Source organism: Spea bombifrons, chromosome 3 (genome assembly GCF_027358695.1).
Source record: "Spea bombifrons isolate aSpeBom1 chromosome 3, aSpeBom1.2.pri, whole genome shotgun sequence".
NCBI classification, from domain to species: domain Eukaryota; kingdom Metazoa; phylum Chordata; class Amphibia; order Anura; family Pelobatidae; genus Spea; species Spea bombifrons.
In genome coordinates this window covers 11,159,441-11,231,529 of record NC_071089.1, presented here as the reverse complement: position 1 = coordinate 11,231,529, position 72,089 = coordinate 11,159,441, and the positions used below count along the sequence as shown (strand labels likewise).

Below are 72,089 nucleotides of genomic sequence, written 5' to 3'. Positions count from 1 at the left end.
TTTGCTCAGTAACTCCGTGCTTGATTTTGGTTCAATCCATTTGTAAAGCAAATTGCAATTGCGCAAATATTTTTAATTAAGATGTTGGGTAAATCCTAAATCACATGAATTTATTGAGTAAAGAAAACATAAAGACAAGGTAAATGTAATAGTGACAGTTTCCAAATTATAAAAGTGTGGGGATTCAGAGGAACCAAGAACACCTAGAACTATAATTACTGGTATACACTTCGTGAATCTCTACTGATATCCCTCCTATACAAGAAACAATTCAAAATGATTTTATGAATTTAATTTTTAGTAATAATATCAGGATAGTTTCAAAAAATGTTGCTCTTTTTTTAAGATTTCTATTTATTTCCACGTGCCATGTTTTCTGTGAGCTGTATAATAGCCATCGTATGTGTTCTAACTCTGTAATCTCAGCCCAGTCTACTAGACAAACACACTGACTCCTTTAAGTCTATGGAGGAATGGACTTCAATAGCATTGCAATAAGGAATCAGCTCCGTGTTGTATTTGAGCAGGCAAAGCAACCCAAAACAATGGCAGCCTCCAAGTCTGTATATGAAGGTAGTATTGGAATAGAATGGCATAAAACCAGGTTTTGTCAATGCCGACCGACATTACTGCATGCAGCAGTTGACTTTACGTTCAAGAAGAAATATGTTTTTTTCCCATGAGACTTGCCTTAAGTTATCAGGAACTATATGGCCTGCGAACAACTCAGACACCATGCTTCATAAAAATTATTCTCCCTAGCTATGCACTGAACGTAGTAAAACATGGACCAATATAACATCTTTACAGGATCCATGACTGTTAGTTTAACAGTTTATTAAATATAACCACTTTGACATGTTTGAAGACATAAACAATCTCCCAGCACAACCACAATGTCTAATTATGTAGTTACTTTCATTGCACTAGCGAGACTGGAAATGCTTCAAGACAACTGCTACTTAATTGGGAAATTAGTAAGAAGATGAAGTGTTGAAGCATTGCCTGTCTTGTTTCTATCAAATAAACCTACAGTGCTATCATACCTGGTGGAAAGAAGGACTCCAAGAAATCTCTCAAGAAAAGTGTGTCTCTTGACATAATTACTTAGACAAATAGCATGACGAACACATAGTAGAGAGGAACAAGGCAGACCACACCAGACTAGGTTGAAAACATGGGATTAATTATACTCAATAGAATCAATATATGTATCAAAAGGGCACACAAACTGACATACACTATTGAAGCCAAGGTGTAAAAACCTAATACCTCTCTCCCCAACCAGCTACAAATATATCAAAATAAAAAGATCTGCACTTCTATACCATGCAATAATCAAGACAGATCTTAATGTATCAAGTTATAGTATACATGAATGTACATCCAACATACCCACCAAAGAACCATATGAATGGAGAGATTCAAGGGCTGTCAAAGACAACGGTGATAAATGGCCTGGTAGGCAATCTGTGTGGCCTGCTAAGAGTGGTCAGGAGCAAGGAGGAACAATTTTGTATCTTGAACCCCAGTGAAGATTCGGGAATCATCTGACCTTATTGTAATGATTTGAATTCTTGCAATGCCCAATTAAGTTTGGGCCTTATTTGGTTTTCAGTGGGACACACGGGAAGAGCGGAAGAGGACATTTTTTCTATGGAGAAATATCTGCCTAGTGTCCACTGCCTAGTTGGGTGCAAACAAGGAGAAATGCTGCATGACAAAAGCTCATAAATAGCCCTCAGTATCAAAAAGCTCTGCTTTCAGCATGCAGGATCTAGTGGGTGATTCATTGGAAATTTCTAAAAAACATCTGTTCCTACACCAATTTTTTGAGAGCCCCCAGAGGATTCCATGAGGGTGAATGTGTTTTTTTTTTCTCCAAGAAGAAAATTTTACTTTTCAATCAGCCCTAATCACTATTTATCTTACATGGTTGGGTCTCCAGTGTCTTTTTTGAAGCATAAAGTCTGTTAAGTGTGAAACGTGAAGATGGCAATAATTAAAGGTTATGTGAAATGATAATGGCAAATATTTATTCCGTAGAGGGATTCACTTATTTTGGGGGTTTTTTGTCATTGAACTTACTGATATGGGACCAGAAGCTGTTGAGGTGATAATTACATGTGAATGTCTTAACAGGGAAGTCATTATTAGATAACAGCAACCATCTAGTAAGTCTCCTGATGGACATAGGGGGGAAACCAGTTATGAAGTTTGTTTTTTTACATTGTTGAGACATTTGCTGTGCATCTGAATATGGAATTCTGAGTTGACGTAACATATATTCTCTATACATTTTCTCTAAACAAGACAATTGTTATAGACAATAGTTAATAAGGAAACTTACTAATGTTGGAGCGCATAGCTCTAGTCCTCAAGGGCCGCAAATAGGCCAGACATTCTGTGTATCCCTTCTGAAAACGAGTAGTTAATTCTTTTTTGGTGCTCAAGCCAGGATACCAAAGAATTCTGAACTGTTTATGGGCCTCAAGGACTGGAGTTGTACCGTGTAGTACAGTACACTGTAGTAGAGGACTGCATTGGGAGGCTGGTCCCACGGGACCCGCCAAAAAACTTGCGGGCGCGGGCGGTCTTGCTGGGGCTGCGGGCGGGAGCGGGCAGTCAGGCACTGTACCTGCGGGTCTCGGTAATCCCGCGCAGTCCCGCAAGGATGCCTTCTCGCTGCTCCATTACAGTGTATCATATCTTGCTCCGCCCATGAACAAGGCGGAGCCACGTGATGTGACATCACTTCCTGTGACTCCGCCTTGTTCCTGGGCGGAGCAAGAGAAGAAACGCTGTGAGGGAACAACTCGAGGGCAACCTTGAAAACATTCACCAGAAAGCCACCACTATTGAAATCCAGACTGATACACAAAAGGACTGACATTGGACATGTGACGTAGAATTCTTGATCTCTCTTTTTAAATTTGGGATAGCCATATGCCTTTCCCATGCATTTAAATACTTTTATTGTGCTAGTGTACTATTATACCACTTTTTTCCGGTGTAGGCAAAACGTTTTTCTCCAGCTCTACTCATGATAAACAGGAAGAAATAGTCTTCCCTCAATCAAAGCTGAATGACAGATGGGTAGAGCTCATTTTCATATTAGGTTTATTCAATTTTAATTCATACTTTTTTTGTACATAGAAGAAAATATTCTTGCTCAAATATTATCAATAAAGTTTCTTGACGAGTTGATAATTTCCGTCTAAAATACGGTAAATGTGGACTTGTGATTTAATTGTGTTTTTTAAATAATGTTAGCCAACTTAAAAACTTAACAGCAGTTCCAAATATGAAAACACATTTCCTGCACGTTGAATATACAGCGTTAATGAAAATAAAGACTTCGCCGCTACCGTAAATGTTAATTATCATGAAGTTTTAGACTTGCACGTAATCAGCACTGCTCTGCTTTGTAGAGTAAATGTTAATGTAAAAATGCCTCAAAATGAGCTGAATGGCTCCTATCTACTGGTTAATTAATAGGAAAGGCTAGTTGTTTAGATGACATAGGTATAGCAAGGGTGATTAAAATTACTAGGCCATAAATTTGCAATCAGAAAACTTTATTTAATTTTTTTTCTTTCACACATATGCATACATTTGTGTTTTCTACATGTTTGTTTTTTTTTGTTTAACTCATTCTACAGAATTTTTTTTTATTTTTATTCGTAATTGATTTTGAGCCATTCACAAAATTTTAATAGCAAATATCCATCCCAATATTAAGAATTTGATTCATGTACAGTTAATATTATGGGACAGTCGTTTGGTTTAAACAGCATCTGAGGCACGGAAAAGGTTATATAAATACCCAGGAACATTCTGTGCAAACACGTTCCGGTCTTTTTAATATGCTTTTAATATGATAAATGTAATGTATAACCTATATAACGTATGGTAAGTCATAAGGAATGATGAATATACTGGTATTTTAAAGCAAAACATTTGACTTAGGAATGAAAATATTATAGAAAATTCACTTTTTCCATAATGTGTGATATAATTTATAACAAGTCCTGAATACCTCTGTCCATATTAGTAAATTACCCATTTTTATATTAACCGTTACTATCCATTTCCTTATTGTACCCATTTACCATATAAATACTGCACAGACAATCTAATTCTTTTTTTAGTTATAGAAAATGAATTAACCCATGAAACAGGACAAGTCAAACCAAGCATGGCTTTTTGTATAGACAATATGGCGTTGCGCTAAGCTATGGTTTAAGAGATGAGCAATGGATCGATATACAGTATCTCACAAAAGTGAGTACACCCCTCACATTTGTGTAAATATTTTATTATATCTTTTCATGTGACAGCACTGAAGAAATGACTCTCTGCTCCAATGTAAAGTAATGAGTGTACAGCCGGTATAACAGTGTCAATTTACTGTCCCCTCAAATATAACTCAACACACAGCCATTAATGTCTAAACCTTGGCAACAAAAGTCAGTACACCCCTAAGTGGAAATGTCCAAATTGGTACCAATTAGCCATTTCCCCTCCCCGGTGTCATGTGACTCGTTAGTGTTACAAGGTCTCGGGTGTGAATGGGAAGCAGGTGTGTTAAATTTGGTGTTATCGCTCACGCACTCTCTCAAACTGGTCACTGGAAGTTCAACATGGCACCTCATGGCAAAGAACTCTCTGAGGATCTGAAAAAAAGAATTGTTGCTCTACATAAAGATGGCCGAGGCTATAAGAACCCAAGACCCTGAAACTGAGCTGCAGCACGGTGGGCAAGACCGTACAATGTAAGATACTGTACATGAAGGAGCTTTTGAGAATTAAAATGACTTCACTCTATGTAAGATTTTTTATTTTATGGGCAGTATAGGAATTTGCCCCTTGTCCATGTCCAAGTGCACCCTCCTTTATCAAGGGAGGACTTACAGCATTTAGCCCAAAAGGACAAGCCTAGCCAAGTATACCAGTAATAATGAAAATACGAAAAATTTTCCCCACTGTGCAGTCCTGTGCTGAACACATTCTCAAAAAAGCGACTGTGTACCAATTCCAGTTTGTAAATTATCCAGTTAGTGGGTGAATGCTTCCTAAAGTCTGTGTTTCTCTAGATACTCTGTGTTTCTCTAGATAGTCTGGCAGACATATTTAGAATTGCAAAGCAGTCCAAGGGACATTTGTCATCTGCTCTCCATTCCGCTCATCCCCATCCCATTATCAAGCCTATTTCTATGGAAGATGTAAGTGGTGTCATCCAGGTACCACAGCATAGTTTGTTTGGGTGTTTATTTTTTTTTTTTTTTATAGTATTCTAAACTATTCCAGGCTCTTCAGTCTTATATATGGGTGCTACTGTTCATCTCTGCATATACAGAATCTGTCAAAACTTTTCTCGGATGCTACTCCAATGTTCTACTCAAGATGGCCACCTTGAGTATTCAGCTAGATTTTACGAACTCTATTAAGTAGATGTTGCAACTAGCTGGCAGCGGTAGAATTAGCAAGCATGTGACTCTCTTGGGAATTTTGTGTTTGACTGCGCCAGGCAACATTAGTTCTTAAAATAACTATCTTTTGTGATAACGGAGATTAGCGAGGCTGTTCTATTTTTTTAAACAACTACTGAGAAGTATGAAGAATTTGGATAACTTTCCTACTTATCTTTTGCTTCAGTCTTTCCTACTTCCTTACTTATATTTTACCCCTAGCCTCTTACCTTGAATATTGTCATAAAGGGTTAAATGTGACAATTAGAAGCACGTATAAATGATTATTAATTTAGTTACCATGACCTTTTTTCAATATGGAAGTGTAATTATCTGTTAATAGATTGAAGGAAATAGATGTACATTTTTATTGACAGTTATGTCATATTACACTATCATATACATACAGTGCTGTGACCTTCATCAGGTTTCTTTTGTTAAAAAATAAAATAAAAGGTAATAAAGGTTGCCAATTCCAGTCATTTTGAAAAGAACTGTAGTGTAACATTCGTCATACGTTATTAACACTGGATGTCAATAGGCAACAATCAGTCAGCATGACCTTAGGCCCCTACAGTAGGCCGTGGCAGCTGCCACTGCTAACCTGCATTGAAGATGGCCTGGTAGTTCTTAAATAGTTTCTACATTAGTTACATGTCAGATTACAATAAGAACCATTCTTCTTACGCATTTTCATTAATGCAGAATCAGCAGAATACCATGAACTGTCGTGATTAACTCAGTTATTTTGTACGGAGGAATCTCTTTTAAATGTAAAATTGTGTGGAATTATAGCTGTATTACATGTCCAAGCCTCATCATATTGACATTGTGTCGTGATTATAAATGCATGCACGTTTGCAGCCATCCAAACATGCTTAAGAGGTTTTCCATCAACAATTTTCCATTCTTACACTGCCACTGACATTGGAAAGACTGATCAGTCTAAAACTCTAATGCTTACTGGAGATCCTGGAGACGTTCCATCTCAATTAGCCCAATATATAGTCCAATTCTGGCAAGCTTAAGAAATAGAAACATTCAAATATGTTGGTTCTCAAGTATATGACTGATTGTTACGTGAACAATGTTTATGAAAACCACTCACTAAGTCAAAATAACACCCATTATAAACCAAGTAATGTCTCTCTCCATCACCAATAAACATGTCCAAAATATCATGGCAAGAGGAAGAACATTTTGCCAAATTAAGGTCTACAGGTACATTCTCTTCAAGCCCAAACAATATTGTGTTATAAGGTGTGTCAAGTCTTAATTGTGGCTTGATGAAATGACACGTTTGTTGTGAATGTATTGTTGTAATAAGCCTCAATAAAAAATAAACTGTTCTGTTTTCAGAAGATTTAGAATCAATAGAAGACATAATTTGATTTGCGTGTTTCTTAGGGGAGATTACGGATGATTTTGTGAGACAGAGTTGTTATTACATATATTTCAGTTGGGCTTTATTGTAACCATTATTCTGTAGCATTATTTAGTAACATTATTCTGTATCAATCTCAGAGTAGTGTCCATGCACATAGCAGTAACATTTTAGCGATGGGTTCTCGTTGTTCCATGAAACATTAATGCATTAGGAATTGTACCATAGACGTTGGGAAAGATGCCATATCAATGTCATTCTGGATTACAAAGCCATGAAATAAACTCAAATGTGGCATAGCTTTGTCCTGAGATAACATTTTTCTGATAATCAGAAAGGCGTGGGTACAGCTGTTAACCTTGAGGAGACAATATACTTTCCCGGCAGTGGGAAGACAACCTGCTGCTATTAACCGAGTAGAAAGAATTAACATAGCAGGGGGCGGCTGAACCATTTTTTGTTTCTTGTGTGTCCTCAGGCAGCTTCATTGCGATTGTGACCAGTACCAGTAAAAAACAAAAGGCTTTTGTGCATTTAAATTTTGATAGGAATAAATCACTAATCTTTTATTTGTTTAAAAAATGTGAGAAATACAGGTTATACATTACAATCACTACAATCTGAACAATAGAATACTAGGAGTCAGAATGCTAGCTTTGCCCTGGACCTTTTGGGCTTGGCACCTGACTACCTGGCAACTGGAGAAGTCTTCAAGTGCCACCTTCTTCTCTACCTTTTCTCTCTCATCTTCTGCTAGTGCATCTATGTGACTACAGATCCAAAACCTAACCAGGGGGCTTCATCCTGAGGTTTTTCCTATAATGTCAATCAAGTACATGTAGTAGGGGGGACCTGACATTTGCCCCTGCCCCATTGTTCTCATAGGTAGATTGGGCAACCATTCTGGAAGTCTGCACTCAAAAAGATGGTGTAGCTTGTCATAAAAAATAAGTATTATATCAGAATGTATTTACTATAACAAATTACATAGCTACACCCTCCATGGATAATTAATACTATACCAGTTTATATTATTTTCAAAATGTTTTCCATAGAGGTATGTGTATCTGCAGTGGAATTTAGATTTTGAAATGTTTACATAGAGTATGAGTCAAGCTGTTGTTTGTAGACATGAGAGAAGATTTAAATAGGTTTTATTAGGGTACTAAAAGAGACAAAGTGCAATGCATAATTAATGAAGAACAGCCCAAGAAAATATAATTATAGCCAAACTGACTTTGAGAGTGGACTGCAATGAAATGAGTTTAGCAACAAAAGCATATATCCCCTGGGCTTGATTCAATGACTAGTCTAAATGTTAATTGGTGCTAATGGTGGTTAAAAATGCATGGTTGTGATTTAAAGTCTTGAAACAAAATAGGCAAAAAAACCTAAGTCGGTAGAAAACATATTCTATTAAGAGATTCAATGTGGTGCACATAGTATCAGAGCAACTTATAATGATACATTTTCTAGTGCATATTCCAGACCAAAGTTTGTCTAGGATCCGCAAAACACATTTAAAGAAATGTAACGTACCAAATAAATCAGAAATAAACATCTTGCACATGTGTAGAAAGGCAAAAAACAGAACACAATGGACAAGTTAACCTTTTGAATGCATTCCAGTTTATGGACTCTTCCATTAATGGGAACCACATTACTATGCTAACTATGGTAAATATATGACATGAAATTGGAGTTACATAAATGTATTAATACATCACAGTCACTACCATAGTAATGTCTTCTTACCCAATCACATATTTTTCTTATTTATTTAATATTTCATTAGTTTTCCAAAATATATGTAAATACACATATACTCCAGTACATGCAAATACACAGCAATGGTATGGCATATTATTATACAAATACATATATATATATATATATATATATATATATATATATATATATATATAGCAACTCATAAGGGACAAGGACAGAGCCTGTGAAAGAAGATAAAATGAATTAATCCAAGTTTCGATTCGAGTTATGATCAAATTCTAGTCAAGTCTAGTACTAGTCAAGTTTTACTCCTACTGTACATCAATAGTCCTAATGCTTTTCACTGGAAGTCTAAAGGGTTAACTATCCTGTCTTAGGCTCCTAAAATCCACTCAACATTAGGGTAATGTGTAAATACTAAGAAGGGGCCTCAAAATCGCATTCTAAAAGAGCTACAGTGGTGAAGGACTAACAGGATGAGCTAGGAGCTACTAACTTCCCATATTTTCAGTTCTATCCCAATATTTACTGCATAATTATAGTGTTATTTTTTTCTACAATTGCACTGTAAAGGTTGATAAATATTATCAGCTCCAAAAGTAAAACAAATATATTCATTTAACACAGGGTTAAACAGAAATCAAAACAAACTTCAGCAAACGTGAAGCCATTCAACTGGCTGTACCACATTGGATGTAATGAGCTTCTGCCATGGCAACAACCTGTGATAATTATCAATTATAAGCTTCTCTCAGAAGCATAGTGTTTTAAACATGGAATCAGCGCAATCTGCTCTTAGGGGGTAGGCTTGCTAAATTACTGTTTGCTCTTTTTATTTGTGCCCAGAAATCTGGATTTTAGATGGGTCATTGAATAAAGCCGTCCGCTTCACCAATTTCAAACCAGGAGGACCAGCCCAGGTTCCCATTCTATTCTCGAGAGATATGCTAGGCAGTCTAGGGGCAGTGGATCATAGAAAATGTATAGACCCCCACTGGTTAGATTAACTACTGCTGCTTTATTGTGAAGTAAAAAATTATTTCTCCAACAAAGAAGGTTTGGAGTATTTTTCTTTTCTTGTGATTTCCTGGAATTGCAAAATAAAGTAATATCAGCAAAAACATAACTTTTAGGCTTGGACAAAAAGAAAGATATCTGCAAATAAATGGAAAAGCAGTGTGGAGGAGTACCAGAGAAACTTTTGCAATTAGATTAGGTGTAGAGATTTTATGGAGAGAAATATTTCACTCCCAAGAGCAGTGCTTTTGAAGAAGAGCATGAAGAACAAGAGGTTCAACTATTAAATAATACTGACATTTTTTTCCAAGTGTTCCCTGGCTTTTAAAGAGGAAACAAGTACATTTGTATGTACTTTTTAAAAAGAAGAACATGCCATTAACCTGATATATCCCTTTTCATATTTCTGGGCCAGGTATAGTCTGCCCTGCAAATTTGTGTCAAAAATATCTCAATGTTACAGCTTAGATAGTTGAGGTCATCTCTGAATGATGACTATTTGGAAAGCATTCAAGATGGTTACTATTATATTATATAGACACCAGACAGAGTTATCATATATACTTATAAAAAGATATGTAAAAACTGTATTTAACAGATTCTAGCTGGCGAAAATAAATTATTATTTATAGTATTTAGCCATTAACTTAAAGGATATTGAGGTAAACTAGGCTAAAACCTAGAAGCCTTGTCAGCAACCATGGAAAGACCCTTCTATCTACGACCCCTAGGTAGACTAGGCTAATCCCCCCCGTCGCTAAAAAAAAAAATGTTTGTTCTTGCTTAGGCAAGATTTCTCATTACGTTCACAAAAAAAGGAAATATTGTCTTTGCATATACTTGCACCCTCATGTCAGGCAGCTTCTATCACATGTGGTAAATTAGACATTATAAATTCATAAAAGCAGTTCTCAGCAATGTTAACCCCTTTTATTCCTTGATGGACCCTCCTGAAAGTCAGATAAATTGTTGGCTTGTGCTGCTGCTGTGATGACAGTGTGAAAAATTCAGCTGGATCTATTTTCATTCAGCCCTAAGGCATTCCGTGAGGAAGTACTCTGACATTTCAATGTTTGGTAAATCCCTTATATCCCTTGTAAGGACTGCCGTGTTATAGAATGCATCATGACTAGAGTCTGCAATGTCGAACACGGTGGATACCTGGCTCCTAAGAACATTATAATATATTATTATAAGCGGAGCATTCATGCTGGATTAAAGGCAAGGAGTTAGCCCCTAGCCAGACTGCCATTTTGAAGACATATTTAATATGATGCAACAGTTCCTTTAAAGTGGATTTCACATGTTTTTGCTACAGAAACATTTTATTCCAGATCTACAAGACATACATATATATATATATATATATATATATATACACCATATTTGCTCGATTAGAAGACGACCCTGATTATAAGATGACCCCCAATATCTAAATATTAATTTAGGAAAAAAACAAAAAGCCTGAATATAAGACTACCCTAAAGGAAAAAATAAGTTTTAGTAGTAAATATTAATTCACGTAAACAATTTTTTCATATTTAATAAAAGCTATGATTGAGAAATTTGCCAACCTGCCCCCCCCCAGTTATGCACATCTGCCCCCAGGGTTGCCACTCTGCCCCCAGAAATGCCTTATACCCCCCAGAGTGGCATATAGGGGGTTAAAAGGCATTTCTGGAGGTATATATATATATATATAACTGCTAACAGCAATCACACTCCTATCAAGCCAAGGCAGCCAGTACATGCTGGAACCTGGGGATGATAGGTGTGAGTACAGCCTTCCTATGCCATGCTACCACCACCACCACCACCACCCTTACACATCCATGCTATCACACACACACTCATTCACAAACATTTAAATACTCATTCATTCCATTAATCACACATACTTGCTCAAAAACCCTCCCCCACCCCCTTACCTGAACTGCAGATCTCTCACTCGAAGACTTCTGCAGGGGCCTGGCTGTGCGAGCAACTTCTCTGGCCCCGCCCCCAGAGGAAGGAGGGTCGAGGTAGAGTTATGTGACGCTCTGCTAGCTTCTTGTTCTCCTGCTTCTAGTAGAAGAGACGCTGCTTGCGACCAAAGCACCGGTAAGCAGCCTGGCCCCAGCAGACATTTTTTGAGGTCTGATTATAAGACGACCTCGATTATAAGACGAGGGGTATTTTTCAGAGCGTTTGCTCTGAAAAAAACCTCGTCTTATAATCGAGCAAATACGGTATATATATATAGGTTCTTTAGAAAAAGTGGACAAATTGGTATCCAGGGTATATTCCCAATTGCAGTGCGACAACACAGTAGCAGCAGAATCACCAGCAGCAGAAACTGAGCGGTATTGCAAGGATATATGGGAGAAAGAAAAAAACACATAATTCCAATGCAAAGTAGCTGCAGGACCTGAGAGCAGACATCCAACAGCAAGTCAAAAACATGAAGAGTTGGACAGCACCTGGCCCAGACATGGTTCACACCAACTGGCTAAGGAAACTGACAGGGGTACATCAACGCCTAGCAGCGCAAATGACCACCTGCTAACAACATGCTCCCACCCACACTGGCTAACACAAGGAACAACAGTGCTGATCATGAAAGACCATGGTAAGGGTACAACACCCTCCAACTACTGGCCAATAACCTGACCCCCTATGAAAAGTCCTATCAGGCATCATAGCCACCAAGCTACAGGACTACATGGGCCAATACATGAGCACAACTCAGAAGGCTGTTGGAAACAATACCAGAGGCTCCAAGCACCAGTTGCTCATAGACAGAGCAGACGACCCAAGACTCAAATTCTAGACAGACCAACCTGAGCACAGCCTGGATTGACTACAGGAAAGCCTACAATTCAATGCCACACACATGGATCTGCCTGGAGTAATACAGCGTCAAGAGCTCAATGAGAGTCTGGAAGACAACACTGGAAGCCAACTCAAAACAGCTAGCATTTAATATGGCATATACTAAGGTGATGTTAGTATTACTGTTCTGCATAGGCTTGAACCCTCTCAGTCAGCTAATTACAAGGACTCGATACGGCTACAAGTTCAAGAGTGGAACTACTATCAACCACCTCCTCTACATGGATGACATCAAGCTCTATGCCAACTCTGATTGACAGTAAAGACATTGGGATGTCATTTGGACAGGAGAAGTGCAGCCGGATTGTAGTAAAGAGAGGGAAGGTACTTATGACGATTGGGTAGAACAACCAGCAGGCCACATAGTAGACATACAGACCAGCTACAAGTACCTTGGTATCCAACAGTCACATGGGAACCAGGATGAGAAGACAAGAAAGGCGGCCTAGGCTTAAGGCAGCGCCGAATATATATACATCACTGGATGTATATTGTTTGATATTTTGTACACTTTAGACTGGCTAAATAATTCATACTTCTGGGACAGTTCTTGAATTTGCTTTTAAGAAATTATTGAGTGTTTAAAATAGAGCTTTAACTACAGCCATTTCTACCTTCTTCAGAGCCTATAATAATAAAGTAAATTTTCCTTGGCCCAAATACCCAGTTGTCTTGACCAGACATCTTTTAAATTAATGTTGCAAATATATATTAGAACTTTCACGGTTCAGAGATTTTTTCATTTAGTATCTCTTTAAGACGGTGTCCACAATAATAATCCTTTCAAACAGTCACTTAACTTTGGCATATGAATTTGCATGATGGTCTTCACCTAAAATCAGATTACAGAGACATCCAATTAAAAGTAACATTTTTGAAGGAAAAGCTAATTTAGCGTTACAATACAGTATGCTAATCCAGTGCAGCACATACCGATAATTTTGGTCAGTCGGAAGTGGAAAGGCCTGTGGAGGTTTTGGCAAAATAGAATGGATTACACATTCTCTGGAGTGATTAATATGCTAAAACCAATAAAAAAGAAAAAAATGTCTATTAAGCAGCAATAGTGCAGGAGTCAAAGTAAGGGTATTACCAAAAAATATCAATATTTGAATGGTATATTACATAAATTAAATGTCTGGATGGTTCAGGTATGATGTGAAATCAGGACATTTGACTCTTTAGGAGAGATTGATATCTTTTATTAGAGCAACATACAAACAGATGGTGATGAGGCTAACCTGGCACTTTAAGACCAAGTTTTAATTCTCATGTAGCGTGTGGCTCGGCACATGAAGCCACATTTGCTCAGCGTGCTAGATGGTCACTTTGTGCCTGGCATCACATAAGCGTTTGAGACCTCAGATTCCATCGAAAGATGAGACCTCAGCGTTCTCAAAAGCTTATGTGACATCTTTTTTTATGTTTGCTCATTAAACGAAATTGAACTAAAAACTCCTTAATAATGCCTAGGATGTCAACACTTAATGCTGAATGTAACACTTTAAAGGCAGCTTTAAAAAGAAAAACCCTAGTACTGCTAAATAACCAACAAATTTAGCGTTGTAAAATGTTGCCTCCTTCATATAATGTAATTGTCATGTAGTTGTGTGTGTTATTTATGAAATATATTTTGAATGCACTACATTATTCGGTGATTTATTAGGGTTCCCACCCATGGCTAAAAGTTGCCCTTTGTGATGAGCCGTCCGTAATGAAAATATTTATTTGCTTGTAGCAACTGGAGAAGCTGATGCAAGAATGTAATTTTTTCATCTAATGTTTTATGGAATTTTTATTGCTATGTAAAATAAAAAACTTAAAAAAATAATATATATATATATATATATATATATATATATAATGCTATTTAAGAATTCTGTTGGGATAAGTTGATCAAAAGTAATTTTGGCGTTGTTTTAATCAACACATAGTGTCTGTCCAACAGCTCAAAACGGAATATTATATTGTGAAACAGGAAGCAATTAGCACGCTATCACCTTGCAAAGCTTACTGCCTGGATATCTTCATTAGCAGATTCTGCACGCATCTAACACCTCCAGAGCAAAGGGGACATTTGTTAGATAAGAAAATTACTGGCATTGTTGGAACAGGGCATATTGCTTATCAATTAATAGAGAAGGCTAAAGTGAATTAACGGTAGCGATATCTTCTTTTCTTTAAGAAACTAATATTGTAAAACAAAATAGTCTTATATATATATATATATATATATATATTATATACAGTATATTCACTAATTGGTATTCAAAAACAGTTGCATAGGGCATTTGAAAAAGTTACATTTATGGAACATACTCAAAATGTAAAAAAAAATAGAACAGTTTCACTTTAGTACCTGGTTCCTTGTTTGATTTGGTGGGGTTGGTATTTGAATGACCTAACACTAACACTTGAATGCTAACACTTCTTATATCTTACAAGACAACTGTTGAACAAAGAGCAAGAATCATATAACATATGTCTATCTATCTATCTATCTATCTATCTATCTATCTATCTATCTGTCTATCTGTCTATCTATCTATCAGGAAAGGTAACAAAGAGTGAATAACGGCTTTAATGAAAGCAATTATTCCACTTGAGTTGATTTTGTTATTAGGTTATTCAAGAAATTAACTAACAACTTGAAGAGTCGTTTCTGGGCATCATTAAGCCCAAGCGGAATTCTTATGAGGGTCCTTGGATTGTTGTTTGTATCTAGGGACTTTTGGTAGTGAAGTCAATGAGCTAAAACTGCAATTCTCCTACAAACCCATCTTGCTCCAGTGAATAAACCCCAAAATCTTAAATTATGAATGGGAGGAATTGCCTTTTGTTCTCCTTAACAGACCTTTAAGTGGTTGCAGTCTTAACTGATTCTAGCCAGTAATTTCTGTCGGCTGCTTGAGGTAAAAGTAGCATATAAAAATGCCAAAAGCCTGGTTTCATCTCATAAATGTCCATCGTATGAGGACCTGGAGGCCACCAAATGCCGTGATCCATGTGACATTTCCCATGCTCAGTCACCACACAGATTCTTTATGGCAATAAAGTCAGTTTCTCCATTGACTTTTACTAGTCAGAGTGTCGGACTGGGTGATTAAGACCAAGTCATTCTATTGTTTACCACAGGCAGTATGAAAAGCCATACAAATGGCTAATATGTAGCTGCCTGAAAAAATTATGCAAAAACTACAATCGTTTAAAAAAATACACCAAGATGATACAGAGAGTAGGTGCATTCAGCATATTTAAAAGAAACGTATTATTACTTATATTCTTGCTTTCTCTGCTTTGCTGTATAAACCCTGGAGAGCTGAAGAAAATACCAAGGAGTCTGATACCTGACCAGACGCTACGTGAGCATAAAAGTGCCAGGGCTACCCCATCATTACAGGCTCAGCAGGTTACCATGAGATTTATTTAAATACGGGTTTACAGGAGATTTATGGTTTCAGCTCCTACACTTTACCATTGATTATGAAGGGTCAACACTGGTAGGTTTCTCCAGCACAGGCTTACCCTGTATAATGCACAATACAATGTGTAAAGAGACTGATGAAATCATGCTGATTTAACATACATTATACAGAACCTCCTAACTCTTAATGCACCAGAAGCTCTCTGGGGTTGGACCTGTTAATGTATAGTGACGCAAAGAGGCGAAACTCAACCTTCCCTCAAACTGTCAACTTTTGCTTTAGAGAATAAATCCCATGAATTTCCCAACCCCCTGAGATGCATTCGCTCCTTATGAGAATGATTTATATGTGCAGTCTTTTTTTTGTTCTTATTTCTATTTTAAGACACAGATAGAGTGTAGACGACTAGTGTACACATGTACAAAATAACATGACCTATACTAAAATGATATTATTTTGTGTAGTTCTGTATAATAAAAAAATATTGAAGTTTTGGAAACTGAAAACCTCCTATGAAGGCCATGCAAATCCTGTATTAAAGAATAAAAACCTAATTTGTACTTCTACCACCTAATTTCTTAATAACTTGTGGGTATTTGTACATCATTTCAAGTCACTTTACATTATATATCAATCTGATCTGCTCTGGAAATCATGACTTTTGGAAACTTAACCCATTGAGTTCTCAATTTTTGCAATAATGAATGCTGACAAACATATATCTAAATCTTTATACATACTGCCAATGGAAGAAGTAGACACTTCCCGAGCATAGGTTGCCTTAAATAACCTAATTTAACTTTGTATTAAAAAATATTTAAAAAGGACATATTTTTGAAATAAATATTCCCTTTTCATGCCCTAGTTTATAAAGCAGATCTAATCCTCTCAATTTAGAGAGAATATTGTTGAATACGCCACGCTTCTTTTGCAAACCCTTTCACTAAAATTAATAATGGCACTAATGTATTTGGCTTAACGATTATTTGCAGAATACAAAATTATGTTTGTGTTTCTTTCACCAGAAACGCAGCTGGGCTCTTCAATTCCAGAACCATGCTTTTCCTGTCTCTTCAGGGCCAACTTGGCACAGATGATATTTTTTGAGCAAACACATCAATCTCTGAATAGTTCACCGGCAAATCGTGAGTAGTCTCTTTTCACAAAGTCTGCAAAATAGCCCATACTATAATTGTATTTGTGCCAAAGAAAGAGTTTTAGTAAAATTAATCACTTTACTTCACATTTGTTGTTTTACGTGGAAAAGAGAAAGATGTTTCAGAGAATATATGTAATTGTACATGTAATTCAGCTCAGCAACAGATGAACCGTAATATCTAAATAAAATGTATTTTTATTCTTGTTGATTGTCACATACACAGTGGGTTGGTTGCAAGACTGATCTTTGATCTACGTAACCGGCCTATGTCCGCTATGGAAGCAGTGCTGGCTGAGCAGAACCTCGATAGACTGCATTTAAGTCATGGCGCACTATAATATGATATGACAAAATACACACACAACATCTCCCTGGGCTGTACAGTGTCACATTGTATAATGATACGAGTCATGCTGTACAACCATCTGTGTCTGGCTTGCTATATAATGATAGGAGCTATGCTGTACCACAGTCTGTGTCTAGCTCACTATATTTTGATAGTCTATGTTATATATTTTCTCTCAATTAAAAATGAGTGTGACCCATGCACACATACATTTCTGATGAAATGGCCAACTGCACAAAAAACTTGCTTAGAAGGTGGCCTCATGTTAAATTGCTTAATTGACCACTGGTAATGAGAATCAATCCCTTTATATGCAGTATATTGATAATGTACATATATTAAGCTATATTGAGGATTAATGATCCCAGGAACTTTAGAGTTTACTTGGCCATCTCTGCAGTTTCAAAGTATCCAGATATACTAGACGCAGGCAATCAGATAAGCCAGATTTATTATTATTATTATTATTATTATTATTATTAAAAGCTTCCGTTAATTTAGTCTATGATTGCACAAAATCCTGGAGCTTCCATACGAGCTGTTTCAACCTTAGATACAAAACCCTATTTTGTATCTAAAAGGCTTGGTGTTGTTTTACTATAGAGCCTTTTAGATGCAAAATAGTGTAGACTAGTATGTATGTATTAATAACTCTGTATCGGTGCACATTAGAATATACCGAGGGCAACCTTTTGTGCAGCAGAGGGGCTGCCACCCGCGAGACCTGGCATTATACACCGCCAGTTAAATTAAGAAGCAAATGTAAGCTGCCAGTTTTGCACAAAACTAACTGCAGAAAATAACAAACCCCCTCTGCATGTCTGGGAATAAAATTATTTTAGTCTTTAGCAGGAGATGTGATTAATGCCAATTTCAAAGGGCCCATTTGTATTAAGAAACTTTTGGGACCCCTAAGACCGTAGGGGTTGTAGAGGGCTACGCTGCATCCCTGATTCTACTCATTATTTTTTTTGTCCTTTTTCATTCATTGATCTGTATTTGTTTCAAGTTCCCGGACTTGTTCCTGTCCAATACAACCTTTACCCTTATGTACAATTCTTTTTTTTATTAATGTGTATGTGCCCTTATTGTACGTTTTACAAGAAACTTTATTAAACGCAGCTTTGTACTTCTACGAAATAGGAAACAAACAATCAGTTACATAGAACAAACAATATCTAATGATCTGGAATGATCATTTAAATTCATTAATTATTTTTGACAGTTTACAGGTCACTACTCACTACACCTCTTCTCTCCATCACTACAACCACTAATAACTTTGCAGGTCACGACTTTACTTTACTTTTACTCAAAGATATTTTGGCAACACTTATTAAAAGTAGATACTTTGTTGATTGCAAACTGTGGGAAACATTGCCCTCCCAACCCTGTATGTGAATCTGTCGCTATTAGTAAAGATTGTTTAAGAAAACATTACATTTATTGTTCTTAGTGACATGCAGCACCATATTCTGACCAAGGCAGGCTAGTCCTAGACCCAGGGCCGTAGGTCACGCTAAGGGGCAGCAGCCCCTGTGCCACAGATCTGGGGACAGATCACCCATTTAGGCGATTGGGCTCCCTGGTGCACATCTGTCCAATAGGCCAATTGGAGAGATCGGAGATCTCTCCTGTAACATTTAACGGTATGGAGATCTGTGTGGCACTAGCAAGTGGAGGCTTCAGGCAGCTCGTGGGCACATGCCCAATGAGCCGCTATCCGAGAGAGCACACTGCAGCATGGCCTATGCAGCCAACAGCCACACTTATGTCATCAGGTGGCCGCTGGCCTTAAAGTGCCGGAGCTGCCCCGTCATCATCAGTCTGGCCCTGGCCTAGGACATCAACCCACATAAACACACCACTAGTAACGGTTCGTAAATAGTTGTTGTAAAAATGTATCATAGAACTGGTGAAACTGTTCATTTGCTTTTTTCCCACATAGAAAAAATAGGTTACATAAGCTTGTGGGACCTCAGAAGTCTCTTCTGCAGACTAAATTGTTTTACATGAACATATAAATTCTTATGCAGGCACATTACCCAGACGTTACCATTCACTGAACCTAAATACAGTCTGTATGAATTAATTTGGATGGAACTCAGGGGAGCTTTTAAAGGGCGAAATTATAACAAGCAAAAAAAAAAAAAGGCTTTTTTTATAGAATATAACTTAAATTGACATTAACGATATCCCATGATAGGATCTTACCATTCTCAATTGTATTTTATTAAATACCACCTGAATTATGTAATAAACCAAAAATACCTCAATTTAATTGGCTAAGAGCTACTTTATCCGTTCCTTTTTGTACAATTAGCTGTGACTGTGCCGACAGTATTTTATTGAAAGATTTTCATTTGACCAAATCTGACGGACACTTCCATATGGGATTTATGCAGCTCATTTCACATTACTTAATACTAAAATTGTTCCAGCTGTTTAAATTCCATTATTTAGCTTCAAAGTTTGGTAAGTAAAAAAAATAAATAAATAAAGTCCATAAAGTTGGAATTTTCCCAATTTCCTGTATGGTGTTCCAATTAAACAGAGCTAATTTTCTGAAACAAAGTGTAGCAGGCCACCCGCTTTTTTTGCAAATCGTGCCAGGTTGTCTCTAGGAGGAATCAGGTTGTAAATCTGGAATAACACTGCTGCAAATTTAACGCTACAAATGAAAGCATCCAAAAACTATAACAAAGCCAAAGCCAGTTTTCTTTCCCATGAGGGAAATATTTTAAAAATAAATTTAGCTCACGTCTATTAAAAAAAAACATTTTCGCTAAAATAGCTGTAGACCAGGCAGAAAAAGGCTATACAATGTTTACTTGATCTTTGTCTTACATCAATGACAACCCTTATGTTTGTACCATGGATGTTTAAATCCCCACACCGCATTAACTCCTACCAAGGAAATAAGGAAGCTGTTAGGGATATTAATGAGACAAAATAGGCAAAAACCAATATTTTATCACACACGCAAAATAACGACGCTACCAAATATTGTAGTACCACATCCACAATATGAATTTAAGGAGATACCCTATATTTTATCTCCGATCCTAAATCCTTTCAGATCGCCGAAAATTATAATTCAAATCAGATATATATCACAATAATAATCAATCAAAAATATTTATTTATTATGAATACAATTTATCAAATCTATATATGGGTCACACAGTGCATAATATAAAACACAAAGTTCTTAAAACATGTCAAAATGAATCAATTCAAATACAGTATATTATCGATAGTTATCAATATGAATTGGTACTTTATGAGTCTAACACACAATTAATTTCCAGTCCACTCAGCAACCAAAAATTGATAATAATCAGAGCAGTAATAAAGATATCACTATCTCTCTTATGTTAGTTCCACTAATATAACAAATTAAAAATAATTTAATTGTGTCTAAGAGTATTAGTGAGATTCCTAATAGATGCAAATAATGTCAAACTTCATCTATAGGTAAAAATACCTTTTCATTATTGTTATTATCACAGGTTATAAGCTGCAGTCTCACAAGCCGCCATATACAATAATGCAATATAGTACTTCCCAGAAACAGGGAATTCTATACGAAGAAGACAAAATTCATCTCTATTCAGAATAATACAACAATTATAATTACCACCACTTGTTGCTGTTGTCCCACCGGTTCTTGTAGAAATTAATCCAGGTTCATTGGCAAGAAATTAAGTGGAAAAGAATATAACTTTCTACCAGTTATATAGGTTAGAACTCAAAGTAATTCCAAGAGTGAAATATGGTGCCAGAATCTTACGATTCCAATTCTCTGGGGTAAATTTGGTGAATCAGTCCGTCAGGGTCTGTCCATTTCAGGGTCAGTTTTTAAGGTCCGTTTTTAAGGTCGGTCTTTTTTTCTTTTATTAAAGACATAAGCTTTTAAAGACAGAGCTTATTATCATAGCCTCCACCTCTTGATTGGAATTCTCCAATCATAACGTTGGTTTTACCCATTAAAATTAGGATATTTACACCGTTGTAATTTCTTACTTTACCTGTGAGAGACGCTCTGGTCTAAGAATTAACGTAAAACCATTACATATGTGTTTGGAATTTATCCTTGGTCACCCTTATCGCCAGGTGTTACCTCCTAGATAGTAACTCAGGACTTGGTAGTCTTACCATGTATCCCCCATACGAATTTACGTTCCCAAGGATATGCAGCGTCTACTCCTTAACTTTCTCATGGAAGATAACATTAATTGTATCATACTTACTGAAACATCATTATACATGAATACTCCTTTGTTCTCAATTATAGAGGGAACAAGGACAAAAAGAAATAATCACTACATGATTAAGTAAAATAAAATGGCTCTGACTCCATTTTGTGTTCATGTAAAATACAGAATATATGGAATACATGTTTTCTATCATAAAATATCTGACAAAGCTGTTCCCCTTAGGCTAGGTTTCCACTTTTTGCTAAAAACGCCCATAAAAACGCCAATTCAGCCACACGGCGTTTTTTTTGTGAAAAAACGCTGCAGCCAGATGTTAGCCGTTCTTAAATAGGAAATCGCACAATGCCATATCCACTTGGCGTTTTTCTGTTTGGCGTTTTTTCAGTCCTCTTTGGCGTTTTTTTGCTTTTTTGGGCTCTGTGGCAGTTTTTCAAAATCGCAGCATGTTGACACTGGCGTTTTTTGCAAGGAAATCTTGGCGTTTTTCTCCAATAGAAGTCTATGGGAGAGAAAAAACGCCATGAAAAAGCCTTGTGGGTTTTTTGCCTTGGCGTTTTTTATGGCATTTTTTTCCACAGTTACAATGCAGAGGATGGACCCAGTATCTGTGTGTCCTACGAGAAATAGGCTGGAAACAAACAGTTTCACACAAAACAAAGTTCATATTGAATTTTACACCATTTGGAACAAACATGCCATTACAAACAAACATACCCGACACATTAACTGGATCCTATGTGCCAAAAGCAACAGCAAACAATTTGCACCATCATTTGGGGCCAATCTTCCCAGAGGAGCAGACATTCGGAATAAAGCATGCCTTACAAACCACAGAAAAGAGACAAAAGGGTCCGCCGGGGCGTGTTTAAGTAGAACTCTACCAAGGAAATGACATCAGGAGGGGGCAGATACTTGCCATTTATCCTAATCCCTTTTAGCTGGGTGAAAAACTGCCTAAGGTCAAAAAAGCACAGAAAGGCTAAAACGCTAGAAAAAACTCCAGAAAAAAATGGCGGTTTACATCAAGAAAATAACGCAGGACAAAAAGTGGAAACCTAGCCTTATCCTGTAATATTTTCTCAGATTAGGCTTTATTTAAAAAAAATCGGGTCAAATCGACACACAAACTAACACCCAAGCTATATAAGGGCTCCACCTACCAATCATGTCCTCGAATGTCTTATATTTTTATTATTACTTCTATTATTTTATTTATATAGCGCTACAAATGTGCACATCACTTCTTACAGTACAGTGGATATAAGAAGTCTACACCCCCCTGTTAAAATGCCAGGTTCTTGTGATGTTAAAGAATGAGACAAAGATAAATCATGTCAGAACTTTTTCCACCTTTGATGTTCAGAATTAACCAATCACATTCAAACTCATGTTAAATAGAAGTCATTACATACCCGCCATTTAAAGTGACCGATTAATCACAAATAAAGTTCAGCTGTTCTAGTAGGATTTACCTGACATTTGCTTAGTTGCATCTTAAAGCAAAAGCCATGGTCCGCAGAGAGCTTCCAAAGCATCAGAGGGATCTCATTGTTGAAAGATATCAGTCAGGAGAAGGGTACAAAAGCATTTCCAAAGCATTTGATATACCATGGAACACAGTGAAGACAGTCATCATCAAGTGGAGATAATATGGCACAAGAGAGACATTACCAAGAACTGGACGTCCCTCCTAAATTGATGAAAAGACGAGAAGAAAACTGGTCAGTGAGGCTTACAAGAGGCCTACTGCAACATTAAAGGAACTGCAGGAATATTCCACTGTATATATGTTAAATAGTATGACAAAACTAGAAATGACAGACTTACAAGCTTACAATCTAGAGGAACAAGGCAAAGTTCTTCCAGATGTGCCAAAGGCAATAAATTGCTTTTTTAGAATTTTCATTGTGGTTTATTATTGATTATTCGTTGCTTAGTGGGAATCCAGCATGCCAGTATCAGCTGGCATTCACACTGATGTGGACAAATGTGTGTAGGGGATAGTTGTGGTTTCCAAATCCATATTTTATTGGGCCAGCTATGCCTTTCCTGCAGCAGAAGTGTATTGAGTATTTGCCTTCATAATGTATAGTGAAGTCAAGGAGTTGAAAACCCAGCTGTCCTGCAAATGTTCTTACCTAGTAAATAAACCCCATAGTTGGTCAGGCATGACGTGAGTTAGACAGCTAGAACAGTTTCATGCAAGCTTATCATCAAATATATTTTTACTTAAATGTTTGATACTTTATGTAAGGTCTCTTGGGTATGGTGCTTTAGGTGTTAGATCCTAGAAATTAACAAATTATGAAATTGTATTTATTATTATTATTATTTATTGTTTTATATAGCGCATCAAATTCTGTAGCGCTGTACAATGGGTAGACAGGACATAACAAGTAGTTTGTAACATAACAAATTGACTTACAGAGACAAAAGGTGAGGAGGGCCCGGCTCAAACGAGTTTACAATCTAGAGAGATTTAGGGTGTATTATACAATAGGTATTTTTAAAGTGTTAAAGTAGTGTATATTTAAAAGAGTTAAAGTAGTGTAGTGTATACTTGAGAAAGAATCACTTTACATGCTGTTCTCTGTAGCTGCCCCTCTTTGCATAAGTGCTTAATGTAATGGCCATATGTCAACATGAATGGGTTATGTTGTAGGGTGGTGATTTAAAATGGCAGGTGCACTTTTGGTTAAAATAAGTCTTTATGGATATGATGCATTTTCATATGGGTGAGCAGTTTGGGTCCAGGTAATGTGTATGATGAGATAGGGTGATGTGTGTGGAGGTGTTTAGAGAACAAGTCATTTGTGTAGTTTATGTTAATGTAGGCATTTGTGGTTTGTATAGTTAAAAAAATTTTTTTTGGCCCAGCAGTTATAAGGTTAAAATATCCATTTTATTTATGTGGGGTAGTGTCTGTACGGCTGTAATGTTCACTTTAAACTTAGTTGATGATGCTCTGTCAAGTCCAGTCAATTTTGTATCATCTGAGGATCGCTAAAAACGCAATGCACGCAGTCTCTCTTTTACTCAATTTCCCATGTGTTTCTATGTTCTATGCACAATTCTTTCTGTCAAGGTCTGAATTGTACAGCCACTAAATGCCTTTCACACTAGTCCTTGATTAGCAAGCAGTTTTCAGACTCTCGATGCTTTTTCAAGCCTATTAAATCTGGCCAGTCATATTTTCCCATCTGAAATATGCATCCCTCTGACACTTTGCTGAATGCTTTAATGGAACCGAATGTTACCTCCTGGATAAGATCCCTTACTGTCTTCATACTTTTCATTGCTAATAGATTTACTTGTAGTCAGTGGTGTATTTACTGTAGGTGCTGCACTAGGCCCAACACCAAAGGTGACATGGTGTGCTGTGATATGACTTTATAATCTGGAACACAGTGTCCTAAAGGTGTATAATGCCTAGTGTAAGTAGGCAGGTTGAGCAGATCTAAGATCTCCCTGTAACCAGTTCATTGTGTAGCGGGACATTGGGGGTGGGGGGGGCTTCTATCATTAAATAGTGATCCAGACACAGACCGTGGTACAGTATGACTCATATCATTATATACCAAGCCAGGCACGGGCGGTGGTAGAGCTTAACTCCTATCATTATATACTAAACCAGATATTGATGGTTGTACAGCATAACTCCCATCTCCCATCATCATCATTTTAGTTTCCATTTTGTTGCTTTTAAACTCTCACTCTCTCACACCCTCATTTACTCATTCTCTCTCACGCGCTCTCACTCTCTCTCAATGTCGCTCTACCTTCTCCGCCAACTGCTTCTGCATCCTTATCTCCTTTCCTGCAGCTCCACTCTTGCCTCTTCTGGTTCTTCTCTCTTTATTTTTTGTCCTCTTCTCTCCGTGTCTTCTTCCTTCATCAGCTTCTCGATGATATATGGATTGCTTGCAAAGCAAAGGTATGACAATCTTAAATCAACAGCAAAGTTAAAACACAAGATAAAAAAGGCCCTGCTCTCAAGCTTACAGCCTATGAAGTTGATGAAAATCTACACATGAGATGTTTTTTAGAATCAGGTCAAGTATAGTAGTGTATACTGGGTTAGGTTTACTCAGCTTTTTTTACTTTCTTCCATATTTTTTTTTTACTAGATGCTATTTAAAATAAAATGAAATAATTCCCATCCTGACAGGGTGTTGTATGCAGGCCTAGAGTGGCCATCTGGCATATCAGGAAAATGCCTGTTTGGCCACTGGCCAACAGCACACCATACTCACCTGGACTGCTACTCATGTGGCAGATCACGTGCTGCAGTGTGCGGTCGCCGCCTAGATACGTCTGGCTGCACGATACATGGGCATAAAAACATTACATGCCATCGTGTCATCGCCAGTCTGGCCCTGGTTACATGCCTTTGACTGCAGAAACTCACGGTGGTTGCCCCTTCATAATGCAAAGTTAATCTGATGGGTTCAAATGTTTCAAATCAATGCACCAATTAACAAGGAATCTTATGACAAGTTTACTTTAGTTTCATTATTGCATAATGATATTATTTAAATATTTATCTTTGTGTACCCAATTGCTCTTTTTATTCCGAAATAGAAATTTTCGCAAAAAGGTTTCTAAGGACTCATGATGCGTTTTACTCTGAAATAAGCATTCAAGTGGTTTTACATGAAAAATACTTCTACATTTCAGAATTTGTAAGATCCGATTATTGAAGTACATATGACTAGGATAAGACCACTATTCACTCCTCTTTGCTCCCAAGCCCCCTTTTGTGAGCACTAGAATATCAACTTATAATATCCATACCCAAAAAATGAATTAAACATAAAATTCCTTAAGCATAGCTGTAATATTTACAATTTAAAGGTTCCATTTCTCTGCAATTGCAGGTGAGGGAGGATTGGTTTGGTGTTAGAGAACAGAACACTGAATAGGTTTTTTCAAATGAAAAGGCTGTTGTGCAATATTAAAAGCAATTTCTTATGAAGAGTTCTAGGTTATCCATTCATATAATGTAGCACTTCTTTTTCTAGCAATTCGGGTTTCCATAGCAATTTTAAATATTCAGCAATGAATGTTTTCAGTGTGGATAAGGGGAAAAAAAACAATGCAAAAAATACTGCATTAGGCTGTGAAGGAACAAGATATCACGCTTTGACCATTCCCAGCAGTTAATAATCGTAGACTCTATTTGATGTCAAAGTTTCACAAATACAGGGCCTGCTAAGTGGGCACAAAATTGTCATTCCTCTGAAAACTATCCAGGTTTCACCCACCTTCCATAAAAAACATGAGAGGGAGACGTCTGGGGAGCAGGGCCGGCCCAAGGCAAAATGCCGCCTGGGGCGAATTTTAAAATGCCGCCCCCCCTTATCTACCCTTCCTCCCCCCCCTGTCGCCACCCCCCCCTTCCCCCTTGTACTTACCTTTCAGCAGTCCTGCGGCGAGTCTCCCTGTTCGGTCTCGGTGCCGGCTTGTAATGCTGAGCACCGGAAATCTTCCGGCACTCAGCATTACAAGCCGGCACCGAGACCGAACAGGGAGACTCGCCACAGAGGAGAGAGAGAGGGGCGCCGAGCGGGTACTGACAGCTTGGTAAGCGAAAACCACTCGACGCCCCTTTCTCTCTCTTTCGCTTAAAAAAAATAATAATAATAAAAAAATAAATAAATTTAAAAAAAGGGGGGCTTGGGGCGGCGAAGTGCCGCCCCTTCAAAAGTGCCGCCTGGAGCGGTTGCCCCACTCGGCTCCATTGTCGGGCCGGCCCTGCTGGGGAGCCTCACCAAGTTTGTAGGAAAATTAGTCACTGGCTATGTTACAAGTTGGCAAACCACAATGTGTGTCGCAAAGGAATACCTCTCTTAAGAAAGGACAGTGTTTCTCTCCTTTGTTGATGTCCCTCCTTTCCAGGAACACAGAACATTTTATGGGTATGAATGTATCTCAGTGTTTGACAGCCCTATAAGTCACAATAATGTGTTTATATACTGAATTATACTACAAAGTACATTATGCTCCTAAATGATTAGAGAAATAGGTCACAAAGTCACTTACAAAAGCCCCATCCCTAGCAATGCTTCTTTTGAAATGTTGGTATGTATGGAGTGTTCTATATCTCTATAATGTAACTATTTTGTTAAAAACCATCATCTGCACTTTAATGTCAGCCCCAGTCAGCCGGGACCTGATCAGCCTCTTAAGATATCAATCAGTTACAGGAATACTCCCACTGATTTCAGTGGAAGTACTTTACTGCCATTGATTTACAGCTTAAGTAGGACAATCCAGTGGTATGAAATTTCTTGATAATGGAGAAAGAAGGTTTTGTCAAGTAAGTGTTTTATGTATTTTTATCATTTTGGAAGAATGCATAGCAGAGGTTTCAGGTTACTTGCAAAGTACTTTAATAGTACTATAATATTCATTCCTCTATAGTAGAGGTGTCAGGGACATCAGACTGTCAATGTAGTTCCCAAATCAAAGTGATGCCAATTGTATTAAATAAAAACAAGTATTTCCCATGCAACAACATAAAGCTTAAACCAAATATATAGCTACTTTGGCATAGTCTTATCTAACACACAAACTCCAGTTTAGGCTCGTAACGAAGGTAGCATCCATGTCTAAAGTACACCGAGCTCCTCAGTACGATCCATGTTTGTCTATGGAGATGATTTTATACACGTGTTATGGGTGTGGGTGAAACACCTAAACTCCATAATTAGGAGGACGTCCACTTACTTTATAGTACATTATACTTTATGCTAAAATGGTCTTTCTGTTTCGTGATTTTTTAATAAATGTGCTAAATGACAGTTGACTAACAACCTGCAACTGAGCAATGTTTCTTTTATACATTGTTTTAATTATCTTATTTTAAGGCCTACAATATTTTATGGAATATAAAAACTGCTGAATAAAAAAAGAGCACTACAGGGCACTGCTGTAATATGAGTATTAATATATTTTGGTAATAAATATTTCTACATGCAAACCTTCTGAAACGCCTTAGAATTGATATGATAATACAGCATTTGAAAAGTCATTTCATTTTTGAATTTTAGCCATAGTTCTCCTTAAATTGTTGTGTTCATTTTCAGAAAATGGAAAGAAAATGAGAAAACAGCAGCAAAGTCTCCAATTTTAGGTAGCAAGAGATATTCCATACCGGTTGATTGCTTTACCCTTTGCTGTGACCTGGCCTTTCCTTTTTTTTTTTTAAACGACATGTACTTCCAAAACTCTAAAGGCGACATTTTATCTTTAGGGGGAACTTTTGAACATTTTTTCAGATTTGTGTTGACAGTCAGTGGGTCATAATAGTAAAACAGAACACGAACATAGTGAAATTATTTCTTTTCAGCCAAGCAATTAAATACAATATGCTGGAAGTTCTACTTTTTAATACTATGGGGATTCCCTTTCATAATACCTCTTGCAAGAGATGCACAGCCTTTGCATGGCAATAATACACAGAGCATAGAGATTTCTAAATCTGTAATTATTTTGTACAATCCCCAAAGCATTTGGTGGCCGTTATCTGAGAAGCAGCTGTTAAGCTCAGATTAATTTGGTGATTTTCATGGTTCATGGAACTACAGGACCATTGTAATACGATTTAATTAGTGTAGGTTAAAAAGTAACAAATATATTGAAAAATGAAATTTTGACTTAAAGTTGCCAGTTGAATTAAATTAAAATATTGAAACATACAGAATGCTATATTACTAAATTCATTGTTCTAAAGGGTAAGTGTTCTCCAGACAGAGAAGGAGATCAATCTCAATATATTCTTCTTGGTAAAATATTTCTAAGTAAATAAAAATATTTTAGACATCTCAGCTATTACTTGAATAATAGGTTCTGTAGAAGACATTATTGTTTTAAGTGTTCATCTTCAATGATGATTCCTCATTATCACAATGTCAATATTAATTATATTTCTTTGACTTTAATTAGGTGACAAATATAAGCATAATTTGAACCCTTAAAAACGTCATAATTTAAATAAATGTTAAATCTCTACTATACAACTGTGTATTCTTGCCTTGGGCAACTAGGCCTAGGGTAGTGGCAGATCTCGAGTGCACAGCAGCCCTTTGGCTGCTCTGCCCAGGAACGATCCTTTTATTGGGGCGACTGGTCTCCCTAGTAAGACATAGCTCTTAACGGGGACGTTGAGGAGATCAGTGTTCTGTCTTGAAAGCAGCCAATTTATACCATGTGCAGCATATTATCTTTACAGCATGCCCTAAGGTGATATGCTGGGTGTTGACATCATAGCCTAGAAGAGGGGGAAGAACGGTAATATTGAGGGCCCTTTCCTATGCCAATACTAGTCCAGCAGCCCCTACTACTTTATGTCCAGTTCCTTTATTTTTCTGTAGATAAAAAGAGAAAATCTGCACTTCATTTTTAGATCTTAATTTGGCCATATATTGTGTGCCGGAGGCAGTGGCAACGGGAGGAGGGGTATGTCGGCAGGAGGGACGGCACTTCTACAAGTTGTTCCAGTGCCGCCTTCCCCTGTAGACTATGTGTGCGGGGGGGGGAAGGGGGCGACAGATTAGTAAGGAGGAGATGATAGGCGGATCTTCAGATGTGACGTCATACGTCACGTCCCAGATCCCTATAAAACCTCTGAGCACGCTTATGGCAGTGCTCAGATATTCTGAAACGCTCTGTCTGCTGCAGCGCGTCCCTAGTTCTGCGCTCCTATCCCTTCTATGACCCTTTTGCTGATTTATTGCTACTTGAACTTGACCACGGATTGTTCTCTGACCCTGCCTATTGATTGCTGCCTGAACCTGACCACGGAGTGTTCCCTGACCTTGCTTTGGTACCTGACAATATGCCACCCTGCCTCCCTGATATTAATTTGAACCCCCTATATGCCACTCTGCCTCCCTGATATTCCTTTTAACCCCCTATATGCCACTCTGCCTCCCTGATATTCCTTTTAACCCCCTATATGCCACTCTGTCTCCAGAAAGCCCTTATACAGCCATATGCCACTCTTACCCTCCCCTGACTTACCAGTGCATTCCTAGACTTCTCCCAATGCTTCAGATTCCTTGGTGTGTAGTGGTGGCAGCCGTTGAACAACCTCCGCTGCTGCTGGCACTTCCGCCAGGGCTTCTATGAATGAGCACCGGAAGGTCATGTGATGCCGGCGCTCCATCATAGAAGCCCCAGCAGAAGTGCCGGCAGCAGCTGGGGTTATTTCGCAAAGACCTCTACCGGCTGCCAGAGAGGAGGATTCGGGTCCCCTGCAGCGCTGCGGGGGATCTGGGTCTTAGTGAGGGGTTACAACAGTAAATGAGAGAAGAAAATTACAGCTAAACACAAGCACCACAAAAATGTTAAAATGTGCTAATGTTAAGCAATTGTCACGAAGGGTACAAAAAATAAAATCAGCCCATGTCACAAAGAGGTTAATACACTTCTGAACTATTTTTCTAGTAGTGAGTAGACTTTTTTTTATAGTAAATACAAATATTGCAAGTCAGTAATAATGTTGTTAAGTTAAACGTCAATAAAAAAAATCATAATGTTTCAATGTAACATTCAAATAGCATGTTCACCAATAAAAAAACCTCAGTAAAATGAATTAAAAGCACTTATATATATTTTTTATTATTATTATTATTATTTATTTTTTTGTGTGTGTTTAGCAGCTATAAAGGAAATGTTGGTAAACTATAATACATTTTTTGGTATCAACATACATAGCTTCAAGGATTAAGCAAGGTCTAGAAGTGTGTGATACCTTCTACATATATCCCAACATTCAAGATTGTTTGAGTTAGATGCTCAGAGACATGTTATCTGGCTTTTCATGTGCAGATTAGATGGCATCCAACATGTGGCCAGTGGCTCACAATCTACTTAAACACTCTTTACTGTTAGTGCAACTGAGGGGCAACCGAGGACAGCTGACACAGGTCTAAAGATAATCCCAATGTTTGTTGGTTTTATTATTCATCAAAGCAGATCCAACCCTAGAGTTTATTCATTTTCATCCGTTTACATCTCTAAAACCTTCAATCTTGAATATATAATGTTTGTGCTTACCTTTTCCATGAATCCATAATCCATATTTGCTGATCTGGTGTGAAGAATGGAAACTGACTACTGTAATATTTATGATATTTCTAATGCATTGTTTTGGTACATCTAATACGTACATCTATCCATCATGTTCTGTTCCAAAAGTAATTACAAGCGAACTCAGCATTCTAAAGCCTATGTTCTTTTTTTCAGTGAACAAGGAGTCTGCTGTAAAGAAACAGCTGTGAGCTACACTGAAAGGGATTACATTTTACAATATAATAAAATAATTTCAGAACTTTTATGGGAAAAAAAACAGCTTAACACATTGCGAAGAGACAGCAAGAGTATATCACTAAGATAAAAAGTAATTATCTAAAACATATATAAATAGCTAATATATAGCTTCCTGAGAACATAATAAGCAAAACCAAAACTGCACAATATTTTGAAAACATATTTTTAATATGATAGCTACTAGTAATAAAAAAAAATCCCGTAACTAAATATGTCCGGCATAATCACACAGGATCTAAATCGTTTAAATAAATAATAAGTACATTAATTAACCTGTTACAACAGCAGGGATTAAAAAAAAAATCAGATGATTATAACTCCATCTTTATTGTTCTTAATGGAAAAGGTTATTTATTTTGACATGCAAATATTTTCACTTTAGTTGGTTGTCACAGTTACTTTGCAATTTAACTTCTTAAAACTGACGGTATGTATTGGGTTAACTGATGTACCTGAATGTATGAGAAATTCATCAGTATATTCTAGTATAATATCAGTTTTGGGACTGACCTTATCAATACTAACCTGATGATGGATAAACTGTCCTGAAGCATTGTAGATGACTCTGTAAATGGGGGTGAAGGATATGTACCGGTATTCACTAAATGCACTGCATCATGCTATCATTTAGATCAGTTAGGATATTTAATCCGCGTAGTTTTTCACACTGCATGAAAGTGATTATATATTTCACATGCAGTAAGGGTTACGCATTTTTGCTGATCATGTTACTATGATATCACACTTATAAGGTGACTTCACATACAGTATATGTTTCTTTTTCTTAGATGAATATCTGTTTTGTTGCACACTTGCTCTGTATCCAATGATGGTTACTAATACTATACATATTAGACTTGTGCAAATGGTCCAACAACGATTCAGACAAATTTTTCTTTCAGTTTTTGGTCCATTCATTTTCGGACAACATTTATTGTCCGGTTTGGACAAACTCAGAGGGTTCATCGTTACCCTCATTCACTCTCGCAATCTCTTTCACACACTCTCAATGTACCTTCTCTGCAAAATTTATCTCTGTCCCTCTCTCTTTTTCCACAGCTTCACTTTTTCTCTTGCCTCTTATTGTTCTTCACTTCTACTGCATTCTTCCTTCTTTCTTGGTCTACTTTTCCTAGCTATCCGCGGTGTTATCCAGGCCTCCCGGAACACTTCCACCAAAGGGTGAAGGCTCTGTGCATACCCTCTCCCCCGATTGGAGGAATAGTTGAGAGGCTATCCTCCTAGGGCACACCATGATTTAGCCCTTTGGTACTCCAAGAGGCCAATCTTAGTCTTAGTCTGTCGGTTCTAGTATTGTCAGACCCTTTGAATGTGTGTTTTGTAATAAGCACTGGCGGGGCTACATAAATAAAAGATAATACTAATTATTTGTATTTATCTTGTTGGTCTCGTGCCATACCGGAAGACATAGGCTGTAGTGTTGAGTAACAGATGTGACTCATTGAAATATGTTTCCTAAGGGCAGAAACAGCTTTCACCAGATCAAATTAAGCACCACCCAAAGGCTTTTTACATTTCTTTACAATTTAGTCATTTACTAATTAAACTTGTGTTAATACATTCTCTGTATCCTGTTACCTCCCTGAATACAATTTCCGATTTGGTTAATTCACCAGATTTCCCAGCTAGCCGTAAATGAATACTGTTTTTACCCATGAAAAAGCCAATTCCCATAGTCTTGAAAAGCTAATGATTTTGTTTAAAGAAATGTCAATAAATTCAATTTCAAACTACTGAAATCTGCTCATTAGTATGACTCAGATTTGTTTACAAAAGTTCTGCAATTTACTAAGCCATTTATTTGGGATAAAACGAATAACAATGCTTAATGGAACCTGGCAGCTAATGCATAGTAATGAGTGTTTCCAAAATATAACCAATAAGTTTAGTTTTTCAAAAACACTGTTAACCCTACAGTGTTTTATTCATCTACCATTGGTAAACACAAGGAACCAAAGGAACCAATCAGAAGCAGAAAGCAGGAGGAGATGAGACATTTTTGTAGGCTTTTTAGTATGTTAAGACATGTATAATTAAAATGAGAGTGGGGCATACCACCCATCACATCAACCCGTGGCATTTGGCAAAAAACAGAAGAAGACATGGGCAGAGACAGAGGTAGAGACAAGCAGAAATTACTGCAGCAAGAAAGGAGAGGTCCACCATTAGGGTACCCACTTAGTTCTCCATAGCCACCAACAAAGTGGCTATGAATGGATATTATTGTGTGTTGCTAGAGGGGTGGTTAGAGACAGTTTTTTCTAAGCGCACTTTAGTGTACTATTTGTGCAATTCAATGCAGAATTAAATAGAATAATAATACGTTTCCTACCTGTTTTAATTTATTAATGCATTCTGTCCATTCTAAACACGTCATTGTAAATTTTTGAGATGTAATACACTCATACCCAGCAAACACTCTGAGTTACAAGAAGAGAAGGACATCAGATGAGAAACGAGAGACAGAGGTGTTTGGGTCCCAAAGAGGGACTTTCCTTTCTAAAGAGCGCCATGTGCAGGGCCAGATTAACGATGGAGCACATAGAACAATTACTCTACAGCCCCAGCATTCTAAGGGCTCTGCATCAATTGTTCCAGGGCCCCAGCGTTCTGACTGGTCCATACCACTCACCTGTCCCAAGAAGCAGCGAATCGATCGGGTCTCTTGACGTGTGGCAATGATCCCCCTCATTGACACTGCACACCTGGAAATTACATCACATCCCGGCACACTGTGAACGCAAATGAAGATGACTGACACACATAGCTTGACCCATTTGGGTGGCTGCTCAATGAGGGAGCGGCAGACCACAAAGAACATACAGGAAGGAAGTGGTAGGATGCAGTAAGTAGTTTGCGTATGTGTGTATTCGGTATGTGTATGTGTGTCTTTGTATATACAAAAAGCAAGCTCCATAAAGACTTGGTTGTATGTGGTTAGTGTGAAGGAATTGCCCTGACTTCAACCCCATCGAACACCTTTGGGATGAACTGGATGGAGATTGCAAACCAGGCTTTCTCATCCAACATCAGTGCCGGACCTCACAAATGCTTTACCCGATGAATAGGTAACAATTCCCACAGAAACACTCCAAAATCTTGTGGAAAGCCTTCCCAGAAGAGTGAAAGCTGTTATAGCCAGTGGCGTCGCTACAGGGGGGCAAGGGGGGGGCAATTGCTCCCCCTAGGTTATTCCTTGCCCCCCCTGTTGCCCCCCCGCCGAATTTATAACCACCCAGGACAGTCCTTGACTGCTAACGACGGCATGGTGCCATCGCTAGCAGTCCCAGTCAGGTGCTAACGACGGCACCATGCCGTCACTAGCACTATCTTACCTTGATGGAGGTCTGTGGACCTCCATCACCACCTACCCCGGTGATCTGCCCCTCACACTGAAGGGCATCACCGGGGCCACCCGATCTGCCCGGTGACGTCTCGCGCAATGACGCGATGACGTCACCGCGCAACTTTATTAACAACTGACAATTGTCAGTTAAAGAGGTATGGGGGCATGCTGCTTAGATGCCTGTATCTGTATCCCCCAACATATACCATTGGAAAGGTAATCGCCTCACCTTTCCAACGGTATATAGATTGTAAAAAAAGAATAAAAAATATTAAGTTAAAAAAAATAAAAATGTAAAAAAAATGATTTGGGGTCTCTAAAGGCAGATAAAAAAAGATCAAAATTGCCTAGAGACCCTCAAATTAAATTATTTAAACATAAAGTAGTTTAACTTTAAAAAAAAAAAAGTTTAAGTATTCTAGCTAAATGATCACTGTGGTAGCCAATGTTACCACAGCGATTATATAGCTATAAAAAGTCACATTCCCTTTTTAAAAATGGCCGATACTAATTTTTAATCCTATGATCCCTTTGATCATGGGGTTAAATTTAGCCAACGGTAGAGGGAGGCAATTTTTGAAATCCTGATGAACTGCAAATATTATTATAATCAGCCATTTAGCCTGTGCGGTACGTGAGTAACCATATCATCCCTGGAGCGCCTTGCATTTTTACTGCGAAACTTATTTTTGCTGTAAAAGTGATTTATTTTTTTCTCCCTTTACCATCATTTCTTTGGGATTGTAAGGGGAAAGAATGGTGTGTGCTACTGTGAGTAAATGTATGGAAAGAATGGCGTGTGCTTCTGTGAGTGAATGGAGATATGAAAGGCGTGTGAATGATCAGTAATTAGGGTTGAAGCCTTGACGTGGCATTACTGCTCACGTAGGAAGTTAAATTATGGCACAAAAAGTACACATTTGCAAAAACTACACCCCTTGGCGCATCAAATGAGGGGCTGCATGTGTTTCTAGTACAAACCTGGAGTGCGCAAGACACAAATGAACATGTCGTTATGGTTAGAAAAAACATATTTTCAAGCCAAAGCGACATATTCCATCATTATTTGTGCCACCAACTTTTGTCCTAGAAATACATGTAGCCCCTCATTTGAAGCTCCAAGGGGTGTAGTTTCTTAAAATGGATGAATTGTCTGAATGAGGGAGAGCATGAGTTAATGTGATTGTGTGTATCATATATGTATAATTGTGGAAGGGCAAAGATGGCACTAGCAGGATGTTTGAGCCTTGGGGAACAAGATGGCACAGGCAGGGTGTATATGGGACAAAGATGGCAAATCTTATGTGTGTTATCTGGGTGCTGGCCAGGTTCTATGTGTGCAGTGTGGACGCCAGGGCTGACTTTGGGGTGTGCAACCTGTGATCTATGCCTGTAATTTAGGGGGTTTTAAATATACCTTTAATGCCGTGTTTTTATGTGAATTCCAATTGATCTGTACCTGCAAAGCTTGGTTTGTGTGTTCTTCTGTAGATCCATATCTGCTATGCTATGTTTCCATACATTATTTATGTATACCTGCAAATACAGGGTTTGTATGTCTTGTTCAGTTGATTAATACCTGCAATGCTGTTTCCATGTATTGATTTGATCTATACCTGCAAAGCTACATTTCATATATTATTATTGTATACCTGCAAATACAGGATTTGTATGTCTGATTCTGTTTATTTGATATATACCTTCAGTGCTGAGATCACAAGTGAATTTCAATTGATCTATACATGCAAAGCTGGGTTTGTGTGTTAATGTGTTGATCTATACCTGCTATCGGCAGCAGGGTCTAATATTTATATATATATTTATATATATATCGGCAGCAGGGACTAATATTAGGCCCTGAAATCATTTAGTGGAAAAGTTAAGGTATTGTGTTGTTTAAAGGATTTCAAGGATTAGTCGTACTAAATTGTGGCTTCAGGCTTCCCATGTTGAATGATCAAGTATTGTATTGTCCAATAACAAAAGTATCATTCCATAGCACATTACTTTTGGCAATATATATATATATATATGTGTGTGTTTTTTCAGTGGTATGATTTAATGGTGGAAATTATTAAAGCCCCCCCAGTTTGACTGTGGCATCTTGTGTGCCCCCCCTATATATTGTTTCTAGAGTCGCCACTGGTTATAGCTGCAAGGGGGGGACCAACTACATATTAATGTTTATGTATTTAGAATGTGATGTCATTAAAGTCCCTGTTGGTGTAATGGTTAGGTGTCCCAATACTTTTGTCCCTATAGTGTTTATGTGCGCATGAATGTTTAGGGGTGCAGAATAGAATTATATATTATGGCTGAAGAGGAGACATAGATAGTCTCAAAAGCTTGCAACCCTTTATAAGTCAGTTAGCCAATAAAGGTATCATCTTTACCAGATTTGCTTTCTCTCTTTCTGTGGGTAACACGGTACAACTCTATACCTCTCCTGTATATGTGGACATTTGTTTGAAGTATGGATATATATTCTTGAGACTGTGTGCATGGTTACTTTTACTGGTTTTATATATATATATATATATATATATATATATATATATATATATATATATATATATATATTAACATAGTAACATAGTTCATAAGGTTGAAAAAAGACCAAAGTCCATCAAGTTCAACCTATATACATATTGTGTCCCTACTGTGTTGATCCAGAGGAAGGCAAAAAACCTTTATGAAGCAGATGCCAATTGCCCCATACCAGGGGGAAAATTCCTTCCCGACTCCAAATATGGCAATCAGAATAAATCCCTGGATCAACGTTCTGTCCCTATTAATATAATATCCATAACTTGTAATATTATTGCTTTCAAGAAACACGTCCAGGCTCCTTTTAAACTCTTTTATTGAGTTTACCATTACCACTTCCTCTGGCAGAGAGTTCCATAGTCTCACCGCTCTTACTGTAAAGAACCCCCGTCTGTGCTGGTGTAGAAACCTTCTTTCCTCCAGCCGTAGAGGATGTCCCCTTGTTATAGATACAGTCCTGGGTATAAATAGGTCCTGGGAGTGATCTCTGTACTGCCCCCTTATATATTTATACATAGTTATTAAGTCCCCCCTAAGCCGTCTTTTTTCCATAATAACCCTAATTCTGATAGTCTTTCTGGGTACTGCAGTCCTTCCATTCCCTTTATTACTCTGGTTGCCCGTCTTTGAACCCTCTCCAGCTCCACTATATCTTTCTTGTACACTGGTGCCCAGTACTGTACACAGTATATATATATATATATATATGTATATATATACATATATACATATACATATACATATAGATATATATATGTATATACACTATATATTCAAATAAAGACTGCTCAACTGTACTGATTTCAATAGACAGGGATTTTTAAATAAACATTTCCATAAAATGAGTCACTTTTGGCAGGTATAATTTTAATAAAAACAGAATTGCCTGAATTGCTCAACACTGTGAAGCGATTCATTCTGTACTGTATAGAGAGGTGGGTAATGAAATGCTTTATAGTGTTTTAAACTGGGTCACACACAAAATTTTAGAGGTTGCAATCCAGTTTAAGATAATGCCATCTTCAACTGATTCATTCCGTTTTTGAAATGTAATCTACTTCAAATGATGTATGAGTTTCTGAAATGAAGCTGAATAAACAATAATGAATTCTAAACGAATGAACCTTTGAAGAAGGCACTTGCAATGCAATGTACAGAACTGACGGCGCGATGTGGCAAATATCACATCTTTATAGCCAAAGGACTTCAATATGCAACAGCAAAACAAAAGATCTATTTACTGCCGAGTGTGCCGGAACACAACAAAGCACAATCGACTGCATTTTATGTAAACCTCAAAGGGATTATGCTAATTAGCCTTACGCCATATCTCAGGAATGGCTTGTTTTCCTTTGGGGGTACAAAAGGCTTACAGACAACAACCTATTTATATTGGAAATCCCCACCATTAAAATAAGTTAAGATTTTTTTACTTCTATGGGAAATCCCAGAATTCAAAGTTACACCTACAAAGCCGAGCACCATATGGAATATTTTGGATTCTACCATTGAGAAGAGAGTAAACGGTCGCCTTCAGATGTACAATCCCAAATTGCCCAAAATAGTCATGGAATCTTGAGATTTGTTTTGTTTCTTGTGAGCTTCTTGATGGCCGAGGCCAGCCCCTATCAGCTTTTCATATAATGTATACTGTGTGTTTCTTACAATGGTATGTGTATACCTGGGGACTCCTATCCTGGGAGGGGCTGGCACCTTCTTACCTGAGCGGTAGGTAAATCCTACACAAAGCTGCAGGAGAGAGCTCCAGAGAGCCTGCTCTGGGAAGTATGAGTATGCGTGAGCGTATATATATATATACACATGTGTTTGCATGAGCGAGTGAGAGTGCGCTTCCACAGTATATGTGAATAGGACTGTATGTACACATGTACACATGTACTCTATAACCACACATACATATATATACATAACACGCAACTTCCCTGGCTTGGCTAGCTGAAGTCTTTCCTCCTCTGGGAAGGGGAATAACCACATGCGAGGGATAGGCCCAGTGAGATTTTAATGCCATTGCCCTGCCTGAACCTTTAAAATACTAACCCAGAGACTCTTTGTGAACCTCGACAAGTTCCCCGGGTACACGCGCACCTATTTATTAGTGACAGGGTGGATTCAAAAAGAATCTGAATAGAATGTAAGGGTTTTGGGTGGCGAGTTCAAACTGTAACAAGTGAAGTGTTATTTATAGGGTTTTTACACGTTTATATTGTCTATTTAATAGGAATAAAGTAAAAAAAAATAAAGGGGAAATGCGGGAAAAAAACCCATATTTTGCATAGTTTTACCTATTAGAAAATGTACACAGTGGGTACAAATTACACATTAAAAAGTTAAATACCCATACAGAAACCAATGTTTTCACCTTTATAATGTAAGGTCTTAATCATGATATACTGAAAAACAATCGCACCAAAGGATACGATTCAAAAATGTGCTCAATGTATAGCCATGTATTGATGTTTTCCTTTTTTCTTTGTTGTTTTTTTTCTTTGTAGCTTAAATTATCTTTTTCCCCTTAATGTTATATATAGAATGTTGCTTGTTTTATTTATAGCTGGATGTGTTTATTTCCCTATACTCCCTGAAGGCTAACTTTGTGACCAAATTACCTTGATCTGAGATAGGTACAAAAAAATAAATATGAAAAATATGATGATTTAGCATTTCAATGTAAAATAAAAACACAGAGAGGGTACATTTTATAAATACAGTTCGGTAATTATATATCCGCGTCTCACCGACCATCTTGGTTCCATTTATCATCTAACCTAATTATAAACAGCAATAACGTCCTCTGTGCTTTATTTTTCCTCTTCGGGGAAAAGGTTTCCAAGCTAAAAGTAAAAAATCATGTTCATATGCTCCATAAAAGACACGAAGACATAGCAATTGCTTTTGAAAAATTCTCATCAGAAAAAGGAATAAAGCCACAGCAGGTAGAATCACTGAAATTCGGTTCAACAGCTCAGAGTATTAATTTATAGAGTTCACGGATATTCGCTACATGCCCGACGTGTCATGTTGTTGTTTATAGTGTAACAGGATATGATCCTAAATAAATCAATTTTGGAATCACCATGTAGCTTGTAGATAAAGTAAATGAAACAGACATATTTTTGGGTTGTGATTTTTTTATGATTTTGTATGTGAAATATTTTATTTCTGATAATTTTTACATTTTATTCCAGGTTTATATGTAATAATAATTTAACAAACTCCAGATGTTCTAAACTGCTCGAAGTTCGAGACAATACAGGTACATCTACCCTTACCTCTTTGATAGGGTTTGAAAAATGTATACGCAGTGTCTGTTTCACATTAGAAATGCATAAAATACATTTATATTTATAAATATATAAACTCTTTTTTTTTATAGAATCACATAAATAACTCAACTGCCATGTTATGAACTATGATAATTATATAATTAATATTATTATTATTACTACTACTGTTCTTGTTCATAGGAATTGTAAATCTAACAAACTAAAATCTGTTCGAATCTCGGAAAAAGTAGAGGTAAGACCCCCATGAAACAAAACAAAGCAAACAGCTTAGAAGTGGCATATCTGGGGGGTAGAGTGGCATACAGGGGGGGTATAAGGCATATCTGGGGGCAGAGTGGCATATAAGGGGGTATAAGGCATATCGGGAGCTGAGTGGCAAGCATGGGGGCAGATGTCCATAACTTGGGGGCAGGTTGACAAACAAAAGGACATAAAAACAAAGTGCACTTTTCTCAATCATAGTTTTTATTCAATATGAAAAAATAGTTTACATGTGAATTCATATTTACTAATAACTTTTTTCTTATAGGGCAGTCTTATATTCAGGCTTTTTTGTTTATTTCTAAATTAATATTCACATTTTGGGGGGGGGGTCGTCTTCTAATCAGGGGCATCTTATAATCGAGCAAATACAGTATTAACTTTTAAATAAATTAAATAAGTTTAAATAAATAACATAGTGCCGGAAGTGCTGGGCAGCAGCGGAAGTTGCCTAGACATGTCTTGCCGAAGTCTACTGGGGGGGCAGTTGCCCCTGCTTAGGGGTCTTGTTTTGTGTCTAAGCACAGCACTGGTAAAACATTTTATATTTGTTATTATTTACTGTTTTGTTTTTGTCATTTAGTTTTTTACAAAGAAGACATCCACATTAATAAATAAGCAGATCTCTAAATTCTCAAAAATAAATGTCCTATAATACCCACCACAAATGGGTCGTATTAAATTTACAGCAGCAGGCTGCGGCTTTTTATAGATGACATTGCCTCTGGGTGTTTCATGATAGCTGTCGTTCTGTGCCTTGACTTTAGTGCCAGGTACATAGAAACTTTACCAAGTGTTACAAAACCGTACCATCGCCATAGAAAAGTAAATGTTTTTTTTTTATTGAAACTTAAATAATTGTATTAAAAAAAATGATGCCAATTCAATCAGAGAAACCGCCATTTGTAAAAATACAGGATATACAGGATTTAGAATCCAGGTTATAACGCATACCGCGAATGGAATGCGTTGGACTTTTTTAAAACAATGGGCTAAGGAAAGAAAAATGGCTTTTTTTACCCCACTCGAAGCAATTTCTCTGTTGACTATATTGCACTATATCGTACATGCACAGGGTTTCCATTAAGGCTTATTTGCTCTATAATATATTTCAGATTTCAATGATGACTTAACTTATATTATTTGTCAATTAAGAAGTGTGTACTGCTGCATTCATCTCCGATATTTGTGTTTGAAATAATGAAATTAAGCAACTCTTATCTGTGCTTTATTTGTGTTTACAGTCGTTGACCAATTAGAGTGCTTTTTTAGGCACCTACGTATATAATGCCCCTATGGATCATGTAGAATTTTTGGCTTGAGGCAACAATTATACACAATGGCGTAGGAGTGTCAAAGAAATGTTATAATCACTTTTAGTTTTGTACGTTTCAGTTTAAAGTCCCCAAGAAACACACATTAAATATGGTTTTTAATGTCTTTGAGGTTTGACGTTCCCCAGAGCTTAAAAAGATATTATGTATGCCGTTTTAAAGGACAAACTGTTCTACTTCTGTAAATAAAATAAGTATAGTTTTGCATATAATATGTTTTAAGGCAACCGTGGTATTAAAGGATTTCCTGATACAAAAAGAAACATATTTGTCATGTTTAAAATTAATGGAGAGCGCTTTACAGCCTGTCACTTGGAGGTGAGTCAACACTTTGGAGAATAAGCAGTAAGATTTATGACGTTTTCACATGTACATTGCAAAGCATTATTAAAAAAATATAACTTTTTAACTTTTTTCACCTCTCATTAAAAAGACATGTGTGTGTCTTGACAAAACAAACTGCCAAGCCGTGTAATGTATGTATGTATGTATGTGTGTATGTATGTGAATAGGTATGTATGTATGTGTGTGTATGTGTTAGGGTATGTATGTGTATTTGAATGCATGCGTGTGTATGCATGTAAGTGAGTGTGAGTATATGCTTGTGTGTGTTATGTTTTATTTCTAGAAGGTGAAAATAACACTGTACTGCAACAGGGGTAGACACCAACATGCAATGTTGGCACTTGTTTGCAACTTGGGTTCATGCAGAAAATTGGGCACTCAGGCCCAAACACATTCACCATCACTGCCTCAGATGATGCTAGAATTATGACAGCGTTCCTAGAGTTTGAGTGATAAAGAGAGCAAATCAAAGACGTTTGTGTCTCTGAACAGAAATTATCTTCCTGCAGGAGTGTTCGCAAATATCCCATGGGTTTCATACTTTTAACAAAACCCTCAACCCCTTTACATGTATAAGTGATGTTCAAAATCCAAATGTCGACCTGTCTTCACAATGTCTTAAATGCTTAGCTGTGATGTAAATGTCATATACCATAAACATCATGACACATTAGAAATAATTAGCCATGGAGGCTCTTGGTGGAAACAAGCGTTTTCACCAGTAATATTTCTATTGGACAGGGAGTGACATTTCCCATTTTCTGCACAAAAATACAGAAAGGTAAGCACAGTCTAAAAAATTCAGAGTAACCAATATGTATATATGAGAAAGCAAGAAATGGGCACACACTCAGTATTCAATATTGGGGATTCGGTCACTATATGATCATTTATTGCTTAGCCCACCACTTTGTCAAAGTATCAAATTTTTTCCTTCTGGACACCATTAATGGGGCATCTGGTAGGTGACCCTAAGGTCTGGTCAGTATCTACAAATACACACAAAAAAAGCACACGTTTGTTCAGATAAATTTAAAATAAAAATTAAACTTAAGCACGCTTTGACTGCCTCTACTCATGATCTTACATGCGACTATCTATGTGTCCCTTTGTTCTTTCGTTGCTACATTCATCTAACGTGTGGCTACCCGGTACTATCTTTCCTGACTTCATTTTATGTGCATTATTCTTTTTGATGTCAAGCATGCATAGGATTACATTTGAAAAAGGAACCCCATTGTATATTTTCTCGTTTCAACATCTCAAAGGTCCTTTCTTCAGAGGTAAAGCGAGTACCTCCAAGGTCTTAAAAGCTTATGGGACTCTACGTCTTACTGTTTGAACATCAGTCATTATAAAGCATCACAACCTTGTGAGTAATATCTATTTTTGGTTTTGGTATGCCATTCTCTTTGTAACCTCTACAAAATATTCAGAATCAATAAACTCTTCTCATAATACAGATGCAACATATGTTGTGTGATTGTTTAGAGGGAACAAAAAGAAGATTGTGTGATAAATGGAACAAGCGACATATAATTCTCCCCTTCCACTGCATGTGAGGTGAAGGTCAGATGGCCATTGTTTGCTGCTCAAGGCTTAAATACATACAAATACATATCTCACACTGTACAGATTCCAAATAAAATACATATATATTCTTTTTTTTCTACTTGTTTCTTATTAAAATGATAAATATGTTTTTATAATTCAAAAAATTTTAATTACGTATAAAAGGGATTTTTAATTTAGTTGGAGTTGTAATAGGATCACTTTTAGAAACTTTGTACCTTAATATGGACTATATGTGTAACGAGTTGATGTGCAAATGGGCCAAAGCGGTTTCGACAAAGTTTTCGGTTTGTTTTTGGCCCATTCATTTTCAGACAACAAATTCTGTTTCCTGCCCATTCATTTCGGGTTGAAAATTTGGGACCATTTAAAATTCGGGAATTAAATTTTGTTGCCCGTTTACATTTACTCTCTCACAGTCTCTGTGACTCTCACACCCTCTTTTTCATTCACTCTCTCTCTCATGCTCTCTGACTGTCCCCCTACCTTCTCTTCCAACCACTTCCGCCTCCGTGTCTTGAAGCTCGGCGTCTGTGTCTAGCTTCTTCTAGTTCTTCATCTTCCTCCTTTCTTCTCTCCTATCTTCTTTCTTCTGTCATTGTCTACATTTCCCCAGACATAACCTTCCAGCAAACTTCTACCAAAATGGTTTCCGTTAATGTGCTCTCACCCTGATCCTCAAATTGGGGGAGAGGACGTCACCAGAACCAATTACACAAGAGTTCTACTTTTTTATAGCGTTATTTGATAGTATCACACTTCTGCGCAACCTCCATATTTACATATTTCTCGATCAATAAAATGTGATTTATACTTACTTTTTCCATTTGCTATATAATCAGAGTTAATGCAATCCAGGATTGCATTCATAGCATGTGAACGTTCTAAATACTGATTGTATGCTGTACGTTAAATGCCACGATGAATGCACTGAGCCTCTAGAGCAGTGTGGCCTTGTGCTAACATATATGCAACAGTTCTAATTATATTGCCATAGCGGCGGAAAGTGGCAAAATCCAAAATCAGTTTGCATTTTCTTATCATCCAGAATGTCAGAAAGCTAATAGGAGAATCTTTTATAGAAACTTGAGGATGTCTGTTTATCTCATATGTTTTGTGTGTGTAAAGTGACATTTAACATTTTAAAACAGCCACTTGAAATAGAAAAACTATTGAAAGGTGAATTTCCTTAAACATAACGCTCCTTCTCCAGTTGTAGATTAGGCAAAGCGTTTCCCAGAAATATCACACGAGTCAGTTCAAACAAATAGTTTTCCATTATCCATGATTAACGCAACTAACCGGCCAATCAGAAGCAAGTAAAAAGACGGCAGTAGACGGTAAAAACTCGTTCCCAATGTGTATGATGGATGTATGCAGCTGAATCACTTACTAAAGTTAGTTTTTTTTTCCCAATCTCTAATCAATGATTGTGTCACTTATGCCGTAAACCCATCCAGTCATTAGGTCGTCGAGTATTGCTCTGGAGAAGAATTAAGATGGCTTACACTTCTGAAACATTGGAGCTAAAAAGGGCTTTCTACTGCCAAATGAAGTACAATTGCTTTTTCAGGCAAATGTAAATTAAATCCCCTACAGAGACTAGCTGGAGAATAAAAATGCGGATGATACATGAGACCTGTTTTCCTGAACGCTGGCTTCTGTCCCTTACATTAATCGCGCTCGCATTTCACATTCACAAATGTTGTTTTTTTCCCCATTTTGTTGGGAACGTTGTTGATCTCCCCCAGGCCATATAGGCAAGTGTGACTGCTGTAGAAAAAGGAAAATATACAGGACGAAGATAACATGACGAATTATGATTTCTTTCTAATTACATAATGAAGCTTACAGAGAACTAGGAAATTGCTGTATAATTTGGTTATTCTTTCCCATTCATGTTTGCCTCATTTTTATTTAGATATTCTTCACGTTTGGTGATATAAGGAGAAGGGAGAGGGGACTAGAAAATGAATGAATGGGGAATTATCACATCTGGGAAATAAACACAAATGACCCCACAAATGAGATCCGCGTATCACACTCTTATTTAATTTCCGTCTTTTAAATTTATAGACGTTAGCTGTGACGTCACATCTGACTCGAGAAAAGGCATAAATGCGGCACTTCATGCAAATTTACCTTAATAATCCATGAAAGCCCAATAAAGATTATATTGTAATCCTGCGTATGAGGCTCTCCGCCCTAGGCTCTAATTGCATGGACTTAGCACAATGAGACTCTGGAGACGTGCGGTTTTTTTTTTCTGAAACGCTATAACTCCAAATCTTTTAGGGTGGAGAAGCATTTTAAAACACGATACAGAAGTAAGACGGCTGCCCCCCACATACAGTACAATAGGAAATCGGATTTCACTTTTACATTCATACAATTTACATTATTAATATTCTACAAGAATAATTGGGACAGAGACAGTATATTGTTATTTTACAAATGAACTTAATGATGTCAAAAACTGCGTAGGTGGCAGTTACTTTTAAATGGTAAAGATATTTCTGAACCTTGGAATGAAGCCCACGGGGGGGCCAGCATGGGCTATAGTGGGCCTTGACTGTTGTGCGGAGGAGGGGTAGGCTTTTTGGCGGGAATTTCGGGGGTGGAGTTGGGGGAAGATTATATAAGTGGCTGCTTTCCCGGGCTCAGGAACCATTTTTTGTGGTTAGCTTACCTGGTTGCGTGTCCCACCCTCCCTCCCTCCCTCCCTTCCTTTTTCTTTTGTTTGAAGGTTTGTGTCGTTTGTCACAGTCTGTGGGGCGGCAGCTTGCCAGGTATCCAGGGGGTTAATGTGGTGGTAAGTGAATGGTTGGTAACATCTGGTGGGAGGTTCTTGGCTGTCAGTGCTGGAACCTCAGGTCAGGGTGGGGGCATCTCGGTATGTCCCTTCCTTAAGTGGTATTTGGTTATGATACCTGGATTGCTTGGCAAGCTTGGGTGTTTTATTGTATATCTTTACATGTTGGTGTTTTGAGTCATTGTCCTTGTTAGCGCACCTATGTTTATTGTTTCAGGTTTTGGCGTGACAATGACTCTAATAAATAAAATTGGCTGTGGCCTTTTCTCATCCATATTTATGATGTGGTGTCATTATTGGGGGGTTTTTAATGGGGAGTTAAGCCTAGCCCGGAGAATCAAAGCTACAACAGTCATATAGAACTTAGCAACTTAACACACATACGTTTAACCCTTGAATTGCCAGCCTGTCAGGACACATTTTTCGCCAAGGGAATCATTTTTCAGAGTTTCTTATAGGTAGAAATAGTAAAAAGACTTACAAGCAGCTGACACCTTACCTAGAGAATCTTATATACTCTTTATTTTGGACAGGTTTGTGCTGGTGGGTTAGTGCTTGGTTTCATAAGGTAGCTAGCACACAGTTTGGGGTGTTATAGAAAGGCTACAAGAGAAGAAAGAGAGAGAAGATAAGAAAAAGTTATTTTAGGTAAAAAGGGGCAGCGTTATGGCTTGTAGGAGGCCAGAGGGGTAGGGGATCAAAAGGTCAAAAAACCAACATTTGGCCAAAAAAAGAACCAATTTCCCCAAAATACATATTTGGTACATATAGAGGAAAACTGGCATATAAAATATGAATTAAGAAACTTGTTTGCAGATCTGGCAAAGTAGTCCAAATGTGGACTGTTCAGGGTATTGTCTATGTTTTTCTCTTTACTAAAATATTTGTTACTTTATGTGCATCTACCTGCTTGTATTTCTTTGAATAAAAAAAATATCTGCGCCTATGTGTCTTGAGTTAATTCTTGACCAAAAAGGAAATAATGAAATATATAAAGTATAACCCACGACAGAGTCAAACTGATTAGACAGATACAGTGGATACATTTACTTTCTTCCCAAAGTAATAACGTATTCTTCAGAGTATTATAACTCAACATAAGAAAACTCCTAAATTAGTTTTGTAGAACTCGCTAGGCTCATATACACTGAACAATCAAAATACAATATTATATATTCAATAACTACAATAAAAATTGTATTTGAATATTTATGTGAGAAACACATGATTAAAATAACCTGTCATCATGCATCTTTTTCTCAGAGTAAGAAATAGGGACGGCCCACGAGCAGGGGGACATTGCCCCCCCCACCCAAATCCAGGGGTCGGGGGGCACTTGGTTTGCTTGCCCTCCTCTCTTTAATAGCTGCAGCCCCTCTTTGCATGCAAGCAATGGACCTTCTAAACAACCCCTGATACCACCAAATGCACAGACAACTTGCATGAAATGTAACTCACAAAAACAGCATTTTATTTTCAGCTAAGTTGGGTCATTGAAAATTCTCAAAACCTATTGTGATGGAAATGTAGCACTTTCTGGCTGATTTCCAGTCTTTTCACATACAATGCACTATGGAGAATTTAAATAAGGTCCCAAGTGATACCTGGCTTGTTTTCATGTCAATATGTTTTATGTTTTGAATGATGTAATAGTTATTATTTGAATTAGTATTAAAAGTGTTATGCTAGGAGTTGAGCTTTCCAAGCTGATATTGTGTAGACAAAAGGGAAATAAAGGCAATGTGAGGGTCCTCTAAGCTCACTAAGACATCAGCTACAAATGTTCAACAGTTAAAGCCCCTCAAAACTATAAACCAAGAGTTTTAAAGAAAATCATTAGAATAGAAGTATTAACCAGGAACCACAGGATGAGAATCCATGCCGTAACTAGTTTTTAATCTGTAGAGGATAGATACAGTATATAACAAGTTTATCTGATCCTTTGACGCGAAGACCAAGTTCTTTCGAGTACTGATCTGGGTTCACAATATTGGAACCCGAGGTCAACGGTACCACATCAGGCTGAAAAGCAACATTACTGAAAATGGTCCAAAAATATATTCCTCATTGTTTTAACTGCTCCCCCAAAAAGGAGAACAATCAAGAGATGCGAAAAGCATAGGGATTTCAGAGACATGACTGAGGTAGCGCCAATGCGACGCCCTCTTTACCCCCCCTTCCCGAAATAAATACACAAACACAAAATAAATAATATAATGCTTTATTATAGTCAACTATGGAAAATTAAGGCCACGGTGCAGTCCGCTTTACGCCTTCCACACCGTGACACAGATATAAATAACTTTATTCATAGTAAAGTGAACTTTATTTTGTAAACACATATAACATAGTATATAATATAGCAATGCACGTGCCGCACCACCCGACTTACTTATGACACGTGCAAGCCTTGAAACTAACAACTGTAAACCAAATATAAGGCTACAAATCGTAACCCTAAATTGTAAACAACCGAACCGGCTGGCACAGGCGTAAAACCGTAAAACGTAGAGACCACCGGCGTCCCCTGCACGGCAGCCATTGTCACGCTAGGATTCACCAAGGCACAAGCCCAAGGAGTGTCCTGCACTTAGGCCGAGGGCCTGTGCACCACGGGTCAAACCACACCTAAGGTGGTTAACCCTTGCGCTATGCCAGCTTGATAACCAACCGCCAAAAAACAGAAAAGAGAGGGGTGGGAGGGAGGGAAAGCTTTCCTGGTCAATAGAAAAGTGACCTAAACGGGGTGGGCACCCATATATATAGTGGCCCCCACCCCTAAGCCCAGTAAGGTGATGCACACCTATCAATCGCCAGCTCAGGGCCGTCAATCAACCTTGCCCGCCGGCCCCCCCCCCTAGCTGACTCAGCAAATTTAGTGACAAACAGGAAAACGGGAGGGGGGGAGAGGGCTGCCTGTCGTCCCCTCAGTCATGCGCCCTTCTTGCTCCATGCTCTCGCCTGGGGCTTTCTTGAAAGGGAGTATAGTACACGATACATTTAAGTGGCGGACACCTAAATATATCCATCCATATTTCCTACACCACATTTTCATCTTCCCATTATTTCAAACGTCTGTATCCTGTTATCTCCCCCTCTAGTTCCCATCATCTAATACTCTTTGTAACATATTTAAATGCCCGTTTCATTTCGACTGATCACACAATAAAAATGCAAATAAAAAAAGTGCCTTATTAATAAGTGCATATAAATATATTTTATATATTTTATAAATATGAAATAAAAGGGAAGCAGCTGTTTTGAAGACATGCTTTATCTTGCTGTAAAATGTGCTTTAATGTTCTAATTTGTAAGGACAGTAAAAGTTACCATTAGGATATGTGTTCTACGACAATGGTTAATGGTCCACAAAAATAAATGTGATTGGTTTTCACAGCGGAAAACACATAGTGGTATTCTAAAAAGAACAGAAAAACCTACAGTATATTTTTTACAAATATAATCTGATGCAGTAATGCGTTACTTTCTTCTACATGGTTTTTATATTTTTCAAGCATGAACTAAAATATATATTTTTTTAATTAAAAAATTAATAAAAATTCAATTAAACATTTTTTTTCCCTTGCTCTTAAAAACATAAGGTGACTTAAAAATGTAACAATGAATATATGGTTAAATTATATTTAGAAAGATGACAAATTTGACCGTAACCAGGGGAGACCAATCGTAAGGGAACATTGAGATTTTTGGGTCAGAACAGACACAGTTTAAAACAAAAAGATGAAGGTGACAACAGGAATAAAACGTGACTTACAGCAGCTGTCTAAATAAATAAATGCATACATACAGACATGACAGAAGTAAAAAACTTATTCTGATAGAAATGAATAGTTATGACCTACAGAATATATATATATATATGTGTGTGTGTGTGTTACAAAATTAAATGTGAAATACAAAAATTTAAAAAAGAAGTTTAATCATGATATAAAAGCAGTTGGTAATAGTCACAACAAATAAGTAGATCTTATGAACATACTATAAGTGCTGTTGATAGCCTCAGCTGTCCACCAAAACATGTCCATTTATAAATCCCCCAGGAGCTTTATAAATCTCTGGCTTCATAATGTTCTTTGCCAGCTGCTTGGGTTTCATAATGTTTTGACCTATAGGCTCATTCCTGTAAGTGCCCAAAGAGGGTTTATAGGGACATTTTAAAAGCAATTCTTTCATTATAATGCTTTCTTATCCGGTAATAGTTTTTCTAACAATATATGTAATCCATGAATGTATCTTAGTCCACTGTGTTAACCACTTAATGACAAAGCCCGTACGTGTACAAGCTCAAAACGCATTGTTTTCAATGGGTTTAGGGGCCGCCCATTATCCTTAAGGGGTTAATGTTAGCTAAGGACCGCAGAGATAACCTAAAATGTTTGCATAAAGAGAGAGATGTATACTTTTTATAGTACTGCTGTGGTTGGTTTAGAATAATGCCTGTGTAAAGATAACTTAATTGTAGGCTAAATAATTTGGATAAAGGAGACACAATTTTCTTTCATAGTAACAGTGAAAGTAAACCTGGTTTATTTTTACGCAGCTCACGTAAGAAATGTATAGTCGTAAAGAGACAGTATTTATAATTCTACATATAAAGCCACCGCACCATATTTCAGTTGGCGCCACCTTTTATAAAGCCAAGGGGCTTTCAATATTTTGTGTTCATTTTATTTAATCTTAGATTGTAAGCTCATAACGGGAGGGCCCACGTCTTCTGTGCCAGTATGTTCTAACATGCTCATTTTAAATAGTTTCTGTTAATATTTCCACTGTCCCCTATTGCAATAGCGCTACGGAATCTGCTGGCACTATATAAATAAATGTAATCTTATTTTAAGGTAGACTGTTAGATTCTAGCTGTCTTCTAAAGACATTCTCATGACCTGCTTTAACCAACGCGCAGGGCTTCCTACTGCAATACCAGTTTATCTCATAACTTTCATTTATTTGTTTGAACTTTTCTCTGCATATTTGATATAAAAGCCATTAATATTCTGACATTTCTGACCCTTTCACTATATTCTTGTAGTAGGAAACATAGCCCTTGGTGCATGTGGGTCTATCTACTCTTAACCTGTTCTGCTCCATTATACCTTTTTGGATTTATTGAATAATTACCTAGACCTTGGGTCTCTTCCATATGTCCATAGCCTTCACTTATATATTATGACACTAAAGTAGATCTGCCTGTCTTATCACTTTAATACCAACTTTGAACCTCATCTACTAACCTTGGGTTTAACTGGTTATTCATGAGTCTCAAAGCCTTAACGTTCAATATCTTATCTTACCTCTGCCCTTTGGCAATAGAACGGACAATAATATACATATTTCTGTGTATCAAGCCATTGTTTTTACTTTTCACAATACACATGTGTATATTAAAACAAATTGGTTAAACACAAGTTATTATGTTCTTCTCTGTGTGAATCTGTGAAGTTCCTAAATCAAGTATTCTTAACACCTTAATGACAAAGCCCGTACATGTACGGGCTCAAAATGCATTGTTTTCAATGGGTTTAGGGACTGCCCATTGTCCTGAAGGGGTTAATAAGTCATTGTAATGTTACTTAGTGATCAAATAAATATATGTATCAGTAGGTGTAAACAGCAACTGTGACTTCATTTTCCAGAGATTATTATTTCAGCCCATTTAATTATTCCTCCCCTTGGGTGGAAATTGATTGGTTCTGGGAGCCTCAGAAGGAAGAAAGAGAAAAAAAGAGTGGGTGTAAACTAAAAACGTAATTACTTCTGAATGTTTTGAATTCCCGGTAATCTCAGAATCTCAGAATCTAAGAAAAAACAAATCTCCTAAAAATGACACAAGGCCTTGCGTTTCATTGCTCCCTTGCGATGCTGCCAGAGATATATCCTGGCGCTAAGCAGCGAGGTCAGATGCAACGCAATGATCTCCCCAAAAGGCCATGTTCTTCCACCAGCAGAGGAGGCGCCCCCAAGCTATCTGCGCCCTAGGCTGGTGCCTACCTTGCCTATAGGTAGCGCCAGCCCTGGTCAGTGTGGAGTAAGCTATGCTGACTTCTACTGACAGTGGAGACCCCAGTCTGTCTTGTGAAAGCCTGATGAGATGTAGCCTTTTTTGCTGGTGCAAAAACAATAGGACAGACATATTATAATGTCCTAATGGACATCTAGACCCCTTTTATAGGACGTAATAATACTTCCCAAGGTCACAAAGGGGTTAAAGTTATTACTGATCATGACACCAATCATATGCTTTTTTTTTCAGGAATATTATATAAGATATATGTAATACCTAGGTAGTTAGTTTTGTATTGTTGTATCACCCATTACAACAGGTTTCTTTACCCAATGTGTGCAAACTTCTACACAATAGGTGTATTGTTAAGGGTGAAGTTGTATCTGAAACATCTGACAAGTGTAACCTATCCTCTAGTTTATGGTTCAGGACACAAAATAAACCCATGCAATGATGCTTACAGATTGATTTAAGCAATATATAAGTATTAGAACACCCCACTCTGAGTGGGGGAGGGGAACATTGACTCTTTATTTGCATTGTTTCCAAAGGAGCAGCAATCTTAACTTCCTGTTCTCAGACGTTCCATGATAGTCCCTCTCATTTAACAAATTCCTCCCCCTTTTAACTAATTCCTCCTCATTTGCTGCCTCCTTCGCATAGAAGGAGCGAGGAGAAGGAACGCGAGAACAGCATAAGAAATGAAATATTAGGCTGCTTCAGCTCTGCTTTTGTAACAGATCACGGCTCCCCTGAGGTAAAAGAGTCCCTTAATATTAAAATCCGGAAAGCAATTACAGCGACTGAAAAACAAAAAGCACATGCTATCGCGGTTCTGATAGATGAAGATAATAAACTAGAAACAGACAAGAAATGCGAGCTCCGTTCCAAAAATCAATGAACGCCGCGAAAATAAAATAATCCATTTTAATAGTCAGTCATATGATCCGTATATTAGACCGTATTCTAGATCTGTAGTAGAAGGCGCCGGGAGGGGAACGAATACTTCTGCAGCTTTGAAATCACGGTCTCTTGCGTTTTAGTGCACAAATGTAATCCCGTACAGAAGTATTAAATCTCTCATGAATACTAAGTATAAAAAAGGGATTAGAAAACACAGCGTGAGTTTCTAGATAAACATGAGGGTTTCCCTTTCCTCAACAAATGCAGCTGTGCGGGTCAGATACAAACCTTAAAGGTGAACTCCCTCCAATATATTTATTACTAGTATCAAATCAAAAACAGGTTTTAGAAAATATTGATATATTCTGGGTTTTTTTATGCTTAATATATTTTTTCAGGCAGCTGCATATTAGCCGTTTCTATCTACTCCAGCTCTGTTGTTTTAGCCAAGTCTACTAAAGAAACACCCTGACTCTTTATCATACTGTCTGTGGTAAACTTTAGAATGGCTTAGTCTTAACCCCTCCGCCAAAAAAATCATATAGGAAAAACATATAGTTAATGATAATTGACTTGCCTGGTAGAACATGCAGTGAAGTGAGCCTACAAAAGCGATCAACGAGTGCTTTCTGCGCTCAGCTGAAATGCATTGATATAAAAAAATATGCCTGGGTGACATATGATCCTTTAAAGATTATGGACCTGCCTCCCTCTCCTCACTTGTGTTTAGTGAGGGAGAACTTAGATATTGATCCTGTTGCAGCAGCACTTTTTGCTTACTGCACTTTTTTTACCCGCTAAGGGTTAATTTTTCTCTAAACTGTGTATTTAGTATGAGGCAGCGCAGGTGTAGTGCTGAGGAGTCTTATGCTGAGGCCACTGACTCAGAGTTGTGTTTTTTTTAAGTTGGCCGGTTTCTGATATATCTAGTGATGTATCTGTGGATGTTGGGTTCCCTGCCAAAAGTAGTTGTGGTGGTGCTGCTGAGGAGCAGGAAGCGCCTAATTGTTATAGCCCAGTATCTTGGGGACATTGTCTCCAATCTAACCTTTATGCCCAGCAGTTCTGTGCTGCTAGCTATAACCCCCTAAATCTGGCCATGATGTGCCAAAAATTCTTAAAATCTGGGCACTCACAATGATAATGGTCATTATTAAAAGCCCTCCATCTGCTCCTACTGAAGCACCAGCCCCATCTGTAGTGGCCCATTTACTCCCAGTTATAGTTAGCCAGAGGTTTGGCTCCCTGGAGAGCTGTATAAATCCACCAATTATTACCCGCCTCTATGCCAGGTTTGCAGAGGCTTATGCACCTGGAAGCAATATATATGTGGGTGAATATTTTTTGCAGTTAGAGCTCCAGGTCATTTTGGGGATCCTGTTACACCTGGCCCTTGGGTCATGATGGGTGAAAACAGAATTGGTGCTCCCCATTTTATTTTTTAAACCCCCCTACTGAAAAGAAGAAGAAACCCCCCAAAAGATGCAGAATATGCTACAGCAGGGGATAAAAGAACAGGCACAGCATTCTATTGTCCAGATAGTCCTGGAAAACCGGCACTTCTGCTTCAGTACCTGCTTCAAGCTGTACCAAATAGTTGCCCATTTTTTATTTTTATTTTGTTACGGTTCCTGTTCCAGCCTTTTATTTTTTACTTTACTGCTAAAGACTTTTAAATTTTACTGCGCTAAAATTGGCAGTAACTTATAACAGTGTGGTTACAAGTAAATATACTTTATTGATGTTAAGAAATTCAATTGAACTAATCACGGTGTTAATCAATTAATCCCTATTTAAAATACACTGCACATATATATATATATATATATATATATATATATATATATATATATATATATATATACACGACACATAACTAATTCAATATGTAATAGAAGTCAAGGTGCTTTTGTGATTCCTTTATTAGAAAAGTACCTCTCTCTTCTCTGTATATGTTAATTGTTAATTTGAGCAACAAACACAGATCATCACTTTATTCTTCTATCATAAAAAAACGATAATATGCAGCATCCTTTACCGCTTAAAGAATCTCAATAGTTACCATAGAGAAGATGATTGTTTAAATTGTGGACAGTCTGTAGTGATTATATCATCATAAAACACATTTTCTCTCCTATATTCCTTTAACTACAACTAAAAGGAACAAAGCCACCCCTGATCTGTGTGCCTAATGAATTAAGGATGTTTAATGTATGGAGACAGACAGTCCTGAAACACAAGCTTAGAGAATAGTACCTCTAAGGTTTCTGTAGAGCAGACACAAGCCCTACTCCCCCTCTCCTATCTCCTCCTCCATTCCTCCCTCCCCGACTGGTTCTCGTGATGAGTAAAGTTCAGCAGACACAGGAGAAGGGATGTGCATTAGTGAGCTCTGAGCACTCTTCTGTATCTTTTTTTCCTCACTAGATATTATTATCTCTTTTTGATCACCTGAAGAACTTCGTTAATGAAATACAAGATCTTTTGCTCTAATGTAGTACAACTCAGCTGACTTTAGACTTGTAAGAAAGATCCTAAGAGTTTTCACAAGAAGCTGGAGAACATGAGACCATCATATAAACATTACTTGCACTTCCAAGGACCTTTGTTTGTAATCTGCATGGAACCTTTAAATTGAAGTTTTTCTTTCCATCTAGTGATCCTGTTTTGAGCTGAAAGAATGGTCTACACTTCGTCTGACTGTATGGATCCACCAGGGGAAGGGGGCCTACTGACATCAGAGGATGGAAGGGGAGATAAAACTTTAAGGTGAATATCTGATCCTCCGTCTTGGCTGTAGTGCTGAAGGACAGCGGCAGAAGCTGGACTCAGAGATGAACTTTGCAAGAGACTCATTTATCCTAAATGTTGGGGGTGCTAGGTATTACTTTACCCAAGATGTGATTAAGGATTTCCCCCTTAGAAGGGTAAGCAGGCTTCACAGCTGTTCCTCTGAGAAGGATGTTTTGGAGGTCTGTGATGATTACGACCAGGAGAGGAATGAGTATTTTTTTGATAGACACTCAGAAGCTTTTGGCTTCATCATGATGTATGTGAAGTATGGGAAACTGAGGTTTGTACCCCACATGTGCGAGCTTTCTTTTTATAATGAGATGATATATTGGGGTTTGGAATGTTCTCACCTGGAATACTGTTGCCAGAGAAGACTTGATGATCGGATGTCAGACACTTACACCTACCTGTCTGATGAGAGTAAGCCAGACAAGAGTACAAGCAAAGATGAGGTCGAGGAGACAGGAGACAAGAAGTGGCTGGAGAGAATGAGGATGACTTTTGAGGAGCCCACCTCGTCCCTGGCAGCTCAGATCCTGGCTGTGGTGTCAATCCTTTTTGTCATCGTGTCCATGGTTGTCCTGTGTGCCAGCACATTGCCAGACTGGAAGACAGCAGAGAACAGGAGCGTGGAGGAGCACAGGTATACCGACAGTCTGTGGGAACCATCGGGGTACGAACTGCAATTCTCAATCTATCAGTGTCTGTTTGTCTTGGTCACCCCAATACAGAGGCATCCTATTACACTTTAACGCATTGGTTGCTCTGGGTGGACAACAAGGTCACTGTCCATTGTTACTTTTCATAGTAGCTAAGGAGTTAACAGGAGGAAATTTCAAGAAAATTATACAAAGTATATTTAACTAGAAGTTCTCTGAGTTGGAATCATCAAAGGCTCCTCTTAATACTTAACAGTAACATTGTTATTATTATTAGTAGTAGTAATATTAGTATCTCTCTTTATATAGCTATATATACTAAGAGGGTTCCCTGGTCTCTTAAATGCAAATTGTCTTAGCTGATACAATTACCCAATGCATTTATCCAGTTAATGTTTCATTTAACCCATTCAGATCCAGAGGGTGTTATACAATCGATAGCAAGGGGTTAACCACCACCACTAAGCTCTGGGCATACAGCTCTGCCACAATGCAGCAATGCTGGATCCTCAATGATATCTGGATTAACACTTCAGGCACCAGAGAAACGGGTAGCGAGTTGTAAAGCATTGAACTGTCATTTGGCACCCACCAGGTTAAAAAGCCACATATCTAAGACCTACTGATGTAATCATAAAGATATTTACAGATATTATAGCCCGGCTACAACCTATGAATGGGAAAACATAAAATGGACCCAAGGAGTGGGCTGTGAGCTCATATTAATATATTACATAAAATAGACCCATAGATGTGTTGACGAAATATGCCTCCCTCCTCCCAGATCCTAAAGCTGTGACTTATACACTGTACATCCTCAGCCCTGTACAGTTACAGACTGATCTACTGCACAGTGGAAAGAATTCAGTAGCATATACAGTCTTCGGTGAGGCTGGATGCCCAGACATAAAACAGTTAAATAAGAACTGTTTACTTAAAGTGCATTATGTAGTGTTGCTTAGAAACACAAGAAGCCAAATGCAAACCTAAGAAATGCATTCTTCATGAAGTGTCCTGTTTTCCTTGTTTCAGTTTGGGTTGCACAACTCAGGAAGAAAATGTACTTCACAGTCTAGTGTCCTGTTTTACTGTATAGAGAAGTGTAACTTGGTACCTTGTTACTTGCACAATGCCTATATATATATATATATATATATATATATATATATATATATATATATATATATATATATATATATATACTACATTTTTGGCTGTATTATAATTAGATTTTATTTATAGAGAACATTTCCTTGTACTTTCCATTCAATTAATCTTGTATTGATAAGCAGATAAGTCAGCTTTATGAAGTTGAGTATAATATCCGCTGGTGGAACTCTTCATCCTGTTGTATTCTGCTATAAACTAGAGCTTTCTATGGGACCTTCTGTTCTGTAGTGTAATTTACCCTGTTGACTATAGAAATATGTTGTAACCATGCAAATAGGGAATTGGCAAATCAGGCATTTACCAGTCAATTTCACAAGTCTTCTGATGTCTTATCAACTGTAGCATGGCTACAAGGAATATAGAGAGTGCAGTTGAAGAGAAGACCAAGTTCTTGGAGGGACCAGTCTTCAGCATACTCCTTGATCTCTGCACCTGATGATCTAATGGAGGTTCAGGGAGATCTGTGTCTCTGTGTCTGTGATCAACATATGTACAGATTCAGGATGACATAAAAAATGGGTGTCCCCAGTTTCTATACATGGAAACATCATTGTTCTTGTAGGCATAGTGGCCCCTGCTTCAACGCTAAACCAACTCGGGTTCTTGCCCTTAAGACCCCCCCCCCCCCGAGCCATTAAATGTAATACTTGGAGCATAACTAGATCTGGCAAACAGTTTAGTTCTTGCCTTCTTCTTTAAAACACCATAAAGATGTTCTTATCTTTTATGAATAAAGCATGCACTGTCAAAGCTGAAAACGCACCTTTCAAATTCTGAATTCTGAGATCCTTAAAACACGGTGCTTTTCGTTTTGTATCACGGAATTGTGCTATTTCTGTCTATGGAGGTTTTTTTTGTCATTGATGGCTCTCATTTATCATTTCATTTGTAAGAATATGGAACATGGCTACCATGAAGTTTAAAGCCTTTGAAAGAGCCTTCTCAGTCACCCCCCCCCCAAATACGTATATATAAAATTTTGAATATTTTATTCCAAACACAAGGGCCAATATTTCCCATTATACGTTTGTGTCTTGTGTTAAAGAAGGTTTTGGTTTCTCTGTAGTTACTTTCAGTAGTAACAATAATTGATCTCTGTGGTTGCAGCAATTGACCTGCATTTGATATTCTCAGTCCATTAAGTTTACTGAAAACAAAGGCAATATGTACTAAAACATGTTGCTCTGAAAGAATACCAACATCAGTTACTTTCAGACAATAAAAGGCTGAACTGAAGCCTATAGCTTGGGGAATGGTTCAAGGAACATGTCTGGCTCAACCAATAAGGGAATCTGGTCAAATAGAAGATTTTAGAACTTCCGCTCTTGGAATTTGTGCATTAAGTGTTTCTTTTTGAGTTTAAGCTAGCATGTGATAAGAAAATGACGATAGGCAATACTAGAACTAAGAGTAAAGGGTTCATATACATTACCTGTGGGGTTCTTATTTATATTACTATCAGGGGTCACAGGCAATGTTCCATCTAATTTTTCTTAGGTGGCGTGCGCAGAAAATTTCTCTTGTGCAAAAATTTTCCCAGAGTCAAAATTATGTGCGCACAATATCCGCACAGCATAAAGTATCAAAAAAATAATATATACCGTATTGGCTCGGATATAGGCCGCACCCGAATATAGGCCGCAACCTAAAAGTTAGGTGCTTTTCTAAGGAAACATTTTTCTTAGTTAAAAAAAAACGTAGATTAGATCTGCTGCCACTCTGCCCTCCACCCGATATATATACTGCCACTCTGCCCCCCCGAGATATGCTGCCACTCTGCCCTCCACCCGATATATATACTGCCACTCTGCCCCCCCGAGATATGCTGCCACTCTGCCCTCCACCCGATATATATACTGCCACTCTGCCCCCCCCGAGATATGCTTCCACTCTGCCCTCCACCCGATATATATACTGCCACTCTGCCCCCCCCGAGATATGCTGCCACTCTGCCCTCCACCCGATATATATACTGCCACTCTGCCCCCCCGAGATATGCTGCCACTCTGCCCTGCACCTGATATATATACTGCCACTCTGCCCCCCCGAGATATGCTGCCACTCTGCCCTCCACCCGATATATATACTGCCACTCTGCCCCCCCCGAGATATGCTTCCACTCTGCCCTCCACCCGATATATATACTGCCACTCTGCCCCCCCGAGATATGCTGCCACTCTGCCCTGCACCCGATATATATACTGCCACTCTGCCCCCCCGAGATATGCTGCCACTCTGCCCTCCACCCGATATATATACTGCCACTCTGCCCCCCAGAGATATGCTTCCACTCTGCCCTCCACCCGATATATATACTGCCGCTCTGCCCCCCCGAGATATGCTGCCACTCTGCCCTGCACCCGATATATATACTGCCACTCTGCCCCCCCGAGATATGCTGCCACTCTGCCCTGCACCCGATATATACTGCCACTCTGCCCCCCCGAGATATGCTGCCACTCTGCCCTCCACCTGATATATATATACTGCCACTCTGCCCTCCACCCGATATATACTGCCACTCTGCCCCCCCGAGATACGCTGCCACTCTGCCCTCCGCCCTGAGATACGCTGCCACTCTGCGCTCCCCCCCCCGAGATGCGCTGCCACTCTGCCCCCAAGATGTGGCCCCCCCACCCACGACTTACCAAAGAAGACTCCCGTGTGTCTTGCGGGGCCGGCAGGGGACACCTACGCAATACGCGTAGACAACTTCCGGTGCCGGCACTTCCGCCGGCACGGGAGATTGTCTAAGCGCATCGTGTAGACGTTCACCGGCTGCGGCGATGTGCGTAAACAACCTCTCGCTGCCGGCACGTCTGCACGATGTGCTTTAACAATCTCCCTTGCCGGGACTCCCCCCATGGGAATTCCCGGCAAGGGAGATTGTTAAAGCACACCGAGCAGACGTGCCAGCAGCGGAGGTCATTCACGCTCATCGTCGCAGCCGGTAAATGTCTGCACGATGCGCTTAGACAGTCTCCCGTGCCGGCACTCCCCCAGTGGAAAGTGCTGGCAGGGGAGGCTGTCTGAGCGTATCAGAGAGTAGGATGCAGGTCCCCTTCAAAGCTGCGGGGGATCTGTATCCTAACTCTGCTGCCTGCCCGGCGCTCGGAACTGCATGTCCCAGGCATCGGGCGCTAGACCCCGAATATAGGCCGCACCCCCACTTTAAAGATTTGGCCTATATTCGGGCCAATACGGTATATATTTTTTATTGGGAAAAACTGTTGTGCGCACAATTTTTGGACGTGTGCGCTCTCTAAAAATGCTATGTGCGCGCGCACAAGCGCACACCTTAGAGGGAACACTGGTCACAGGGACTATTTAAGTAGAATGATTGGGTATTATTATTATTATTATTAGATAACTACCCTAAAGAACAACTGAAGGGTAACTGACTTCATGCTATTTTATACAATATGATTCATTTGCGGGTGAGTTGACTTTATAGTTTGTCTACAAAGACCAGCTGTTCAGCGTAGTAACTGCAGTGATTGTTGTGTGTATGTATTTACTAAAGCTTTCAAGCATTAGTAAATTGCTGTATGCAGTAAACAAAAAGGCATATTTTATTAAACAAGCTACTGCTCTGTATTACAATATTATATCTACTATATATATCATTTTTTCATAATATTTAATATATACATGTGTTTATGTATATACATATATGTATGGGGTCACTAAGCTGTTTTCAAAACCAAGGAAAACAAGGAAATTTCTAGCTGTAACATAATTGCAAACGGTTTTCTAATCATCAATTAGCCTTTTAAACTCAAACTTGGATCAGTGAACACAACGTGCCATTGGAACACAGGAGTGATGGCAGGGATAAAGGGCCTCTGTACGCCTATGAATAGATTCCATTACTTGCTGGTTACTTTCCTCACCTCTTTCCATTTTTTCTTTTATCTTGCGTATCTGTCTTTTTACTCCCCACATATATATACAATATATATATAGTATATGCACACAGATACACACATAGGTTTGGATCACTCACAATGCCAGGGCCATGGAGCAATTGGTGCAGGGCCCATCACAACACCTGGCCCCTAAGAGCAATTGCTCCATGTGCTCCACCCTTAATCCTGTTCTGGTGCCAGCAGATTCTAGCAATTGACCTTCCAGTCAGTCCAGGGCCAGTGGAGATGGTAGCACGGTGTCACCTGACCCTGCGGTAATATCACGTCTATGAGCACAGTGTGCGTGCGGCCATAGTGAAAAGTTCCGGGTCTGTGGAGCCTGTGGAGGTGTGATGGTCTAAGCTGTGATGATAGGGTGAGGCAGCAGATGAAGAGCAATGGTATAAGAACATTAGTCTGACACATGTATTCAGAATGGATTGCAATGGTAAAAAGCTAGGCAGGTACAGGGTTGCAATAACCCAGACACGGTATCACGGGGGAATGAATTAGAAGTTTAGATGTGTCGTAAGGAAAAGACAAATTCAAGAAATGTTTCACAGTAGAAGGCTGCAGATTGATGGGAGAAAAAAAGAGATTTTTAACACAATGCAGTAAACTTGGGCTGTCGAAATAAAGAAAATATAGTTCCCCTTATGATGATTTTTATATCACTTGTACAACATTAAATTCTTCATCTCAAACGTCATTCGTAGTTTTACCCAGATCATCTAAGAGAAGAAACATCTACTTATTTTGTTTTCAACATCAATGCATTTTTAAAGACGTAATCAAATTAAAATAAGGCAGCACTTCACTTCCATGACCAACATATTGCCGAAGAACATGCTGCTTACTCAGGTGATCCTTGCAAAAAGCCATTTAAAAGCCATTTACTGAAATATTTACAAATAATTGTTATAAATGATGCATATGTTTATAGGACTATGCAATTTTCTGCTAGGATAAAACTACATTAGTGGGTGACATTTGGCAATGTCCGGTGTGTGAAAGGCCTCGTATAAGCTTGTAGGATAGAATCAAACTAAATTATAAACTAACAATACCATTTTGGGTAAATTGGGACAAGTCTGATACATAAAAAAGAATGTGGAAATTGTTGTTTGGTGGTGAAGTAGGTGAAAGAAGTAGTTATTACAATCAGAACAGTTATTTTTACAAAGTGTGGTTTATTCACTAAGGGGAGAGTTAGCAGGTGAGATGTGGTTTCATCTTTCCAATTCACTATTCACTATATTGTATACTTCAATGGGTGAGAAGAAATCTCCCTGATTTAACTATACATTATACAGGGCCAGCTCAGCTCTTCCTGCAGCAGAAGCCCGTTGGAGTTGGGCCTTAATTATTTAGATTGAAGTCAAGAAGCTGACACCCCAACTCTCCTGTCAACTCTCCCTTTAGTGAATAGACCCTAGTTTCTTTGGTATTTTTGGCAATAAAACGAAAGTCCATTTGCAGCACAGATGTTAAGGAGCAGGGAAGTGGTATTGTGGAGGGGTTGGGGAACCTTGGGAAGTTTCTTTTTATATGTAGGTTATATTTGTCTTGTTATGTACCCAGTCCATTTGACTCCCACCCTATTCAGACCTTTGAAAAGAAGCCTTTCCGCCCCAATCCACTCCCTACCAACCTCTACTGTAGATTAGACAATGCCAACCAATTTGCTGCACTTTTGTGTTGTCTCAACAAATTAGAAACAATGAATCACTACATAAGAGTGGTGGATATTGTCAGTTGGATTTATTCAGCTGCACACTAAATGTCTCATTTAAGGCATTATTAAGTGCCCAACAAAACAAATAAAAATAAACATTTTTTACAGGTTCTACTTCTGCAGCTGAAAACAAAATCTACTAATGTTTTTCTCTAAAATACATAACAGAGATATAAAGAACTTGGCACATGCTGTCAATTTGGTTTCCAATAATAGATAGATAGATAGATAGATAGATAGATAAAATGTAGAAAAAATGTGCAAATAATGATGATATTAGCTGCAATTGTTAAAGAAAGTATGTATCACATATAATCTCATGCTCATGTAGGCTATACACCTGACACACATTACATTATACACCTGACACACGTTATAACACGTTTAGCAGAATGTTGACCTTTTCAGGTTACATTGAAGATAACCCTTTCAGTGGTAAAGGAGTTTTGCAGCTGAGGGTAATGCAATATAATATTTTTCCCTTTCTGACACTCAAACAGTTAATTTCTGGTCTAGGTTGACACATCATACCAACAGAAAAAAAGGGAATACAGTGTGTAACTTATATACAGTATATGCAGAAATAGTGCATTCCACAATGAAACACTGTGTTTTTTCTTGCTTTCTGATGTCTGCAGAGAAATTCTACTTGTGCTCCCAATTCATGTATTTAGTAACAGGTCTATGGAATGAAGGGAACTCCATGATCTGGTACGGAATCCAAATTTGACTCACCATGTATGTGTTCCTGACCTATACTCTGCAACTTCCCGGCTTCGCTTTGGAGGCCCAGACTGGACATTTTGCCCTCCGAGCAAATAAGCAGTGAGTCAGTGATAGGGTGCCCACATTGGCCATGTTTTACAGGACACTTTTAACTTTTACATATTGCTGACCAACCCAGATAAAATGCCGCGCTGTAGTATGGGGGATGTATAGACTCATGAAAGAGAACCAATTAGTCAAATATGCGTCCTCCATACTGCAGGGCAGGATTTTATCTGGGCTGGTCAGAAATATGTATACGTGTCCAGGAAAACATGGCCAATGTGGTCACCTTAAACTTGTGGCCTATAGGGCGGCATATGTAACATATAGAGCTGCTCCAGTGCCAGATTAGGTCCAGCAGCATGCGGCTGATGGTTGGCTATAGCCTTTTTTTCTGATTAAGGCAACACATCCGTTATTCTGTGAATGAACTGACATAAACTTGTTTATAGATGAATTTATTAATTTCCCATATTTTGTATTTACTTGTATATCATCTTATCAAAGCGATCAAATATGAAGTGATACAATTCTTTGATCATATATACAAATATATTTGGTAAAACTCATTGGAAAATATCTTTTCTATTTGTATGCCAGGATATTTTTTTTTTTTTTATCAAAGAATCTACAGTGTATTGGAATTTTCTAGAAATTTAAAATGAATAAACACATTAGCTGTTACCTAGATATAAATACCTATACGTATAACAAAATTAATTAATGATTGCACTTAATTTTGATTTTCATATGTAGCAAAAGTCTACATAGTAAATTTTAGGTTTTAGATCATAGTGTATTTATTATTTATTGATTTATAGAGTAACCAATACAGTTGTATATAATGTTAAATGCATTGTTTGGAAGTCATTTACAGATTTCCATTTTTTGATAATTATACTGGTAACCTAATAGAAAAAAATAGAAACGATTGTGTTTTTTACTTTATAAAAAAAAACATCGATCTTTTACTCCCCAGTGTACTGACTTCCATTTTTGATTGTCAGTATCCCGCTGCACATTCGTCATTTTATTTATGAATAAAAGTTAAAATCAAATTTTTTAAAAAATCAGTCCTATTTATACTTGTATGAGTCCTGTGCCAAACCCAAAACACTTATTAAAAGCTGGTTGGAAAATAAATAATTCAACATGTTTTCTTTCAACAGGATAATTGAAGCTATCTGCATAGGATGGTTCACGGCGGAGTGCATCGTGAGGTTCATTGTATCCAGGAATAAATGTGAATTTGTGAAGAGACCTTTAAACATTATCGACTTATTGGCAATTAGCCCTTACTATGTTTCTGTTTTCATGACCATTTTAACGGGAGAAAACCCCCAACTGCAGAGAGCCGGCGTAACCCTTAGGGTTTTGCGGATGATGAGAATATTTTGGGTCATAAAACTCGCAAGGCACTTCATTGGCCTACAGACGCTTGGATTAACCCTAAAAAGGTGTTACCGGGAGATGGTCATGCTGCTCGTGTTTATCTGTGTTGCGATGGCAATTTTTGGAGCACTCGCACAACTCCTAGAACACGGATTGGACCTCGAAACAAAAAACGAGGATTACGCGAGTATTCCGGCGGCCTGCTGGTGGGTGATTATTTCAATGACCACAGTAGGTTACGGTGACATGTACCCAATCTCGATCCCCGGTAGAATACTCGGAGGAGTATGTGTAGTCAGTGGGATTGTTTTACTGGCATTACCTATAACTTTCATTTATCACAGTTTCGTGCAGTGTTATCATGAATTGAAGTATAAAACAGCCAGATATGGGCGGAGCCTATCAAACGAATTTCTCAATTAATATTAAAGAAGTATGGAGGACATTCGCTTTGTAACTTAAACTGCACAATAAAGACCTAATCTTATACGTCATTGCCATGTCATGTCAAGTCGTCACTGCAGGAAAATGATCAAAATTATTACTCCTATTATTAACCGTTCAAGTGCCAGAGGGAGTGGGAAAGGTAATACGCAACGTAAGAGAAACAAAATATTTTTTTATAAAAATACAGTCCTACACCGGTACAATATTAAAGTTTGAAATTCCTAATACTAAAATGCCTGACAATTAGCCTTTTCAATGCTAGAGGGCCCAGGCAAAGGACCTTTGCTGTTTTGCATTACGTGCGATAAGGAATAGAAAATACAATTATGGGAAAAAAACTAAACCATTCAGCTTTAGATTTCTAATATTGCAGAATAAATATATTTAAAATGCTGAATCTTATGTATTAAACATGACTGTACTTCTCATAATTTAAAAAAAAAAAAAAAATTTCTCAGCAGGTAGAACCTTTTTTTAGTAGATAAATAGCTTTTTAATGAATTCATTGTTTAAGCAACAATGAGTATTTTTTATTTTTAGAATACACTATTTTTCCCAGGCGTCCCTCTTTGGGTCCCATATCATTGTGTCCCTCTTACCTCCCCCGACGTCCCCTTATTAGTAGCTGATAATGTTTGTTGGGTAATCTGTAAAGCAACAGGAAAATCATGCATAAATGTCATTTTGTAAATACAATACAGGATTTTTTTCTTCTAAATGCCTTAGTTACGCTAGTAGGCCACACAAAAAAACTCTCCATGGTCCAATTATCTAGTCACCCTCCTTATAACAAACGTGGCCCCCTTGGACTGTTGACAAGTGGGGAGCTATGTCATTTGGGGGATGTTTTTTTCTTAGTTCAGTAAAATTCTAACATTTATATATAAAAAATATTACACTAAATTTTGTATAATAAAGGAAAACAAGGAACAGAAATTACACTATTTAGAGTGAATATATATATATATATATATATATATATATATAGTTAATTAACTATGATTAATTCAGTAATTGGCACACAATTTTGAAATAAAATCGAAACTACAGGAGCATCATACAGCCTACAAATACAATAAAAAAACAGCGCTTGCCGCAAAAAAAAAAAGTACCGTACATATATTTAAGAATTCATTGTAAACAAAGCAACTCAGTGTTTCAGTCCCAGCTAGGGACTAATACAAATCGCATCAATGACGCATGACCTTGAAACATTTTTTTTTTTCTTATGGCTACATTTATCGCATTTTACCCAAATGAACGTAGACTATGTGCATTCTCTACATATATATATTTCTATCCAAAGATCTGAATGTACCAAAAAAATCCAAAGGGATAACTGACAAAAGCCGAAGTCATTTGTCGCCGGTATATAACAGGAAACTCAGAAGGGTATATTTGCTAAAAGGAGAGTTGACAGAGGAATTTTCAGGAGAGTTGTGGTCCCTCACTTTACTGTTCATTATGAAGGGCCAAGTTCCTTCAACATATATAATGTATAACTCAGAATCTCACTGAGGTCGGCTCTTCATAATGTAAAGCCAAGGAGTTGAAACTCTGCAAAGTCTCCTGTCAACTCGCCATTAAGTGAACAGACCCAAGAGCCTTAAACCACCACTCCAGGTGTGATGGACAATGATGTTCTACGTAGGGTCTTCTACAGAGAATTTGCATTGCGGTATTTACTAAATAGTCCCTACAAACTGCTTCTTTCTTTTCTCACTGTTTTAAAAATATTTTCTTTTTGTCTCAGTAAAATAGCTTTAGTACGATATCTGGCTTCATGGCAGACAATTCACTAAATGCCTTGTAGGTGCGCACAAGACACTTCCGCTAGTCTTGCTACAGGCCCTGATGTCTATGTACAGACACGTTGCCCATTCTGGCTTGAGAATTCTACGGTAAACATAACGCGTTACCTGCCTGCCTGTAAATGACCCCTTCTAAACATAAGTATGCCAAACGTTTCCCCCATAGCTACAAATTGGAGAAAAACATATTACTGTGATTTTCCTGAGCTTTGTGACGCAAAGTTTCATGAGTTTTCCCGGCCATCTAAAAAAACACACAATTTGATAATAAACACGCTTACTTGGCCACGGGCGATCTCATTTGTAATACTTAATGTACACCATTTCCACATAAATATGACCTACGCAAACCATTACTTGACATGTAGCATTTGGGGAATAGGCCGGTCAGATCAGATGTCTTGGGGTGTTTTTTTAATCTGATTTTATCCTGAGCTAAATCTGTTAACCTTTTCAGGGCTACAGGTAAGGGCAACTCTTTAAATCGTAGCGTGTAATGTAACCCAAGGAACAGAATTCATGATTAATGCACTTGCCTTCCTACTAATTAGTACATTGTAATTACCGGTATATATATATATATATATGTATAATCAGCCTTTCTGAATGTAAATGTCTTTGTGTTACTAGGCGCTAATCTGCGATAGCCATTGATTAATGTTTTGTTCATCAACAGACTGGATGTTAATGTTTTCTGGAGGCTACAGTGGTTTCATATAATAACCGATTTCAATTTATGTGTAATTTATACTGAAGCCCATATGTTTTATTTAATATATATGTGTGAAAATCATCCGTTGCATTAATTTATTTAAAGTACATTTGTTGTACTCTCTTGTGTGTTTTTATTCAGCAAGGAAAATAATTGTCTCCCTAGGAAACATCTTGGAGTCTGTAGTTTATTCTTTAAATATAACAAATTATTATATAGTACCATATTTGGTTCCTAAATTATATACATGCCTTTTGCTGTTTTGAGTATGAAAATATTGAAATTTACAAACTTTAATAAGTAAATAAATATCTTTATATTTGAGTTCCTTATCAATGCCTGCTTCGCGATTTCTTTTTCTTTTTGTAGTTTTTTTACTTTCACGCAACCTGTGTCCATAACATAAGTATAAGGTAAAGATACATCATACCGACATTGGTTTCAAGCTATTCAAGATAGCTTATTGTGTCTTAAAACATTACATAGCATATAAGATCATCGGAAGAAAGCATTTTCTAAATGTTGGTTAACATATATAAATAAAATAAAGAAATATATACACTAGGCCCCTAGTCTCAGTTCTTACACCTATGTACGACATATTAGCCATGGTGTTTTTTCTTTTTACCAAAAAAGAATCTGTCTTTTGTTGACGGGTTTGGACACATTTTCCTGGGGTAAGTAGGGAAAGGAAAGGAGATTTATTAAGATGGGTCTGCCTTTGGACAGAAAGGAGATTTATTGAGATGGGGCTGCCTTTGGACATTCTTGAATATGGTTATGATCTTCTTACAATTGTTGACTGGCCAACAATGTTCCCTTTGTTGTAAAGCAGTAGGTGGCTCTGATATATGATTTAGGGGCATGCTAAATATATATGAAGGTTCCTGCTTCTTTAAAGGTTTCCACCCCATAATGCATAGATTTTTTCTGGGTGGTAGAAGTATTATTAAACAGTTCTCTACAGATACCAGACAAGCCAGAAGGCTTGTTTTTTCCCTCAGATATCTCATGGTGCTGCCACAACCACAAGGGATTCTGGGTAGGCGCATGCAAATAAGGTCAACAATGATTACCTTTTGCCTCCATATCCACTTTATACATGAATCCCTACCCAGAATCCCTTGTGGTTGTGGCAGCACCATGAGATTTCTGAGGGAAAAAACAAGCCTTCTGGTTTGTCTGGTGTCTGTAGATGAGTGTTTAATAATACTTCTACTACCCCTTAAATTTAAGTTGATTTTTTTTCTAGCACAGAAAATAATGATACCAGAGTTAATATGTAGCTACATATGTAATGTGTAGCTGAAACATATTTGCATGTGATGTTTTTAGTTTATGGCTCCATTGACACCATGGTAGAAAATTGCGCAGAATGGTCTTTTTTAAAATATCCGTAATACAGGGTCGGACAGGGGATGACTAGGCGTCAACCTGGCACTTAAGGCCAGTGGCTGCCAAATGACAGACGGAATTGTGCATCCGCACGTTATGTTTTTATAGTCACATAGCACATGGCCGCGCATATTTGTTATGTGGCCCTACCAACCACCAGCCCCCTAGACAACAGGTTTCAGTCTATTGACATTTTGAATTCATTTATTCAGATATTATTTAACTTATGAATAGTGTTGGAAACTATGAATCTCATTGTAAGGGATATCGGATTGGCCCAGAGACCCAGGCCTTCGGGGGCAGAATCTGGGCAGGGGTGAGTGGTTTGGCTTTGCCCACTCTTTGTCCAGCGTCTGCCCACTCAAACTCACCTTTACAGCTATTGCAGATACTTCCAGCCATACTAGCCATTACTCCCCAACTCAGCACCGGCGCTCCCTCCTTCCCGAGCTGGTAAACTCGGTAAAGTTCTCAGGTATGATCAACATGTTTTGTGTCGCGATTAAATTCTGGTAGTCATGGTGTTGCTAGGAAACAGAACCAAGCTGAAATTATTAGGAAAACAAAGGGACAGTAAAGAAATAAGCTATTCTTTTCATTAATTAATCTAGTAAATCATTAATGATATTTTAGTTATTACAACACATCTGAATGGCGAGTTATTGGTTTACATGATGTGTTATGATTTTTTTTTTATTGAATATACTTTGGATTATTATATTATATATATATATATAACTGTGATATCACATGGTACAAGTCATTTTAATACTGTAAAACACTGTAATTTAACTAATTACTGAGCAAAAAAAAGCCTGGTGAACACAGCTAACATTACACAGTAGAACATAAAATTAATTAAAAAAAACACA

General features: G+C 37.9%; 1 protein-coding gene across 2 annotated transcripts; it reads left to right on the top strand.

Moving 5' to 3' along the window:
* The first annotated feature begins 56,800 nt into the window (after positions 1-56,800).
* Positions 56,801-67,691, top strand: KCNG3 (potassium voltage-gated channel modifier subfamily G member 3). Of its 2 annotated transcripts, none has more exons than XM_053461133.1 (2): positions 56,801-57,893; positions 66,630-67,691. In XM_053461133.1, exons 1-2 carry the CDS (start codon positions 57,262-57,264, stop codon positions 67,273-67,275), a joined length of 1,278 nt encoding a protein of 425 aa, XP_053317108.1. In that variant the 5' UTR covers positions 56,801-57,261; the 3' UTR covers positions 67,276-67,691. The 2 variants fall into 2 exon arrangements, with proteins under 2 accessions (XP_053317108.1, XP_053317109.1); XM_053461134.1 differs by having other exon boundaries at positions 56,801-57,863; positions 66,630-67,690.
* The last annotated feature ends 4,398 nt before the right edge of the window (positions 67,692-72,089 follow it).

Coding starts and splice junctions, on each gene's coding strand:
- KCNG3 (XM_053461133.1), top strand. CDS start 57,262: ATGAACTTTGCAAGAGACTCATTTATCCTAAATGTTGGGGGTGCTAGG. Junction 57,894..66,629: donor AGTCTGTGGGAACCATCGGG/GTACGAACTGCA, acceptor TTCTTTCAACAG/GATAATTGAAGCTATCTGCA.